The sequence below is a fragment of the Hemitrygon akajei genome, chromosome 7 (assembly GCF_048418815.1).
Source record: "Hemitrygon akajei chromosome 7, sHemAka1.3, whole genome shotgun sequence".
In the NCBI taxonomy this organism is placed as follows: Eukaryota; Metazoa; Chordata; class Chondrichthyes; order Myliobatiformes; family Dasyatidae; genus Hemitrygon; species Hemitrygon akajei.
Window position 1 is genome coordinate 12,986,428 of NC_133130.1, and position 72,089 is coordinate 13,058,516.

The 72,089-nt window shown below is 44.8% G+C and overlaps 1 long non-coding RNA gene across 1 annotated transcript; it reads right to left on the minus strand.

Annotated features, from left to right (window-relative positions):
• Nucleotides 1-37,356: 37,356 nt before the first annotated feature.
• On the minus strand, nt 37,357-47,817 carry LOC140730232 (uncharacterized). The gene is made up of 3 exons (XR_012099544.1): nt 46,844-47,817; nt 45,781-45,952; nt 37,357-40,099 (listed from the first exon to the last, which is right to left on the minus strand). It is a non-coding gene; the product is annotated as an uncharacterized lncRNA (long non-coding RNA).
• Between the last annotated feature and the right edge of the window lie 24,272 nt (nt 47,818-72,089).

Sequence of the window (72,089 nt, forward strand, 5' to 3'; positions counted from 1 at the left end):
CGCTGGAGACCACCAACGGCAGCAGGATCCAGACTTGCAGGACGTGAGGGCTGATGCTCTGCTTCAGTTGCCAGCATTACACACGAGACTTCTTCTTGGCTGAGGTGGCTAGACGCCTTCAGTGCTGACTAATAGCCCAATGACTATTTGTCGATCCTAAAAACTGCCGGCTTGTGGATGTCATAATCAGAACCAGGTTTAGTATCACTGACATGTGTTGTGAAATTTGTTAATGTAGCAGCAGCAGTTCAATGCAATACGTAATATAGAAGAATAAAATATAATAATAAATAAAATGCAGTATACATATATTGAATAGATTAAAAATAGTGCAAAAACAGAAATAATATATATTTAAAAAGTGAAGTAGTGTCCAAGAGTTCAATGTCCAGTTAGAAATCGGATGGCAGAGGGGAAGAAGCAGTTCCTGAATTGCTGAGTGTGTGCCTTCAGGATTCTGTACCTTCCACCTGATGGTAACAGTGAGGAAAGGGCATGCCCTGGGTGCTAAAGGCCCTTAATAATGGACGCTGCCTTTCTGAGACACCGCTCCTTAAAGATGTCCTGGGTACTTTGCAGTCTAGTACCCAAGATGGAACCAACTAAATTTAGATGGAACCTTCTGCAACTTCTTTCAGTCCTGTGCAGTAGCCCCCACAGTAATGCAGCCTGTCAGAATGTTCTCCATGGTACATCTATAGAGGATTTTGAGTGTATTTGTTGACATACCAAATCCCTTCAGACTCCTAATGAAGTACAGCCGCTGTCTTGCCTTCTTTATAACTACATCAATATGTTGGGACCAGGCTAGATCCTTGGAGATCTTGATACCCAAGAACTTGAAACTGCTCACTCTCTCCAGTTCTGATCCCTGTTTGAGAATTGGTAAGTGTTCCTTCATCTTACCCTTCCTAAAGTCCACAATCAGCTTTTTCGTCTTACTGATGTTGAGTGCCAGGTTGTTGCTGTGACACCGTTCCACTAGTTGGCATATCTCACTCTTGTACACCCTCTCATCACCATCTGAGATTCTACCAACAACGGTTGTATCGTCATCAAATTTATAGATGGTTTTTGAGCTATGCCTAGCCACACAGTCATTGGCATATAGAGCAGTGGGATAAGTACACACCCCTGAGGTTCACCAGTGTTGATTTTCAGTGAGGAAGAGATGTTATCACTAATCCGCACAGATAGTGGTCTTCCGGTTAGGAAGTTGGGGATCCAATTGCAGAGGCAGAAACAGAGGCCCAGGTTCTGCAACTTTTCAATCAGGATTGAGGGAATGATGGTATTAAATGCTGAGTTATAGTCGATGAACAGCATCCTGACATAGGTGTTTGTGTTGTCCAGATAGACTAAAGCCGTGTGGAGAGCCATTGAGATTGCATCTGCCATTGACCTATTGTGGCGATAGGCAAATTGCAATAGGTCCAGGTCCTTGGTGAGGCAGGAGTTCAGTCTAGTCATGACCAACCTCTCAAAGCATTTCATCACTGTCGATGTGAGTGCTACCAGGCAACAGTCATTAAGGCAGCCCACATTATTCTTCTTGGGCACCGGTATAATTGTTGCCTTTTTGAAACAAGAGAGAACTTTCGCCTATAGCAGTGATAAGTTGAAAATGTCCTTGAATACTCCCACTAGTTGGTTGGCGCAGGTTTTCAGAGCCTTACCAGGTACTCCTCTGCCTTGCGATGGTTCACTCTCTTTAAAGATAGTCTAATATCGACCTCTGAGACAGAGATCACAGGAGCATCAGGTGCAGTAGGGATCTTCACAGCTGTAGTTATATTCTCCCTTTCAAGGCAGGTATAGAAGATGTTGAGTTCATCTGGTAGTGAAGCATCACTGCCATTCATGCTATTGGGTTTTGCTTTGTAGGAAGTAATGTCTTTCAAACTCTGCCAGAGTTGTCATGAATCCAAAGCTGCCTCCAACCTCATTCGAAATTGTCTCTTAACCTTTGAAATGCCCTCCGCAAATCATACCTGGTTTTCAGGTGCAGGCCTGGGTCGCCAGACTTGAATGCCACAGATCTGGCCTTCAGCAGATGACACACCACCTGGTTCATCCATGGCTTTTGGTTTGGGAACATACAGTAAGTCTGTGTAGGCACACATTCATCCACACAGGTTTTAATGAAGTCGGTAACAACTGCAGCATACTCATCCAGGTTCGAAGATGAATCCCTGAATACAGTCTAGTCCACCTATTCAAAGCAGTCCTGCGGAGGCTCCTGTGCTTCCCTTGTCCATATCCTCTTGGTCCTCATCACTGGTGCTGCAGTCTTCAGTCTCTGTCTATACTCAGGGGGTAGAAGTACAGCCAGGTGATCAGACTTCCCGAAGTGAGGGCGTGGAATAGCACGGTAGGCATTCTTGATGGTGGTGTAGCAATGGTCCAGTGTGTTGTTTCCTCTGACATTGCAAGTGATCCGTTGGTGGTAATTGCTTCGTGATTTTTTTTCAGACTGGCCTGGTTAAAATCTCCCAAAATGATAGTAAAGGTATTAGGGTGCGCTGTTCCATGCATGTTGATCCCATTGCTCAGATCATCTAAAGCCTGATTGACATTGGCCTGAGGTGGAATGTAAACTGCTACCAAAATGACCCCAGAGATCTCCCGCGTAGGTAAAAAAGATGGCACTTAACTGCTAGATATTCCAGGTCTGGTGAGCAGAATTGGGACAGCACTGATACATTTGTGCGCCAAGAAGAGTTGATCATGAGGTATACTCTACCACCTCTGCTTTTGAGAGACTACAGATCTCTCCTGACGGTGCATAGTAAACCTGTCGATCTGAATCCGGTACGGAAGGGTTTAACCAGTATTCCGTGAAACAAAGGACACACGCAGTCCTAATGACCCTCCGATTCAGCACCCTAGCTCAGAGATCATCAGTTTCATTCACCAGAGACTGCGTGTTTGCCAGCAAGATAGTCGGTATTGGAAGTGTTACGGATTCAGCAACAACAAATATATAAGTGAGGCAGGAGTTTTTATAACAAATAAAACATTTATTAAACACTGAAAAACAAACCCCCAAAAGTAAACAAACCACCCAAGTAACCAGAACAGTTCTTAAAGCAATGAAGCTTAAACAGTTCTTAAAGTGATGTTGCAAAAACTGTTCTTCAAAATAGTATTGCAAAAGTTCAAAATGCTTACAGTCCATTTAAGGGAGAGACTTTTTAAGACGATTTAAATTCTCTTTCACGTCGTGTTGTTGCGATTCCCAGTCGAACTATACTTTTCCCACGGAGAATTTACGAAGATAAAAAATGAAATGGCTTAAAGACACTGACCTTTCCTTTACAAAACTGTACTCAATCCTTTCTGCTATTTCACAGGGATTAACACGAGCACAGTCAACGAATTCCTTCCGAATGAGGATCAAACAAGGTCGAACCTGTTTCACCGTTGAAATTGACTTTCCTCGATCTTTTAACTCCCGAACTCCGATCTTCACTCTCCACTGATTTTTAACTAGCAGTATTATAAAGAAACTGCTGGCAATGACCTTTTAAACTTTGGGCATTAAATGAAACTCCAGCTTTCAACTAAACTGCATCATAACATTAAATCACGCAGTGGCATGAAGTCAACATGGCAAATCCAGCCACGAACTGCCCCTCCTCACAGGGAGCGGTCCTCCTCTTATACCCTATAAAAAAAACTGTCACATGACCTCTACTGGAGGGAAAATGACGTCTCTCCACCATCACAAGACCATTACCTCAAGTCCAGTATAGCTTCAACACCTGTCACGTGACAAGTACACCCCTGTCACGTGTCACGGGTACGTAACAGGAGTTTAAAACCCCGTTTCCTTAAACACACTTGTGTCCCTGATACTTGCACAATCTCCACTACAGTCACAAATCATGGGGTCAGGCACCACATTCCCACAACCGGCCCACCAGTCCATGCCCACATGCATAGACTGGACTCAGACAAGCTGGCAATCACAAAAGCTGAGCTTGCCAACGTGGAAAGACTCTGCATTGTACACCAGTCAAATAGCCCCTGGGCATCACCCCTCCTTATGGTCCCCGCATCCGCTGGTGGATGCCTCCCACGTGGCAATTACGACACATTAATGAGGTCACCAACCCTGATCATTACCCGGTCCCGCACGTCCAAGACTTTTCAGCACTGTTAGCTGGAAAGATAATTTTTTCCTAAGTCGTCTCAGTTTGCAACTGCCGTCAGGTGCCTGTGTACTCGGAGGACGTTCCAAAATGGCTGAGATAACCCTGCTTGGCCTTTTTGAGTTTCTGCACGTACTGTTTGGGCTGGAAAATGCAGCACAGACCTTCCAATGGCTGATGGACTCTGTATTAAGAGAGTTAGACTTTCTTTTTGTTTACCTGGATGACATACTTTGTCACGAGTGTATCCAAGTCCAAATGTGTATCGATCGCATCTCCACACATTATTTTTTTTGAGCGCTTAAGCCAAACGGGGTTGATTATTAATCCTGTTAAATGCCGGTTTGGGCTGTCAGCCATCACATGTCTACAGAAGGTGCAAAACCCCCTCCCATCAAAAGTAGCCGCTGTAATAGATCTCCCACCGCCCTGCACAACTAGCCACAAGTCTTTAGACATGGAGAAATTCTATCACCACTCATTCCGCGAGCTGCTGAACTTGTGCTCCCCTGCATAGTGCGTTTAAAGGCAATACCCCTCATCCAGTGCTTGACTGGTCAGCACACATGACCAGGGCATTTGATGATACCAAACAAGCTCTTTCCAACACGACCCTACTAGCACACCCGCTCCCCAACACACTCATGGCCATTACTACGGATGTTTCAGACTCTGCTGTGGGTAATGTGCACGAACAGTCGGTCGGAGGCGTGTGGCAGCCGCTCATCTTCTTCAGCCGGCAGCTCCGTCCCCCAAAAGGAAGTGCAGTGTGTTTGACCACAAGCTATCTGACTGTCTGCCTTTTTTATTTTCTTCTAGGGGGTCACCATTTCACAGCGTTTGATGACCACAAACCCCTTGTGCACGTGATGGCCAAAATATCAGACCCTTGGTCTGCACGGCCGCAATGCCACCCGGCATAACCGATTTCGGCATATCAAGGGGGTAAAATAATGCCATGACTGATTGTCCCTCATGGCCACTTGTTGAGGCCATACACACAGGGGTTAACTATGCCGGCATGGCAGCCAACCAAGCTACTGACAAAGGTCCAGGCTTCCTGAACAGCAGTCACAGGTCTGTGCTTGGCTGACATTAAATTCAGGGAAGCTAGGGTTTCTCTCCTGAGCAATGTCTCAATCAGTCACCCTCGCCCCATGGTGCCTGCAAACTGGAGTTGGACTGTTTTTGACTCCATACATGGCCTCTTGCGTCCAGGCTTGAAAGGCCTCACAGAAACTGGTTGCATTAAAGTTTGGGTGGCACAGCCTTGCATGACCGGTCTGCAACCTGTGTGGAGTGTCAGCAGGCAAAAATTACCCATCATGTTCCGGCACCGTTGGCACCTTTCTGAGGTCTCTGAGAGATGTTTTGGCCATGTCAATGTGGACCCAGCTGGTCCTCTTCCCCCCGCCCCCCACCACCTCCCCGTCAGTTTCACGCACCTCATAACCATGATGGACCATAGCCTCCCTCGAGCATTGACAACAGCCACAGACATGGCTCAGGCATTCATCAGCACCTGGTTTGCTCAATTTGGCAACCCACCTGATACTTCCTCTGACCGCGGTCCCCAATTCACGTCAGACCTCTGGGCTGCGATGGCCCAGAACCTCAGCATTGGCCTACTTCACCCCACGGCGTATCGTCCTCAGCCCAATGGCCCAAGCGAGCAGTTTCATCACCCCTTAAAGGCTGCTCTGAGGCCTTCCCTGATGCATGATCATCTCCACGGGCCCTGCTGGGGCTCCAAAAGACCTGCAGTCACCTGCGGCTGAATTGGTATACTGGCAGACATTATGAGTGCCAGGCAATTTGATTTTTGACTCCATGACTGCTTGGTCGGCCTGTCAACAGCATTCCACCCTCTTCAGTAAATTCAACCGCTTAGATGAGTCACCTGGACCAGATGGTCGATACCCCAGAGTTCTGTAAGAGGTGGCTGAAGAGATTGTGGAGGCATTGATAATGATCTTTCAAGAATCATGTGATTCTGCAATGGCTCTAGAAGGCTGGAAAATTGCAAATGTGACTCCACTCTTCAAGAAGGAAGAGAGGCAGAAGAAAGGAAGCTGGAGGCCAGTTAGCCTGACCTCAGTGACTGGGAAGACATTGGAGCTGATTATTAAGGATGAGGTATCGGAGTGCCTGGAAGCACGTGATACACTCCTGATTTGAGTGTACTTTGAGTGGACAGGGAAGCGGTACCGCAGAATAAAATCCAGGACCAACAGGCTCCGGGACAGCTTCTTCCACCAGGCCATCAGACTGATTAATTCACATTGATACAACTATATTTCTATGCTATATTGACTGTCCTCAATATAGTGAGTCCTGATGAAGGGTCTCAACCTGAAACGTCAACGGTACTCTTCTCCATCAATGCTGCCTGGCCTGCTGAGTTCCTCCAGTATTTTGTGTGTTGTTGTCCATAGGGGCGTGGCTTATTCTATTTGTTGACAGGTGCTTCCTTCGTGATTGTTTAGTTTAGAAACTGCAGCTGCTTTTCCCATTGGTTAGCCACCCGGTGTCCAGTTTCAAGTATCCCAGGTATAAAATAGCACGTGAAAGAGACTTCCTCTCCCTTCCTTTGTCTAAGGCAAGCTGTGCATGACCATTAGGAAGATACGCCCTGAGCACATTTTTTATCTAAGTATGTTTGCTGAATGCTCGACTTTGTAGTGTCTGTAACTTGAGGAACATGAATGTTTGGTAAAATTTGTACTGTTTGTAAATAAATGATTAATATACTTATTTGCCGGCAGCGTTTTCTGTCTCACTCAGCAGATATGCAAACCTGATTCAACGTTACAGATGCTTTGTTCTGTTATGTTCTAATTTAATTCTTTCTTTATAATAAAATATGTATGATTTATGCTTAGCTTCTGTTTTTCTTGTGAATGCTGCTTATCTGATGCTCTATAAGTTATTAATTACATCTGTGCAGACATGGACTTTGACAACAAACTTGACTTTGACCAATCTATTACACCATTACAGGTTAAAGCCCGCTCCACCACTGAGCTTATCTACATGATGTGTTGTTGCAGAAAAACAACATACGTCATCTGAGACCACTCCACCACCTCCACCACCACCATCCAGACATAGAACAGTACAGCACTGGAACAGGCCCTTTGCCTGAAATGTTGTGCTAAACCAGATAAAAACCTCCCAAAAAAGTAATCCCTCTTACCTACACAATGTTCATATCCCTCCATCATCCTTGTATTGATGTGTCTATCCAAATGTTTCTTTAAAAAGTGCTAATGTATTTGCTTCTACCACCATACCAAGCTGTGCATTCCAAGAATCCACCACTCTGAGTTTTAAAAAAAACTTCTCCCTCATATCCCCCTTGAAACTACCACATCTAACCTTCTGTGCATGCCTTCTGGTATTAGACATTTCAATGCTGGGATAGAGATATTTCCTGTCTACTCTATCAATGTCCCCCATAATCTTATAAACCTCTATCAGATCTCCCCTCAGCCTCTGCTGCTCCAGAGAAAAACAACCCAAGTTTGTCCAGCCTCTCAATTCACCTTCTTCAGGACACTCTCCAAAGCCTCACCATCCTTCCTCCAGTGGGGCAACCAGAAATGTATGCAATATGCCAGAGTTTTATAAAGTCACAGCATAACCTGGACATTTGAACTCAATGCCTTGACTAAAAAATGCAAGCATTCCATGACCCTTCTTAGCCACCCTATTGACCTGTGTAACCACTTTCATGGAGCTATGAACTTGGACCCTAAGAGCTACTTGCTCAGCAACAGTGTTAAGGATCATGCCAGGTTCTCTTCTCACTGCTGCCATCAGGCAGGAGGGACAGAAGCCTCGGGGCCTACAACACCAGGTTCAAGAACTGTTGTTACCCCTCAACCATCAGGCTGCTGAGCCAGAGGAGATAACATCACTCACCTCAACACTGAACTGATTCCACAACCTATGGATTCACTTCTAAATACTCTAAAATTCATGTGCTCAATACTTTTGCTTACTTATTGTTTTTTTTTATTGTATTTGCATGGTTTATTGTCTTTTACACATTGGTCCATCTCTCTCATGTGCAGTTTTTCATGGATTCTATTGTGTTTTTTTTCTATTTACAAGAAAATGGTTGATGCAGACTGGGCTGCTTTGATGAAGAATGTCCCTAAGTTGGTGAGCAGCATGGCGCTGAGCTGAATTAAACTGAATACTACTGGTCTGATGATTGATATTCTGTGTGCAGTCTTTTTCTTACTTTTTGCCATTTGCATAATTAGTTCCTTTTTTGTGTGTCGTTTGAAGTTTTCTTGAACGGTTTCCATGCTGTTTCTGTATTGTATTCTGAATACATGCTTTGATAATAAGTGTACTTTGAATCTTGACTCATCCCCACCCTGTTCAATCATCTCAACTAGACCGGTTGAGAGCAGAGTTGTTGGCAGTGAGCCATGGTATATGTCTTCCTCTGAAAAATACAGAACCCAGTAAACAGGTTGATGCACCATCAATAACTCACTCTGAGACGTAAGAAGTGAGATATCGGCTTTTATTGACTGGAAGAATGAACAACACTACATCCTGGAGAATGAGGCTGGGCTCAGGCCTCAATCGCCTTTATACAGGGGTCTGTGGGAGGAGCCACAGGAGCAGTCCAGACAGGTATATGTAGTTCACCACACAGGTACAACCAGTCATGTACAGCTCCTGTTATCAGACTATTGAACAGTTCCGTGGAATGAAAAGATAGATCTTGACCTCACATTCTACTTAATAGTGGCTTTGCACCTAACTGCACTGCACGTTCTCTGTAATTGTAACACTACATTCTGCAACATCAACAAAATGCTGGAGGAACACTGCAGGTCAGGCAGCGTCTATGCAGAGGAATAAGTGATCGACATTTCAGGCCAAAACCCATCATCAGGAAAGGGGAGAAGCCCGAATAAGAAGGAGATGGGGAGGGGAAGGAGTACAAGCAGGAAAGTGATAGGTGGTGATGGGGAAGGAGGGGGTATGAGGGAAGAAGCTGGGAAGGGCACCAGAGGGAGGTGATTGGCAGGTAAGGGGAACAGAAGAGGTGCAATGGGAACTAGAATGAGGAATGTAAAAGGAGGGAAGGGGAAGGGAGAAAGTAGGGGGCTGGGCTTGGGGGTGGAGGGGGATGGTGCTGAGCTGAGAAACTGGTGGTGATGGGTGGAAAAAGGTAAAGGGATGAAAAAGATGGAATCTGATAGGAGAGAAGAGTGGGAGGAAGGGGACCAGAGAGAGGTGATAGGCAGGTGAGGAAAAGGGGTAAGGGGTAATCTTGAAATAGTTCCAGAAGACTGAGCCGCTCCCAGACTCTGCACTGCCAAAGAATGTGTTTGTGTTTTCTACACCATATTAAGGATGTTGTTTCCTTTGAACAGATTCAGAGAAGCAGAAATGACAATCTTTTCAGTCCACATGCAGTAAACAAAGTTATAAATGGACATTTCTTACAAGCAGTTTATTTTTTTTCCACAGCTGATGTTGTTTTCCACTGTGCTGTGTTCAGAGAGTCATTAGCACTGATGAGGGCCACAACACAGGGCCGACACTGCCGGGGAAGCTACCTGTTCAGATGGCCCCTCAGCACACTTTGTGGCTGTGTTCAAGTAAGCGGATTGGAAGAGGGAATGTTGTGTCATCAATGCAAATACACCGGGGAGAAGAGCTCCCTGAGAAAAACGTTCACAAACATGGCACAGGTGTCACTAACATGGGAGAAGTACTGTGCCTCACCTTGTTAAAGCGGCAGCCAGCTGAGAACATAGAACATGGATCATAGAACATACAACACACACAGAGCAAAGAAAACGACTTGCTTACTCACAATCTCAGTGCCCCTAGCGAAGAGGGTAAGCCTGCTGTCTACAGCCTTTGCCTAGTCACTCTCACAGATCCGTAGACTTGGATCCACCTCACTCCCTACCTTTCCCAGTGGGAACTGTTGAGCCTCAGTAAGGTAATAAGGTTGGAGAAGGTACTTGGGGAAAGGGCTGTCTTTACCATGGAACAGAATGGTGCACACAGCACGTCCTTCCGTCAATGGTGTTGTGCTGACCTATTAACCTACTCCAAGATCAACCTAACCCTTCCCTCCCACATAGCCCTCCCTTCTTCCTTCATCCATGTGCCTCTCTAAGAGTCTCTTAATGTGCCTGCCTCAGCCACCACCCCTTGAAGCATGTTCCACACGCTCCCTACTCTCTGTGTAAAACACTTACCTCTGACATCCTCCCACAAACGAGAAATCTGCAGATGCTGGAAATCCGAGCAACACACACAAAAAGCTGGAGGAACTCAACAGGTCAGGCAGCATCTAGGAAAAGAGTAAACAGTGGATATTTCTGGCCAAAAGCTTTCGCCAGGCCTGCTGAGTTCCTCCAGCATTTTGTGCGTGTGTTGCTCTGACATCCTCCCTAAACTTTATTCAAACTCTTGCAAAATTACACTCCCCACTCCCCTCGCTTCCACCCTGGGGAAACTGTCATTTGGCAGGAACAGTCTGAGTCAGTAAAAGGTCCAGTCAGAACTAGTGGGGGTCAGTACAGGGACTAGACAGATACATTTTGCAAAAGCAATCTCAAGAGCAGTTCAATCACAAACATGAGAAAATCTGCAGATCCAAGCAACACACACTAAATGCTGGAAGAACTCAGCATGCCGGGCAGCATCTATGAAAAAGTGTAAACATCGATGTTTCGGGCCAAGACCCTTCATTACCTTGAAGGGTCTCGGCCCGAAACATTAACTGTATACTCTTTTCCATAAATACTGCCTGACCTGCTAAGTTCCCCCAGGGTTTTCTTAAAGAGCAGGTTGTGGTTGAGCCCACTAGGGGAAAGGCAATTAAGGTGTGGGTGTTGCATGGATGAACCAGAATTGACTAGAGATCAATGTGATAGAATTCAGCCTGCAGTTTGAGGGGAAGAAGCTAAAGTTTGATGAAACAGTACTGCAGTGTAGAAAAGGAGAGGAGCTGGCCAAAGTTGATTGGAAGGGACACTATCAAGGATGATAGTAGAACTACAGTGGCTGGAGTTTCTGGAAACACGGGATAGATGAAGAAGTATTCTGAAAGGAGGATTACACAACCGTGGCTGACAAGGGAAGTAAAAGTCAGCATAAAAGAAAAAGTGAGGCATATAATATAGCAACGATTAGTGGGAAGTTAGAAGACTAACAAGCTTTTAAAAACAAAGAAGTCAACTAAAAAAGCCAAAAGAGAGAAGATTAAATATGAAGGTAATCTTGTCAATTATATCAAAAAGGAGAACAAAGTTTTTTTTTCTCAGATATATAAAGTGTAAAAGAGAGGCGTGAGTAAATTGCAAATATCACTCCACTCATCAAGAAGTGGGGGGCAGAAGAATGGAAATTATTGGCCAGTTAACCTGACTTTAGTGGTTGGAAAGATGCTGGAGCCCACTATTAAGAATGAGGTTTCAGGGTATTTGGAGGCACATGTTAAAATGGTTTCTTTAAAGGGAAAACTTGCCTGACAAATCTGTTGGAATTCTTTGTGGAAATAAAAAGCAGAATAGACAGGGCAGAATTGGTGGGTGTTGTTTACTTGGACTTTCAGAAGGCCTTTGACAAGGTGCCACACATGAGGCTGCTTAGCAAGTTAAGATAAATATTGCAGGAAAGGTACTAGCATGGATAGAAGGTTGGCTGACTGACAGGAGGCAAAAAAATGAGAACAAAATGGGTCCTTTCTGGTTAGCTGCCAGTGACTAGTTTTGTTCCACAGGGGTCAGTGTTGGGATTGCTTCTTTTTATGTTATATGTCAATGATTGGATGATGGAATTGATGGCTTTGTGGCCAAGTTTGCAGACAATACAAAGATAAGTTAAGGGGCAGGTAGTGTCGAGAAATCAGGGATTTTGCAGAAGGACTTTGATTGCTTTGTGGAATGTGCAAAGAATTGGTAGATGGAGTGTAGTGTAGGAAAGTGTATAGTGATGCACATTGGTAGAAGGAATAAAGTTGTAGACTGGATTCTCAATGGGAGGAAAATTCAGAAACATAAGTTCAATGGGAATTGGGAGTCCTTGTAAATATTCCCTCAAGGTTAACTTGCACATTGAGTCCATGGTAAGACAAGCTAATGTAATGTTAACTTTACTTTTAAGAGGACTAGAATATAAAAGCGTGAATGGAATGTTGAGGTTTGAAAAGCCACTGGTGAAGCCTCACTTGGAGTACTCAGCAGTTTTGGACCCCATATCTATGAAAAGATGTGCTGGCATTGGAGAGGGTTCAGAGGAAGTTCACAAGAATTATTCTGGGAATGAAAGGGTTAATAAGACCATAAGACATAGGAGCAGAATTAGGCCATTTGCCCCATCAAGTCTGCTCCGCCATTTCATCATGGCTGGTCCAATTCCCTCTCAGCCCCAATCTCCTGCCTTCTCCCTGTATCCCTTCGTGCCCTGATTAATAAATAATCTATCAACCTCTGCCTTAAGTATACCCAATGACTTGGTCTTCACAGCTGCATGTGGCAACAAATTCACAGATTCACCACTCTCTGGCTAAAGATGTTTCTCCTCAGCTATGTGGACTATGTGCTCTGGTCTGAGACTCCCCCACCATCTGCTCCAAACCTACCCCGTCAAGGCCTTTCAACATTCAATAGGATTCAGTGAGATCTCCCCGCATTATTCTGAATTCCTGTGAGTACAATCCCAGAGCTATCAAACACACCTCATATGATAAGACTTTCAATCCTGGAATCATATTCATGAACCTCCTTTTAACCTTCTCCAATGTAAGCACATCCTTTCTTAGATAAGTGGCTCAAAATTGCTCACAATACTCCAAATGAGGCCTCACCAGTGCCTTATACAGCCTTAACATCAACACACACAAAATGCTGGTAGAACACAGCAGGCTAGGCAGCATCTATAGGGAGAAGCGATGTCGACGTTTCGGGCCGAGACCCTTCGTCAGGACTAACCGAAAGGAAAGATAGTAAGAGATTTGAAAGTAGAGGGGGGAGGGGGAAATGCAAAATGATAGGAGTAGACCGGAGGGGGTGGGATGAAGCTAAGAGCTGGAAAGGTGATTGGCGAAAGTGATACAGAGCTGGAGAAGGGAAAGGATCATGGGACGGGAGGCCTCAGGAGAAAGAAAGGAGAGGGGGGAGCACCAGAGGGAGATGGAGAACAGGCAAACAACTAAATATGTCAGGGATGGGGTAAGAAGGGGAGGAGGGGCATTAACGGAAGTTAGAGAAGTCAATGTTCATGCCATCAGGTTGGAGGCTACCCAGCCGGTATATAAGGTGTTGTTCCTCCAACCTGAGTTTGGATTCATTTTGACAATAGAGGAGGCCATGGATAGACATATCAGAATGGGAATGGGACGTGGAATTAAAATGTGTGGCCACTGGGAGATCCTGCTTTTTCTGGCGGACCGAGCGTAGGTGTTCCATGAAACGGTCTCCCAGTCTGCGTCGGGTCTCGCCAATATATAAAAGGCCACACCGGGAGCACTGGACGCAGTATACCACACCAGCCGACTCACAGGTGAAGTGTCGCCTCACCTGGAACGACTGTCTGGGGCCCTGAATGGTGGTGAGGGAGGAAGTGTAAGGGCAGGTGTAGCACTTGTTCCGTTTACAAGGATAAGTGCCAGGAGGGAGATTGGTGGGAAGGGATATAGACAATAGACAATAGGTGCAGAAGTAGACCATTCGACCCTACGAGCCTGCAGTGCCATTCTGAGATCATGGCTGATCATCTACTATCAATACCCGGTTCCTGCCTTGTCCCCATATCCCTTGATTCCCCTATCAAGGGATACCTATCTTGCTCCTTCTTGAAAGCATCCAGAGAATTGGCCTCCACTACCTTCCGAGGCAGTCCATTCCAGACCCCCACAACTCTCTGGGAGAAGAAGTTTTTCCTTAACTCTGTCCTAAATGACCTACCCCTTATTCTCAAACCATGCCCTTTGGTACTGGACTCTCCCAGCATCTGGAACATATTTCCTGCCTCTATCTTGTCCAATCCCTTAATAATCTTATATGTTTCAATCAGATCCCCTCTCAATCTCCTTAATTCCAGCGTTTACAAGCCCAGTCTCTCTAACCTCTCTGCGTAAGACAGTCCAGACATCCCAGGAATTAACCTCATGAATCTACGCTGCTACTTCCTCTACAGCCAGGATGTCCTTCCTTAACCCTGGAGACCAAAACTGTACACAATACTCCAGGTGTGGTCTCACCAAGGCTCTGTACAAATGCAAGAGGATTTCCTTGCTCTTGTACTCAATTCCCTTTGTAATAAAGGCCAACATTCCATTAGTCTTCTTCACTGCCTGCTGCATTTGCTCATTCACCTTCAGTGACTGATGAACAAGGACTCCTAGATCTCTTTGTATTTCTCCCTTACCTAACTCTACACCGTTCAGATAATAATCTGCCTTCCTGTTCTTACTCCCAAAGTGGATAACCTCACACTTATTCACATTAAACGTCATCTGCCAAGTATCTTCCCACTCACCCAGCCTATCCAAGTCACCCTGAATTCTCCTAACATCCTCATCATATGTCACACTGCCACCCAGCTTAGTATAATCAGCAAATTTGCTGATGTTATTCTCAATGCCCTCATCTAAATCGTTGACATAAATTGTAAACAGCTGTGGTCCCAATACCGAGCCCTGTGGCACCTCACTAGTCACCACCTGCCATTCCGAGATACACCAATTCACCGCTACCCTTTGCTTTCTATCTGCCAACCAGTTTTCTATCCATGTCAATGTCTTCCCCCCGATGCCCTGAGCTTTGATTTTACCCACCAATCTCCTATGTGGGACCTTATCAAATGCCTTCTGAAAATCGAGGTACACTACATCCACTGGATCTCCCCCGTCTAATTTCCTGGTTAGATCCTCGAAAAACTCCAACAGATTAGTCAAGCATGATTTACCCTTGGTAAATCCATGCTGGCTCGGCCCAATCCTATCACTGCCATCTAGATATGCCACTATCTCATCCTTAATAATGGACTCTAGCATCTTCCCCACCACCGATGTCAGGCTGACAGGTCGATAGTTCTCTGTTTTCTCCCTCCCTCCTTTCTTAAAAAGTGGGATAACATTAGCCATTCTCCAATCCTCAGGAACTGATCCTGAATCTAAGGAACATTGGAAAATGATTACCAATGCATCCGCAATTTCCAGGGCCACCTCCCTTAGTACCCTAGGATGCAGACCATCTGGACCTGGGGATTTGTCAGCCTTCAGTCCCATCAGTCTACTCATCACCGTTTCCCTCCTAATGTCAATCTGTTTCATTTCCTCTGTTACCATATGTCCTTGACCCATCCATACATCTGGGAGATTACTTGTGTCTTCCTTAGTGAAGACAGATCTAAAGTACTCATTAAATTCTTCTGCCATTTCTCTGTTTCCCATAACAATTTCACCCAATTCATTCTTCAAGGGCCCAACATTGTTCTTAACTATCTATTTTCTCTAAACATACCTAAAAAAGCTTTTGCTATCTTCCTTTACATTCCTTGCTAGCTTGCGTTCGTACCTCATTTTTTCTCCCCTTATTGCCTTTTTAGTTAAGTTCTGTTGTTCCTTAAAAACTTCCCAATCATCTGTCCTCCCACTTACCTTAGCTCTGTCATACTTCCTTTTTTTTAATGCTATGCAATCTCTGACTTACTTTGTCAACCACTGTGGCCCCTTTCCCCCCTTTCAATCCTTCCTTCTCTGAGGGATGAACTGATTTGGCACCTTGTGCATTATTCCCAAGAATACCTGCCATTGCTGTACCACTGTCTTTTCTGCTAGGCTATTCATCCAGTCAACTTTGGCCAGCTCCTCCCTCATGGCTCCATAGTTTCCCCTGTTCAACTGCAACACTGACACCTCCGAGCTGCCCTTATCCTTCTCAAATTGCAGATGAAAACTTATCATATTATGATCACTACCTCCTAATGGCTCCTTTACTTCAAGATCGCTTATCAAATCCTGTTCATTACATAACACTAAGTCCAGAATAGTCTTGTCCCTGGTTGGCTCTCGTACAAGCTGTTCCAAGAATGCATCCCTTAGGCACTCAACAAACTCCCTATCCTGTGGTCCAACACCAACCTGATTCTCCCAATTCACCTGCATGTTGAAATCCCCCATAACTATTGCGACATTACCTTTGCCACATGCCAATGTTAACTCCCTATTCAACTTGCACCCAATATCCATGCTACTGTTTGGTGGCCTGTAGACAACACCCATTTGGGTCCTTTTGCCCTTACTGTTCCTCAGTTCTATTCACACAGACTCTACTTCTCCTGACCCTATGTCCCCCCTTGCAAAGGACTGAATCTCATTCCTCACCAACAGGGCCACCCCACCCCCTCTGCCCACATTTCTGTCCCTACGATAGCACGTATACCCTTGTACATTCATTTCCCAGGTCTGATCTCCCTGCAGCCATGTCTCCGTTATCCCAACAACATCATAGTTACCCATTCGCACCTGAGCTTCAAACTCATCTGCCTTATTTCTGACACTTCGTGCATTCAGATATAGAATTTTTAGCCCATTTCTCCTCTCTCTGTTTGAATCACTGCCTATTGTGCTTAACCCAGCTCCCCGAACTCCCATCGGGCTATACGCCCCTAGAATTTTGTTGTCCTTCCTAAATTTACTTATTCTTTCAACACATTTAACTCCATGTTCCGTCAGACCATCCCTCTGTACATGAGTCCTCCTTATCACTTGTTCCGCCTCACCTTTCTCTACTACACACTTAATATTCCGGAACCGTGTAGTCCCCACCTATCCTTTATTCTTCCTCTCGCTATCCTGGGGGGATATGGGGGGGACGAGTGGACAAGGGAGTCGCGTGGGGAGCGATCCCTATGAAAAGCAGAAAGGGGGGGGAGGGAAAAATGTGTTTGGTAGTGGGATCCCGTTGGAGGTGGCGGAAGTTACAGAGAATTATATGTTGGACCTGGAGGCTGGTGGGGTGGTAGGTAAGGACAAGGGGAACCCTATCCCGAGTGGGGTGGCGGATGGATGGGGTGAGGGCAGATGTGCGGGAAATGGGAGAGATGCGTTTGAGAGCAGAGTTGATGGTGGACGAAGGGAAGCCCCTTTGCTTAAAAAAGGAAGACATTTCCTTCGTCCTGGAAAGAAAAGCCTCATCCTGAGAGCAGATGCGGTGGAGACGGAGGAATTGTGAGAAGGGGATAGCCTTTTTGCAAGAGACAGGGTGGGAAGAGGAATAGTCCAGGTAGCTGTGAGAGTCTGTAGGTTTATAGTAGATATCAGTAGATAGGCCGTCTCCAAAGATGGAGACAGAAAGATCAAGAAAGGGGAGGGAGGTGTCGGAAATGGACCAGGTAAATTTGAGGGCAGGGTGAAAGTTGGAGGCAAAGTTAATGAAGTCAATGAGCTCAGCACGCGTGCAAGAGGCAGCGCCAATGCAGTTGTCGATGTAGCGAAGGAAAAGAGGGGGATGGATACCGCTATAGCCTTGGAACATGGACTGTTCCACAAAGCCAACAAAAAGGCAGGCATAACTGGGACCCATACGGGTGCCCATGGCTACACCCTTGGTTTGGAGGAAGTGGGAGGAGCCAAAGGAGAAATTATTGAGAGTAAGAACTAATTCCGCTAGACAGAAGAGAGTGGTGGTAGAAGGGATTTGGTTAGGTCTGGAATCCAAAAAAAACCGAAGAGCTTCGAGACCATCTCGGTGGGGGATGGAGGTATATAGAGACTGGACGTCCATGGTGAAAATAAGACGGATGGGGCCAGGGAACTTAAAATCATTGAAACAATTCAAAGCATGAGAAGTGTCACAAACATAGGTGGGAAGAGATTGAACAAGGAGGGATAAGACAGTGTCAAGGTATGCAGAAATGAGTTCAGTGGGGCAGGAGCAAGCTGAGACAGTAGGTCTACCTGGACAGGCAGGTTTGTGGATCTTGGGTAGGAGGTAGAAACGGGAAGTGCAGGGTGTGGGAACTATGAGGTTTGTGGCAGTGGGTGGGAGATTCCCCGAGCTGATAAGGTTGGTGATGGTATTGGAGACAATGGCCTGGTGCTCCTTAGTGGTGTCATGATCAAGGGGTAAATAAGAGGAGGTATCAGAGAGTTGTCGCTGTGCCTCGGCCAGCTAGAGGTCAGTACGCCAGACAACAACAGCTTCCCCCTTATCAGCAGGTTTTATAGTGAGATTGGGATTGGTGCGGAGGGAGCGGAGAGCAGCGCGTTCGGAAGGAGTGAGGTTGGAATTGGAACAGGGTGTGGTGAAGTCAAGACGGTTGGTGTCCCGTCGGCAATTAGCAATAAAGAGATCCAGAGCAGGTAGAAGACCAGAGCAGGGTGTCCATAAAGAGGAGGAGGGTTGAAGACGGGAGAAGGGGTCATTGGTGGGGTAGGAGAGTCCTTGTCCAAGAAGTAAGCTCGGAGACGGAGCCAGTGGAAGAAGAGTTCAGCATCGTGGCGGACACAGAACTCACTGAGGTGTGGGCGAAGGGGGACAAAGGTGAGGCCCTTGCTGAGGATAGAGCACTCTGCCTCAGAGAGTTGAAGGTCGGAGGGAATGGTGAAGACCCGGCATGGATGAGAGATGGGATCAGAGGGGGGAGGGAGGCTGGTAGTGTCAGTGGAGAGGGAAGGGTTGGGGTGAGAGGAAGATGGAGCCTCTGAGGGCCCAGGAGCTGATGATGGGATCTGAGGGAGAGGGGATTGCATAGTGGTGGTGGGGGAAGGGGAGACGGGAGTCACAATCGCAGCATGTGAAGACCCGGCCTGGAGTTCAAGGCTGGAGTCGCAGTCGGTGGTTGCTCAATCGCTTTGAAGCTGTCCATGTCCGTTGGAACCCACGTTGATGGTGCTGGAGTCCAGATTTTCAAAAACCCCTGGGTCGCTGGGGCAGCCAAGATCGACAGCCGGGGCGAATCCATGGCTGTTGGAACCCGCGTTGAATGTGCTAGAGTCCGGATTTTCAAAAACCCCTGGGTCGCTGGGGCAGCCAAGATCGACAGCCGGGGCGAATCCATGGCCGTTGGAACCCGCGTTGATGGTGCTGGACATTACATCCTTGTTATTACAGGTGTCCCCCACTTTACAAATGTTCGCTTTACGCCACTTCGTTTTTACAAAAGACCTACATTACTAGCCTGTTTTCGCATTACAAAGAGGATTTTTGCTTTTATGAAAATTTTTCCTGTATAAATTAATGGTTCTTTGCTTTACACCATTTCAGCTTAAGAAAGGTTTCATAGGAACGCTCTACCTTCGTAAAGGGGGGTGGGGAGAGACACCTGTATATGGAATACATCCTTGCTTTTAACTGAGCTCGACGGAGGAGTGTTTCTCGCAGGTCAGAGACGGTGACTTAAAACGGGAGCTTTGTGGGCGTTAGTCCATTGTGCGGGGCTTATCAGCGGCAGCAACTGAGCTCGCCGAACTAAATAAAAGTACAGAAGGGATAAGCAGAGCCCCATCGTCGGGAGTAGGCCAGTGGCGAGAGTGGAAGCGACAGGCTTTTGCTCACTCAGGATCCAGCGAAAGCGGGCTTCAGCGAGGAAAGTGGGTAAGTGGACTTCGTTTTTGGTTTTTCTTGGCTTTATTTTCAGGAATAGAGAGCATGTCGGTAGATTTAGGATTTTACTCTGGGTGTCAGATGTGGGAATCCTGGGAATCTTCCAGTCTCCCAGATGGCCACATCTGCACCAGGTGCACCGAGATGCAGCTCCTGAGAGACCGTGTTAGGGATCTGGAGCTGCGGCTCGATGACCTACAGCTTATTAGAGAAAGTGAACAGGAGATAGAGAGGAGCTACAGGGAGTTAGTCACCCTGAGGCTGCAGGAGTTAGATAAGTGGGTGACTGTCAGGAAAGGGATGGGAAGAGCTCAGATGGTAGAGAGCACCCCTGTGGCCATTCCCCTCAGTAATCGTTATCTCATTTTGGATGTGGTTGAGGGGGTGACCTGACAGAGGATGACCATGGCGACCGGGTGTCTGGCACTGAGCCTGTTTCAGTGGTGCAGAAGGGAAAGAGGAAGATGAGTCAGGGGATTCCATAGTGAGGGGAACAGACAGGAGGTTCTGTCAGCCTGATAGAGATACCCGCATGGTGTGTTGCCTCCCAGGTGCCAGGGTACGCAATGTCTCAGATCAGTTGCAGGGTATTCTGAAGTGAGAGGGTGAACAGCCGTAAGTGTTGGTACACGTTGGTACAAATGACATAGGTAGAATAAGGGAGGAGGTCCTGAGGAAAGAATTCAATGAGTTAGGTTGGAAGCTGAAAGGCAGGACCTCTAGGGTAGTAATCTCAGGATTGCTGCCTGTGCCACGTGCTAACGAGTGCAAGAATCGCATGAGCAGGCGTATTAATACGTGGCTGAGAGACTGATGTAGGGGGCAGGGTTTCAGATTTCTGGGTCATTGGGATCTCTTCTGGGGGAGGTATGACCTGTACAAAAAGGACAGGTTCCACCTGAACACAAAGGGGTCCACTATCCTGGTGGGCACATTTAATAGAGCTGCTAGGGAGAGTTTAAACTAATTTGGCAGGGGGGTGGGAACCAGAGTTGTAGGGCTGAGGAAGGGGAAAACAGAAATAAAACAATGTGCAACAGAGATGATAGAAATGTCAGGCAGGAGATGAGGCATAATCACAGCCAGTGGCATGAGTTACAGGGCAGTAAAGAGGTGGTGCAGTTTAAACAGAAAGCAACAAATACTGGACTGAGAGTGTTATATTCGAATGCACGCAGCATAAGAAATAAAATGGATGATCTTGAAATTCAGCTACAGATTGGCAAATATGACGTTGTGGCCATCTCTGAAACTTGGCTAAAGAATGGCTGCCATTGGGAGCTGAATGTCCAATGATATACGGTGTATCAGAAAGATAGGTTAGTAGGCAGAGGGGGTGGTGTGGCCCTGTGTATAAGAAATATTATTAAATCATTAGAAATGGATGACAGAGTATTGGAAGGTGTAGAGTCTCAATGGGTTGAGTTAAGAAATGGCAAGGGTAAAAGGACCCTAATGGCAGTTGTACACAGGCGTCCAAACAGCAACTGGAATGTGGATTACAAATTACAGCAGGAGGAGAAAAGACATATCAGAAAGGCAATGTCATGATAATTGTTGGAGCTTTTAACATGAAAGTGGATTGGGAAAACCAGGTACTGGACCTCAAGAGAGAGAATTTGTAGAACGCCTAAGGGATGGCCTTTTAGAACAGCTTGTTGTTGAGCCCACTAGATGATCGGCTGTGCTGGACTGGGTGTTGTGCAATGATCCAGAGGTGATAAGAGAGCTTAAGGTTAAGGAACCCTTAGGATGATCGCAATATGATCGAGTTCACAATGAAATTTGAAAGGAAAAAATAAAATCCAACGTGTTGGTATTTCAGTGGAATAAAGGAAATTACAATGGCATGAGAGGGGAACTGGCCAGGGTTGAATGGAAAGGGACATCTGCAGGAAGGACAGCAGAGCACCAATGGCTTGAGCTTCTGTGAAAAATAGGGAAGTAAAGGACAGATATATTCCAAATAATAAGAAATTTTCAAAGGGAAGAAGGACACTACCATGGCTGACAAGCGAAGTCAGAGCCAAAGTAAAGGCAAAAGAGAGGGCATACAAGGAAGCCAGAGCTAGTAGGAAGATAGAGGATTGGGGAGCTTTTAAAAACTAAGAAAGTCATTCTGAAGGAAGAGCTGAGTTATGAGAGGAAGCTGGCAACTAATATCAAAGAAGATACTAAAAGCTTTTTTAAGTATATAAAGGGTAAAAGAGAGTCGAGGGCAGATATAGGACCAATAAAAACGACGCTGAAGATACTGTAATCAGAGATGCAGAGATGGCAGAGGAACTGAATGCGTATTTTGCAACAGTTTTCACAGTGGAAGGTGTCTGCAGTATACCGGACATTCAAGAGTGTCAGGGAAGTAAAGTTCGTGAGTGAAAATTACAACAGGAAGCTTAATGGTCAGGGGTGGATAAATCTCCTGAACCTGATGGAATGCACCCTTGGGTTCTGAAGGAAGTAGCTGGAGAGATTGCAGAGGCATTAACGATGATCTTTCAAGAATCGATAGGTTCTGGCATTGTACCGGATAACTGGAAAATTGAAAATGTTACTCCGCTATTTAAGAAGGGTGGGAGGCAGCAGAAAGGAAACTATAGACCTGTTAGCCTGACATCAGTGATTGGGAAGTTGTTGGAATCAATGTTAGGGATGAGATTACGGAGTACCTGGAAGCACATGACAAGATAGGCCAAAACCAGCATGGTTTCCTGAAGGGAAAATCCTGCCTGACAAACCAACTGCAATTCTTTGAGGAAATTACAAGCAGAGTAGACAAAGGAGATGCAGTAGACGTGGTGTACTTGGATTTTCAGAAGGCCTTTGACAAGGTGCTGCACATGAGGCTGCTGAGCAAGTTAAGACCCCATGGAATTACAGGGAAGTTACTCGTGTTGGTGGAGCATTGGGCTAATCGGGAGAAAACAGAGAATGGGAATAAGTGATCCTATTCTGGCTGGCTGCCGGTTACCAGTTCAGTTCCACAGGGGTCGATGTTGGGACCGCTGCTTTTTACGATGCATGTCAATGATTTGGACTATGGTATTAAAGGATTAGTGGCTAATTTTGCTGATGATTCAAAGATAGGTGGAGGAGCGGGTAGTGTTGAGGAAACAGAGAGCCTGCAGGGATAGTTAGATAGTTCAGGGGAATGGGCAAAGAAGCGGCAAATGAAATACAATGTTGGAAAGTGTTACGTTTTGGTTACATTATATTAATCGGGCGGACTGTCCAGTCCGAGTTTCTTTAGAAGCTAATTCTGTTAATAAATTTTCTATCATTTCTCTTCGTGGATCTTCAATTCCTTTATCTTTAAGTAATTTAACTGATAATTTTGTAGTTAAACACACTTTGAAGATTTGGGTACAATTTAGAAAATATTTTGGTTTATTAAGTTTTTCACTTTCAAGTCCCATTTTTTCTAATTTTTTTTTAAACCTTCTATGACTCATGTAGTTTTAAAAGAGTGGAATAGATTGGGTATTAAACATTTTCAGGATTTGTTCGTTGGAGATAGTCTCTCTTCGTTTGAACAACTGTGAGCTAAGTATAGCCTACCCAAAACCCACTTCTTTCAATATTTACAAATTAGAGACTTTTTGCGTTCTCAAGTACATACATTTCCTAAAAGTCCAGATAAGAATTTACTTGATACAATTTTTAATTTGAAACCCTTCCATAATGGATCTATATCTAATATGTATGGTTTGTTGTTGGGAATGACAAATATTCCTTTAGACAAAATTAAAAATCTGGGATCAAGATTTACAGATTCCAATTTCTGAGGATAGTTGGAATGAAATTTTTAAATTGGTTAATACCTTATCGTTATAAGCCCGTCATTCCCTTCTACAATTGAAAGTGGTTCATAGGGCCCACATAACTAAAGATAAGCTGTCTCGTTTTCATTCTAATATATCTCCCTATTGTGATAGATGTAACAATGGAGAAGCTTCACTAATCCATATGCTTTGCACTTGTTCGAATCTTGAAAAATATTGGAAGGAAGTATTCAAAACTTTTTCGGTGCTTTTTAAAGAGAATTTTAAACCTAATCCTTTGACTGCCTTATTTGGTATTGTTGGAGGAAATGATATTATTTTGGAGGCACATGATGTGCACATTTTGGCTTTTATTTCTCTTACAGTCAGGAGGGCGTTGTTGCTTAAGTGGAAGGATGCCACTCCGCCTACTCACACTCATTGGTTACATGATGTTATGTCATGCTTAAATTTAGAGAAGATTCACTGCTCAATTTCTGAACATAGACAAGATTTTTTAACATTGTGGGGACCTTTTTAGAATTATTTTCAAAATCTTTGATTTGTTATTAAGCACAGATGTTGGCCAATATGTTTTACTATATGATAAGGATTTTTTCCTTTTCTTCTTTTTTAACTAAACAGCTGTTTTTTTTTCTGGTAGTGGGTTTAGATTTTTTGTATAATAAATTCATCTTTTATCAAAATTATGTTCAAATTTAATTCATATGGATATGGGGTAATGAGACTATATTTGTGATTCCAATATATTGTAATCGATATATATTATATATCCTACTGTACTGTATTCTTTTATCTAAGAAATCAATAAAAATATTGAAAAAGAAAAGGAAAGTATATGGTCATGCACTTTGGTGGAAGAAATAAATGGGCAGACTATTAATTGGATGGGGAGAGAATTCAAAATGTAGAGATGCAAAGGGGCTTGGGAGTCCTTGTGCAAGATAACCTGAAGGTTAACCTTCAGGTTGAGTCAGTTGTGAAGAAGGCAAATGCAATGTTGGCATTCATTTCTAGAGGTATAGAATATAAGAGCAGGGATGTGATGTTGAAGTTCTATAAGGCGCTCGTGAGACCACACTTGGAGTATTGTGTGCAGATTTGGGCTCCTTATTTTAGAAAGGATATACTGACATTGGAGAGGGTTCAGAGAAGATTCATGAGAATGATTCCAGGAATGAAAGGGTTACAGTATGAGGAATGTCTGGCAGCTCTTGGGCTGTATTCCCTGGAGTTCAGGAAAATGAGGGGGGATCTCATAGAAACATTCTGAATGTTAAAAGGCCTGAACAGATTAGGTATGGCAAAGTTCCCGTGGTAGGGGATTCTAGGACAAGAGGGCACGACTCCAGGATTGAAGGACATCCTTTTAGAACTGAGATGCAGAGAAATTACTTTCGTCAAAGGGTGGTAAATCTGTGGAATTTGTTGCCGCAAGCGGCTGTGGAGGCCGTCATTGGGTGTATTTAAGGTAGAGATAGATAGGTTGTTGATTAGCCAAGGTATCAAAGGGTAAGGGGAGAAGGCAGGTTCTTGATTCTGTACTGATCCGGACTGGTCCAGTCCGGACTGATACTGTCTGGTCTGTTCTGAACCAGACTGGTTCTGTCCGGTCTGTACTGACCAAGACTAGTCCTATCTGATCTGTTCTGACTCAGACTGGTTCCGTCCAGTCTGTTCTGACCCAGACTGGTCCTATCCAGTCTGTTTTGACCCAGATTGGTTCTGTCCGGTCTGCTCTGAACCAGAGTGGTCCTGTCCGGCCTGTTCTGACCCAGACTGGTTCTGTCAGGTCTGTTCTGAACCAGACTGGTTCTGTCCGGTCTGTTCTGACCCAGACAGGTTCTGTCCGGTCTGCTCTGAACCAGAGTGGTCCTGTCCGGCCTGTTCTGAACCAGAGTGGTCCTGTTCAGCCTGTTCTGAACCAGAATAGTCCTGCCCGGCCTGTTCTGACCCAGACAGGTTCTGTCCGGTCTGTACTGACCCAGACTGGTTCTGTCCAGTCTGTTCTGACCCAGACAGGTTCTGTCCAGTCTGTACTTACCCAGACTGGTTCTGTACCGTCTGTTCTGACCCAGACTGGTTCTGTCCGGTCTGTACTGACCCAGACTGCTTCTGTCCGGCCTGTACTTACCCAGACTCATTCTGTCCGGTCTGTACTGACCCAGACTGGTTCTGTCCAGTCTGTTTTGACCCAGACTGGTTCTGTCTGGTCTGTTCTGACCCAGACTGGTCCTATCTGGTCTGTACTGACCCAGACTGGTTCTGTCCGGCCTGTACCAACCCAGACTGGTCCTGTCCAGTCTGTACTAACTCAGACTGGTTCTGTCTGGTCTGTTCTGATCCAGACTGGTCCTGTCCTGCCTGTACGGACCCAGACTGGTTCTGTCCGGTCTGTACTTACCCAGACTGGTTCTGTCCGGTCTGTACTTACCCAGACTGGTTCTGTACCATCTGTTCTGAGCCAGACTGGTTCTGTCCAGTCTGTACTGACCCAGACTGATTTTGTCTGGTCTGTACTTACCCAGACTGGTTCTGTCCGGTTTGTACTGACCCAGACTGGTTCTGTCCAGTCTGTACTGACCCAGACTGATTCTGTCTGGTCTGTACTTACCCAGACTCGTTCTGTCCAGTCTGTACTGACCCAGACTGGTTCTGTCCAGTCTGTACTGACCCAGACTGGTTCTGTCAGGTCTGTTCTGACCCAGACTGGTCCTTTCTGGTCTGTACTGACCCAGACTGGTTCTGTCCGGTCTGTTCTGACCCAGACTGGTCCTTTCTGGTCTGTTCTGACCCAGACTGGTTCTGTCCGGTTTGTACTGACCCAGACTCATTCTGCCCCGGTCTGTACTGACCCAGACTGATACTGTCCAGTCTGTACTAACCCAGACTGGTTCTGACGGTCTGTTCTGACCCAGACTGGTCCTGTCCGGCCTGTTCTGACCCAGGCTGCTTCTGTCCGGTCTGTACTGAGCCAGGCTGGTTCCTTGCTCTGGTCCTTGCTCTTTCACAGACTCGTTCTGTCTGATCCCTCTACCAACCCAGATTGGTACGGTCTGGTCCTCATACTGTACCAGACTCATTCTACTATTCCATGAAGCCTTAAAAACACAAGACATAGGCCATTCAGCCCATCGAGTCTGCTCTATCATTCCATCATGGCTGATTCAGATCCCACTCAACTCTATACACCTGGCTTCTTGCCATATCATTTGATGTCCTGACTGATCAGGAAACTATCAACTTCTGCCTTAAATGAATACACAGACTTGGCTTCCACCGCAGTTTGTGGCAGAGAATTCCACAGATTCACTACTCTCTGGCTAAAAAAATTCCTCCATGCTTCTCTTCTGAAGGGTCGCCCCTCAATTTTGAGGCTGTGCCGTCTAGATCTGCATACCCCCACCATAGGACACATCGTCTTCACATCAACCCTATCTAGACTTTACAACATTCGGTAGGTTTCAATGAGATGCCCCCACATTCTTCTAAATTCCAGTGAGTACAGGGCCAAAGATGCCAAACACTCCACATATGGTAGGACTAATCAAAGTAGGACATACATGGTAAATGGTAGGGCGTTGAGGAATGCAGTAGAACAGAGTGATCTAGGAATAATGGTGCATAGTTCCCTGAAGGTGGAATCTCATGTGGATAGGCTTGTGAAGAAAGCTTTTGGTATGTTGGCCTTTATAAATCAGAACATTGAGTATAGGAGTTGGGATGTAATGTTAAAATTGTACAAGGCATTGGTGAGGCCAGATTTGGAGTATTGTGTACAGTTCTGGTCACCAAATTATAGGAAAGATGTCAACAAAATAGAGAGAGTACAGATGAGATTTACTAGAATGTTACCTGGGTTTCAGCACCTAAGTTACAGAGAAAGGATGAACAAGTTAGGTCTTTATTCTTTGGAGCGTAGAAGGTTGAGGAGGGACTTGTTAGAGGTATTTAAAATTATGAAGGGGATAGATAGAGTTGATGTGGATAGGCTTTTTCCATTGAGAGTAGAGGAGATTCAAACAAGAGGACATGAGTTGAGAGTTAAGGGGTAAAAGTTTAGGAGTAACACGAGGGGGAACTTCTTTACTCAGAGAGTGGTAGCTGTGTGGAACGAGCTTCCAGTAGAAGTGGTAGAGGCAGGTTCGATATTGTCATTTTAAAAAAAAATTGGATAGGTATATGGACAGGAAAGGAATGGAGGGTTATGGGCTGAGTGCAGGTCGGTAGGACTAGGTGAGAGTAAGCATTCGGCACAGACTAGAAGGGCCGAGATGGCCTGTTTCCGTGCTGTAATTGTTATATGGTTATATGTTATATATGTTAACCCCTTCATTCCCATAATCATCCTCATGAACCTCCTCTGGACTCTCTCCAATGACAATGCATCCTTTCTGAGATCTGGGTCCCAAAACTGTTGACAATACTCCATGTGCCATCTGACTAGTGGCTTACAAATGCTCAGCATTATCTCCTTGCTTTTATATTCCATTCCCTTTGAAATAAATGCCAACATTATATTTGCCTTCTTTACCACAGACTCAACCTGTAAATTAACCTTCTGTGAGTCTTGCACAAGGACTCCTAAGTCCCTCTGTATCTCTGATGTTTGAACATTCTCCTTGTTGAGGTAATAGTCCACATTATTGTTCCTTTTGCCAAAATGCATTATCATACATTTCCCAACACTGTATTCCATCTGCCAGTTTTTTGCTCATTTTTCCAATTTGACTAAGTTCTTCTGCAATCGCATTGCTCCCTCAGCACTACGTGTCCTGCACCTGTCTCTGAATCATCCGCAAACTTTGCCACAAAGCCATCAATTCCATTATACAAATCATTGACAAACAATGTGAAAAATAGCGGTCCCAGTACGGAACCCTGAACCCACTAGTCACTGGCAGCCAACCAGAGAAGGCCCCCTTTATTCCCACTTGCTGCTTCCTGCCTGTCAGACAGTTCTCAATCCCTGCCAGTATCTTCCATGTAACGTCATAGGATTTTATCTTGTTAAGCAGCTTCATGTGTGGCACTTTATCAAACACCTTCTGAAAATCCAAGTAAATGATCTCCACTACCTCTCCTTTATCCACCCTGCTTGTTACTTCCTTGAAGAACTCTAACAGATCTGTCAGGTATTTTTCCAATTACAAAAACGATGCTGACTTTGAGTTATTTTATCAAGCACCCCGAAACCTCACACTTAATAATAGACTCTAACACTTTCCCAACCACTGAAGTCAGGCTAACTGTTTGCCTTCCTTCTTAAAGAGTGGAGTGACATTTGCAATCTTCCAGCCTTCCGGGACCATGTCAGAGTCAAGTGATTCTTGAAAGATCATGACCAATGCATCTTCTACCTCTTCAGCAACCTCTCTCAGGACTCTGGGATTTAGTCCATCTGGCCTAGTTGACTTATCCACCTTAAGACCTTTGAGTTTGCCTAGCACTTCTTCCACTGTAATAGTAATGGCACTCAGTCCATCTCCCTGACAGTCACAGACCTCTGGCACACTGCTGGTGTCTTCCACAGTGAAGTCTGATAAAAAGTACCCATTAAGCTCATCTGTCATTTCTTTGTCCCCCATTACTACCTCACCAGCGTCATTTTCCAGTAGTCCAATATCAACTCTCACCGCCCTTTTACTCTTTATATAACTGAAAAAGCTTTTAGTATCCTGCTTTATATTGTTGGCTGGTTTGCCCTTATCTTTCATCTTTTCCCTTCTTATAGTTATTTTAGTTGCCTGTTGTTGGATTTTAAAAGCTTCCCAATCATCCAACTTGTCACTCACTTTTGCTACCTTATATGCCCTTTCCTTGGCTACTATACAGCCCTTAACTTCCCATGTCTGCCACAGTTGCCTAGCCCTGCCTTTTGAGAACTTCTTCTGTGGGACATATCTATCCTGTGCCTTGTACTGTCCCAGACTGGATCTGTCTGGTCCTCATATTGACCCAGACTAATTCTTGCTTGTTCCTGTATTGTCCCAGGCTGGTGCTGTCTGGTCCCAGTGGACAGCCGGAGCCATTTTCCCAGGTTGGATGTGGCCAGAGGGTCTCTTTCTCTGCTGCTGTGCCCTATGAGTCTATTTGGACTGATCTAACTTGTTGTTGGGAACACAGTCGGATTTCACCCCCAACCTCGTGCCTTTGATGTGTGGGGGATCCACGTCTATTTGCCACGAGGCAGACTCGACTCTCATGTCTTCCTCAGGAAAGCTGAGAGTGTTAAACATTAGAATGCACTTCTGGCTGTTCAACGTGTTTCCTGTTGTGGCTCAGCTGTCTCCAGGCAACCTTGTGTAATTCTTTCTGATAAAAAAACACACACGCCAGCACACAGCTCTTTAAACTGGACTCCTTCCAACTCAAACATCTGACAAGCCTGACTTTAAGTGCACCCAGGGCTGTGCCTGAGGATAGGTTCAGTAAACGGGGCTTTTCTCTTTGGAGTGAAAGAGAATGAGAGGCACTGTGATAGTAGGCAGCTGACGATCCCAGGGGATTATGGGTTTGCACCTTTGGCAGACTGTGTCCTCTCCGGGGCACAAGCCTGGGTTGGAAGATTTGAAGATTTGCAGAGGTTGCCAGAGTGAAGTTGTAAACATCAAACTGCCTTAGGGACCCCAGTCCCGGATTTCTTCCTCGGGGTTTACTCTCCAGCCCTTCCTATGGGGGGGGCGGGGGTATGGTCACAAGGCAGCGGAGATTTAAAATCAGGGCTTTCCTTCTCCAAGGCTGACGAGCCCCACCTGCCCAAAGCAACTGGTTTTGAGGTGCCAGCGGTCCGCCTTTGCCCCTTCTCTTGTCCGTAGAAACAGTTCTCCTGGGCCTAGTAGCTCAGCCACACATGAAGTCCAAGAGTTGGACTTGGTTGTCGGAGGCTGTTGGAGTCGCATGCCATTTGGAGCACATTATAGGTAGTGGGAGCTTATCCCCACCACCACCCCTGGCTAAGACAGCCGTAAAAACCAGACTTGATAAAGGTGTACAGGATGATATGAGGCATTGATAGAGTGAACAGCCAGAGACTTTTTCCCAGGGCAGAAATAGCTAATATGAGGGGGCATAATTTTAATGTGATTGGAGGAAAATATAGGGGGGGGTGGGTGCAGAGATAGGTTCCTTGCACAGAGAGTGGTGAGTGTGTGGAACACCCTGCCAGGGATGGTGGTAGAGGCAGACACATTAGGGACATTTGAGAGACCCTTAGACAGACACATGGATGATAGGAAAATAGAGGGCCATGTGGGATGGAAGGGTTAGGTTGATCTTAGGCTACGTCCACACTAGACCAGATAATTTTGAAAACGCCAGTTTCTAGTAAAAACAATAGGTGTCCACACCAAGCATTTTCAAAAATACCTCCGTTCACATTAAAATGGGTATTTAGATGAATCTCCTCCTACTGGGCATGCTCAGGACATATCTACAGAAAACAAGCAACATGTTTGGTGTCGATTCTCACTGTGAAAGTGCACGTTTGTGTAGTTACAGACTAGAAAAACTTAAAAGGAAATTGTCAAACAATGGACAGCTGTTGGCTCTCATGCAGGAGGACTTAAAGCTGAAAAAAACAAATACTGGGGCGTGTGGAGGCAACCGACAGGGAGTTCACGGACTGTCTGACTCAGCTGACGACAGACATTGAAAAACTGACTAACTCTGTTGCATTAATCAAGCACCTTGTTAAATGTATAAAATGTCTGCATCAGTGTTATCTTGTATTTCCATACAATGTTACGTTAGGCTGTTACACATCTATTGTCAGAGAAGTACTTACATAAATAGGTAAACCACCTTCATACGAGCAAGGACAGAAAACGGCAAAGTGAATATGTGTGCTTATTTATTCAGTAAATTATGAGTCGAAGTAGTTGGTGAGTACATTTCTAACTCTTCTGGCTTCGGACTCGTTGCTGTCTGTTCTAAACTTGTCAGGCTGTGTGGGGGGTTGCATTCAAGAAAACAATGAAATGCCGCCATCTGTTCCAGCAGGTCATTACAGCGTTTCTAGAAATCTCCAGTTACCCCGTCCACATTACTCTACCCAATCGACGTTTTCAAATTTACACACTCTGGAGGGCATTTTTAAAAAGCTCCATTTTCGGGGGAGGAAAATATCATTTCAGCGTGGACAGAAGGTCAAAACGAAGAGAAAAAGCTTCGGTTACGGACTTATCCGGTCTAGTGTGGACGTAGCCTTAGATTTGGTTAAAAGGTTCCGTGTTCCGTGTGCTATGTTCAATGTTCTATCTTCAGTGTTCTATGTTCTGTGTTAAGTAGAACTGATTAACTTCAGATTTCCCCTCACACTGGTTCAAACAGAGATCACTCAATTCTCATAAAAAAAGGAATGATTCTCATCATTATGTTGATAGGATCACAGAGCCCACAACAGGAAACGTCTACACACAAGAGATTTTTCAAAGAGAGATTTTGGAAATCCAAAGCAACACACACAAAGTGCTGGAGGAACTCAGCAGGTCAGGCAGCATCTATGTAAATATATGAACAATCAACATTTTGGGCCAAGACCCTTCATCAGCATGTTGACCTTTGACTGCAAGGTAACCACAGCTTCAGGAACCATTGGCCAGAAGACATACAATCAGAATTAGGCCATTCAGCCCATCAAGTCTGCTCCACTGTACCTCATTTATTATCTCTCTCAACCCCCTTCTCCTGATTTCTCCCCGTAACTTTTGATGCCCTTACTAATCAAGAATCTACCAACCTCCACATTAAGCATACAGTGACCAATAACTTGACCTCCACAGCCTTCAGTGGCAATGAATTCTACAGATTCTCCATTCCCTGGCTAAAGAAATTCCTCCTATTCAAGGGACATCCACATATTCTGAGGCTGTGCCCTCTGGTCCTAGACTTCCCACCTATAGAAAACATCCTTTCCACATGCAGTGTTCTTTAGGACTGAAATCTCTTCAACCCCACCGTCCTGAACTCCAGGCCTCAAACTCCGGACTCACCGATGTCGGCACCATAAGCTCTGGGCATTCATCTTTGCACTGGCTGTCACGTCACCTGTTCACACAAACATACAGCCCCAGGATCTGCCAACCTGTGATCTAATCCACAGTGCTTGCCAGCCCAAAGTCTACTTGAGATGGACACATGAGGAGTGTACGTATGTGGTGAAGTGGGGGAAATGATGAGCTGGACGAAGTGGACATGAGACACCTCAACAGTGTATCAAAGATAACTTCAAAATCAGCCTGGAGAAGTCCAATATGATGCCTAAAAATGGGAAAGAGTAGACATTGCACTCAGTAGATACACCTGGAGGAAATCTGTTCAAGAAGGAGCTGTCCGATGTGACAACAACCTCCATTGTGCCACAGAGAACAAGTGGCAGCTGGGAAAGGAGAGATTGAACAACCAAAAGACCCGACCACTAACCACAGCCACCACCTACTCTTGCCCACACTGCACCAGAATAGGTGGGTTCTGGATCGGCCTCTACAGATACCTGAGAATCCACTAATAGGTTCAAAGTAAATTTATTATCAAATTTATTATACTGTATATGTCACTATATTCAACCCTGAGAATCATTTTCCTGTAGGCATTCTCAGTAAATCTATAGAATAATAACTATAAGTGCTCTGGGCCTGTATTCGCTGGAGTTCAGAAGAATGAGGGATGACCTCATTGAAGCCTATTGAATGTTGAAACCGTGATAAAGTGGATGTGGAGAGAAGGTTTCCTCTGTGGGAGGGTCTAGGACCAGAGGACACAGCCTCAGAATGGAGGGATGTCCATTTAGAATGGATGGAAGCAAAAAGTTCTTTAGCCAGAGAGTGGTGAATCTGTGGAATTCATTGCCACAGGTGGCTGTGGAGGCCATGTCACTGGGTATGTTTACCCAGTGTATATAAATCTCGAATGGTTAGGGCATGAAGGGATACAGGGAGAAGGCAGGAGACAGGACTGAGAGGGAAATGGATCAGCCATGATGAAATGGCAAAGCAGACTCCATGGGCCAAATGGCCTAACTCTGCTCCTGCATCTTATAGTCTTAAGGAGAACATCTTACTCGACTCATGGTCACATTGCTACTACCTCAGAGGCAATAACAGCATTCATTCACAAAACCCCTTAAATATAGGGAGCCATCCTAATGCAGGTCTTGGGCTTGTTCCCAGCTGGAAGAAACACAAGGGGAATAGGGTGTCTGTCTGTCTATCTCTCTCTGTTCCTGTCCCTGTCTCTCTCGCTCTCTCCCTGTTAGTCTCTCTGGCACTGGAATGTGTGTGCTGACACTTGTGGACTGGCCCCAGTACGTCCTAAGATTCTGTTGACCGCTCACACAAACAACGCATTCCACTCTGTTTTGATAAATTACTGAATCTGAATCAATCAATCAATCTCTCGCTCTCCCTCTCTCTCCCTCCTTCCCTCTCTCTCTCTGTCTCTCTCTTTCTCTGCCTCTTTCTCTCTCTCCCTCCTCCATCCCCCTCTCTCTGCCTCTCTGCCTGTCTCTTTCTCTCTCACACACACAACAATTGCATCAACCCTCACTCTGCAGGAAGTGGTACCTTTGTCACCCTTATACAGGTTCAAGTTGAGCTCATCTTGACCTTTCAATGGAGGAACGTTGATATAATCGCCTTGGCCTTTCACCAGCTCTGATCTGCAGCGCCCACAGCGAGGACCTTCTGAAGGGATGTCACAGTTGTAAGATGGGAAACTTTCATAGCCCATCTGTGCACAACAAAATCCCATAAAACATACTATGAAAACGACTGGAAAAACTTCATGACATTGATAGTGATTAAAAATATTAATGGCAAAACGTTGAGTACCAGGGGACATGCATTTAAGGTGGGGGGGGTTAAGATTAAAGGAAGTGTGCAGGACAATATTCTTACACAGAGAGCGGGGAGTGCCTGGAAACTTTTTGCGAAGGCTGAGGAAAGTCCATCTCCCACCCCCCATCCTCATCACATTCTACAGGGGTTGTATTGAGAGCATCCTGAGCAGCTGCATCACTGCCTGGTTTGGAAATTGCACCATCTCGGATCGCAAGACCCTGCAGCGGATAGTGAGGTCAGCTGAGAAGATCACCGGGGTCTCTCTTCCCGCCATCACGGACATTTACACTATATGCTGCATCTGCAAAGGAAACAGCATTATGAAGGACCCCACGCGCCCCTCATACAATCTTTTCTCCCTCCTGCCATCTGGGAAAAGGCTCTGAAGCATTCGGGCTCTCACGACCAGACTATGTAACAGTTTCTTCCCCCAAGCCATCAGACTCCTCAATACCCGAAGCCTGGACTGACACCTTGCCCGACTGTCCTGTTTATTATTTATTGTAATGCCTGCACTGTTTTTGTGCACTTTACGCAGTCCAGTGTAGGTCTGTAGTCTAGTGTAGATTTCTCCGTGTTTTTTTTTACGTAGTTCAGTCTAGTTTTTGTACTGTGTCATGTAACACCATGGTCCTGAAAAACGTTGTCTCATTTTTACTATATACTGTACCAGCAGTTATGGTCAAAATGACAATAAAAGTTGACTTGACTTGACTTGACTTGAATGAACTGCTGGCATGCTGCTGGAATTAGACATGATGGTGGAATTAGATAGATAGATAGATAGATAGATACTTTATTCATCCCCATGGGGAAATTCAACTTTTTTTCCAATGTCCCATACACTTGCTGTAGCAAAACTAATTACATACAATACTTAACTCAGTAAAAAAAAAATATGATATGCATCTAAATCACCGTCTCAAAAAGCATTAATAGCTTTTAAAAAGTTCTTAAGTCCTGGAGGTAGAATTGTAAAGCCTAATGGCATTGAGGAGTATTGACCTCTTCATCCTGTCTGAGGAGCATTGCATCGATAGTAACCTGTCACTGAAACTGCTTCTCTGTCTCTGGATGGTGCTATGTAGAGGATGTTCAGAGTTATCCATAATTGACTGTAGCCTACTCAGCGCCCTTCGCTCAGCTACCGATGTTAAACTCTCCAGTACTTTGCCCACGACAGAGCCCGCCTTCCTTACCAGCTTATTAAGACATGAGGCGTCCCTCTTCTTAATGCTTCCTCCCCAACACGCCACCACAAAGAAGAGGGCGCTCTCCACAACTGACCTATAGAACATCTTCAGCATCTCACTGCAGACATTGAATGACGCCAACCTTCTTAGGAAGTACATTCGACTCTGTGCCTTCCTGCACAAGGCATCTGTGTTGGCAGTCCAGTCAAGCTTCTCGTCTAACTGTACTCCCAGATACTTGTAGGTCTTAACCTGCTCCACACGTTCTCCATTAATGATCACTGGTTCCATATGGGGCCTAGATCTCCTAAAGTCCACCACCATCTCCTTGGTCTTGGTGATATTGAGACGCAGGTAGTTTGAGTTGCACCATATCACAAAGTCCTGTATCAGTTTCCTATACTCCTCCTCCTGTCCATTCCTGACACACCCCACTATGGCCGTGTCATCAGCGAACTTCTGCACATGGCAGGACTCTGAGTTGTATTGGAAGTCTGATGTGTACAGGGTGAACAGGACCGGAGAGAGTACGGTTCCCTGCGGCGCCCCTGTGCTGCTGACCACCGTGTCAGACCTACAGTCTCCCAACCGCACATACTGAGGTCTATCTGTCAAGAGGCTCTTAGACACAATTACATTCAGTGGCCACTTTTTTAGACACCTCCTGTACTTAGTAGCCACTGAGGGCATGTTCATGGTCTTCAGATGCTGTAGCCCATCCATTTCAAGAAATGACATGTTGTGTGTTCAGAGATGCTCTTCTGCATACGGCTGGTGTTTTACTGCCCGTCACACCATCAGCGTTTAAGGCAGCAATGAATGTCCTCGTCTCTGGCGGTGTTCAGGGATTCCTTCATCATGTCAGTCGCTACCTCTCGGTTTTCACCACTGTCAGTCATCCAAGTCCTGGGTGGAGAAGTGTCTTGGCCTGAAGTGTCAACTGTTTACTCTTTTCCATAGATACTGCCTGGCCTGCTGACACAGGAATACCGTTGCACTCAGATGTAGAAGGCCTTTTCACTGCTGTTTCCATAACAATTTTGTTTGACCAGTCAGGGTTGTTAGCCCTGAGCGGAACCCCGGAACCCGGAGGACTGGTGGACTGCTCTTAGTCTGGCCTTTACCCTTTGACCTGTTTGGCATAGGTGACCCTACCAAGAGCCAAAGCATAAAGCTGTGACTCCAGTCAGCATAGCTCTCTGGGTCATTTAAGCATGCAAGACTCCAAGCAATGACAAGGTTGAGATCCTCTTGGAGGACATTAATGTTGTAACGCAAGATTATTTGAATTACTGTCGCTGTCCTGTCAGCTTGAACCACTCTGGCCATTCTTCTCCGACCTTCCTCATAAACAAGGCATTTTCACCCACAGAATGTCCGCTCACTGGGTTTTTTTTGTATTTTGCACCATTCTCTGTTAACTTACAAACTGTTGTGTGTCAAAATCCCAGGAGATTTTTGGTACAATGATAGTATAATTACTTTAGTTAGAGGGGAGTAAATCTGTGGAATTTATTACCACGTGAGGCTGAGGAGGCCAAGTCATTGGGTGTATTTAAGACAGAGATAGATAGATTCTTGATTAGCCAGGGCATCAAAGGCCATGGGGTGAAAGCAGGGGAGTGGGGATGACTGGAAGAATTGGATCAGCCTATGATTGAATGGTGGAACAGACTCAATGGGCCAAATGGCCTAGTTCTGCTATATCTTATGGTCTTATGAGGTCAGCAGTTTCTGAGAGACTCAAACCACCCTGTCTGGCACCATCAATCATTCCACAGTCAAAGTAATTAAATCACCTTTATTCCCCATTCTGGTGTTTAGTCTGAACAATCACCAAACCTCTTAACCACGGCTGCATGCTTTTATGCATTGAGTTGCTGGCACATGATTGGCTGATTAGATATTTGCATTAATGAGCTGGTGTGCAGGGGTACCTTTTGAGTGTACGTATGTGCAGGAAACGGATCTGTGCAGGCAGAATGGGTTTTACTTTAATTTGGCATTGTGCTTGGCACAGACAAGGTGAGCTGAATGGACTTTTCCTGTGTACTATAAATGTGAGATTTTGCTGCTGGTTTGAAAATGTTGCTGATTCACGGTTCCCTTCCGATCCTCACTGGCTGGGGCCATTTCTGCTCAAGGCAGACAGAGGCACAGCAGGAGGGAGAAAGACAGACACATACAGAGAGAGAGACAGAGACACACAGAGATAGACAGAAAGAGAAAAAAAGATGCAGGCAAACAGAGAGGTGGAGAGAGGGAGGGAGAGAGAGAGAGAAACAGAGCAAGAGTAACAGTGACGTACATAGAGGAAGAGACACACAGAGACACAAAGGGAGAGAGAAAGCCAGACAGACAGAGACAGAGAGACAGAGACAAGCACAGAGAGAACAAAGTAATGCTGGATAAAAAGATCTTCAAAATGCCTCCAAGTATTGATTACCGGCAGCTCGTGGATATGAGCCAAGCCCGAGCCTTCTAAAAGTTTATTAAACTTTACAATCTTACATAAACAGCATTGGGGATACAGTTCAGAACTAGAACCACCTCTGTTTCTCTAACTTGGCTCAGGTTCAAACTAGAACAGATGTCTCCTTCCTGGTTCAGTGTTTAAAATACAGAGGAACTGGCCCTTCAAGTTCAAGCTTAATCATCATTCCACCATACCCGTGTATGCAGCTAAATGCAGTATCATTCCTCACACACAGTACAGAGGATGTGTAGAGTTAGAGAATACTACAGCACAGAAACAGACCCTTCAGTCCATCTAATCTGTGCTGAAATATTAATTTGCCTAGCCCTATCAACCTGCAACTCCATACCCCTCCCATACATGTACTTATCCAAATTCCTCTAAAACTTTGCAATCAAACCCAAGTACACCACTTCTGCTGGCAGCTCGTTCCACATTCTCACAGCCCTCTCAATGTAGAAGTTCCCCCTCATGTTCCCCTTAAGTATTTCACCTTTCACCGTTAACCCATCATCTCTAGTTGTAATACCACCTAACCTCAGTGGAAAAACACAGCTTGCATTTACCCTATCTCTACCCCTCATACATTTGCATGCCTCTATCAAATCTCCCCTCATTCTCCTACACTACAGGAAATAAAGTCGGAACCAACTCAAACTTTCCATATAACTCAGGTGCTCACGCCCTGGCAATGATGGTTATGACAGCACACATAGTCATAGGAGTGATATCAGCACAAGTCCCCGAGCGGCCGAGCCTGAAGGTTGATGGTGCAGGCCATGCTGTCCCTGGAGCCCACCGTGTCTGTGCCAAACACAATGTCCAATTAAACTGATCTCTTCTGCCTCTACATGCTCCATATCTCTCCATTTCTTGCAGACTCATGCCAACCTTACCATCAGACCCACAGATAAAGGGGGTGCTATTATATTGTAACACCCTGACCTCTACCTTGCTGAGGCCAGAGTGAATCTCTCAGACTCTTCCTCATACCTGCCTCTCAAGGAGGACCCTACTCCACCCCATCAGAAAACTGTCTCTGGCACCATCACTGACCTCATGAACTCTGGAGAACTTCCATCCACTGCCACCGCACTCATAGCTCTCTTACCCGGGGGACTGAGTGGCTCATGCGAAGAACATTTGATGGCTCTAGGCCTGTATTCACCTGAATTCAGATGAATGAGTAGTGACCTCATTGAAACCTATTAAGTGTTGAAAGCCCTCGAAAGGGAGGATGTGGGAAGGGTATTTCCTATGGCGAGGAAGTCTGAGAGCAGAGGTCACAGTTCAAAATCGAGTGGCATCCTTTTAAAACGGAGAAGATGAGGAATTTCATTAGCCAGGGAGTGGTGAGTCTGTGGAGTTCATTTCCATAGGCAGCTGTCGAGTCCAAGTCTTTATGTATATTTAAGTCTTGGTTGATGAATTCTTGATTGGTCAGGGCATGAAGGGAAAGAGGAGTTGAAACAGGAGAGATAATGGGCAAGTGAGGAGGAGGTAAAGGGCCAGCGTAGGGAATAGAAGAATAGTGAACGGGGTGGGGAAAAACAGAATGAGGTTTTTGCACAATTTTTAATCTATTCTATATACATATACTGTAATTGATTGATTTATTTATTGATTACTATTATTATTTTATTACTTTTTTCTTCTAGATTATTTATTGCATTAAACTGCTGCTGTTAAGTTAACAAATTTCATAACACATGTCGGTAATAATAACCCTAATTGGGATTCTGATTCTGATAAGTCAAAGTTCATGCCATCAGTTTGGAGGCTACTAGACAGAATCCGAGGTGTTGCTCCTCCAGCCTGAGAGGATTCTCATTGTGGCAGAAGAGGAGACCATGGACTGTCATGTCAGTGGAGCAATAGTGATAGCAATTAAAATGGCTGTCTTCCGGGATATTCTATTTTCCTACTTACATCCCTCGGTGTGGCAGAGCTGCTGAAATCCAACATCGGAGACCCAGGTTCAATCCTGGCCTTGGGTCTGGTCTTTGAGGAGTTTACATGTTCTCCCTGCGACCATGAGGTTTTCCCCAGGAACTCTGGTATGACAGGACATAGAACATTAAACCACAGTCAGGCCCCTTGGCCCTCGATATTGTGGTGAACTGTTAACCTACTCTAAAATCAATCTAACCCTTCCCTCCCACAAAGCTCTCAATTTTTCTATCATCCGTGTGCCCCTAAATGCCCCAAAGGTACCAGCCTCCATGGCAGGCCATTCCATCCACCCATTTCTTTCTCTTTAAAAAAAAACTTCCCTCTGTAATCCCCCAATACTTTCCTTCAATCCCTTGAATTAACCATTTCCACCCTGGGACTAAGTCTCAGGCTGTGCACTCGATCTATCCTTTTCATAATCTTGTACATCTTCATCAAGTCTCATCTTCCTTCAATCCAAAGAGAAAAGGCAAAGCTCATTCAACCTATTTTCATAGGTTATGCTGTCTAATCCAGGCAGCATCCTGATAAATCTCCTCTGCACCCTCTCTAAAGCTTGCACATCCTTCCTGCAAAGAAGCAACCAGAACTGAACACAATATTCCAAATGTGGTCTAACCAGGACTTTATAGAGCTGCAACATTACCTCCCAGTTCTTGAACTCAATCCCATGACTGATGAAGGCCAGCACACCATACACCTTTTAATAATCATATCATCTTGCATGGCTATGAAGATGTACCACAAGATTGATTCCAGAGACATGCAGGTTGGTGGGTTATTTGGTCACTGCAAATTGCTCCAGTGTGTAGAGTCTCGGAGAGTCGATGGGAGTGGGGAGAGTGGTCAGCACAAACTCAATGGGCTGAAGGGCCTGTTTCCACTCGAGACATCTCAATGGTTCTAGATTCAACAGTGAATCAACAATTTCAAGATTCAAGATTCAGGATTGTTCAATGTAATTTTGAGTAAAGTGTAAAGAAGAGCAAAATAATTTTTACTTCAGATCTGATGCAGCATAAAAGGACACAATAATTACGTAAGCTAGCTGACATACATAGATTGAGTGTATGCCATAAAGTGATGTGAGGCACAAGAGTGTCTGTACATGAGACAGGAAATGATAAATTATTAGTGGTTTGTACGTGAAGGAGTGTGATAGAGGGTGGAGGTGTTGATCAGCTTTACTGCTTTGAGAAAGTAACTGTTTTTGAGTCTAGTGGTCACAGAGTCAAAGAGTCATAGAACACAACTGCACAGAAACAGGCCCTTTGGCCCATCTAATCTGCTTTCCATTGACCTGCACCTGGACCACAACACTCCATACCTCTGTCATCCATGCACCTATCCAATTCCTCTTAAATGTAGAAAGTAACCCCACATCCCTCATCTCCACTGGCAGCTCGATCTACACTCGCACCACCCTCTGAGTGAAGAAGTTTCCCCCTCAGGTTTCCCTTAAATATTTCACCTTTCAGTCCACTGACCTCTGGTTTTAGTCTCACTCAATCTCCGTAGAAAAAGCCTGTTTGCATTTACCCTATCTATACACTTCATAATTTCATATACCTCTATCAAATCTCCCCTCAATCTTCTACAGTACGTATGAGGGAATAAAATGCTAACCTATTCACCCCTTCACTATAACTCAGGTCCTCCAGACTCAGCAACACCCTTGTAAACTTACTCTGCATCTTTTAGTCTTATTTACATCTGCCCTGTAGGTAGGTGACTAAAACTGCACACAATACTCCAAATTAGGCCTCAGCAATGTCTTATACAATTTCAACATAATCCCCCAACTCCTGTATTCAAAACTTTCATTTATGAAGCTCAATGTATCAAAAGTTTTCTTTATGACCCTTTCTACCCGTGACGCCTCTTTCAATGAATTATGGATCTGTATTCCCAGATCCCTCTGTTCTACCACACTCCTCAGTGTCCTTCTATTCACCATGTAAGACCTACCCTGATTGATCCTCCTAAAGTTCAATACCCCACACTTGCCTGCACTAAATTCTGTCTGCCAGCTGTTAGCCCCTTTTTCCAGCTGGTCCAGATCTTGTTGCAAGCAGTGATGGTCTTCCTTGCTGTCCACTACACCTCCAGTCTTGATGTCATCCTCAAATTTGCTGATCCAGTTTACCACGTTATCATCCAAATTGTTGATACAGCTGACAAACAACAATGGACCGAGCACCGATCACTGTGGCACATCACCTGTCACAGTCCTCCGGTTAGAGAGGCAACTATCCGCTACCACTCGCTGGCTTCTTCCAAAAGCCAATGTATATTCCCGTTCACTATGTCGTTGTGAATGCCAAGCAACTGAACCTTCTTGGCGAACCTCCCATGTGACACGTTGTCAAAAGCCTTGTTAATGTTCATGTAGCCACATCCGCTGCCTTACCTTCATCATCTTTACTGGTAATTTCCTTATAAAGCACTGGTAGGCCTCCCTCAGAGTGTTATGAGCAGTTCTGGGGCTTTTGTATTAAAAAGGATGTGCTGAAACTGGAGCGGATTCAAAGGAGTTTCACGAACATTATTCTAGGATTGAATGGCTGACATACAAAGAGCTTTTCATGCCTTTAACTTAGACATTGGCCTAGTGGGAGAAGTCAGAGAGTGGTAGTAGATGGCTGCCTCTCTGACTGGTGGCCTGTGACTAGTGGTGTGCCGCAGTGTTTGGTGCTGGTTTCTTTCTTGTTTCTCATCTGTACCAACGATCTGGATGATAACTGGATCGGCAGATTTGCAGATGACACCAGGATTGCGGGTGTAGTGCACAGTGAGGAAGCCCATCATACCTCTGCTGGGTAAATGGGCTGGAAAATGGAGATGCAATTCAACGCAGACAAATGCAAGAATTTTCTCTTTGGTGGGACCAATCAGAATAGGTCTTACACAGTGAATGGTAGGGTACTAAGGAGTGAGGTAGAATAAAGGGATCTGAGAATACGGGTCCATAATTTGTTAAGTACGGTATCACAGATAGATAGGGTCATAAATAAAGCTTTTGGCACATTGGCCATCATAAATTTAGAAACTGAGTACAGAAGATGAGCTGTTATGTTGAAGTTGTATAAGATGTTGGTGAGGCCATATTTGGAGTATTGTGAGCAGTTTTGGTCATTTACCTACAGGAAGATGTAAACAAGATTGAAAGAGTACAGAGAAATTTGACCGGGTCTCCAACGCCAGCAGGCCTGGTCATCTTCAGATCACGATCCCTGCTGCTGATCTCAGTGGCTCTGACGATCCAAAGCAGGCTCAAAACCCGGACTCCACTGTCATCAATGCACGCTCCAACAACGTCAGACATCACCAAAGCGCCAATTGCACAACCTCTAATTCCAACTCCGGCCTTGATCTCCATGCCGGGTCTTCATGCACTACTGCTGGAATCCCCATCTCACCTTCCCAACCATCACTCTGCAATCCCATCTCTCTTGGGTCCCACCACCATTTCGTGGGTCCTCGGACACTCCACCATCCCTGAACACCCCAAAACCTCACCTCCCCTCAGACACTACCAATCCCCTTCTCCCTTCTGATCCCAGCTCTCATCCATGCCAGGTTTTCACCATTCCCTCTGACCTTTCCCTCTCTGAGGCAGAATGTGCTGTCCTCAGTAAGGGCCTCCCCACACCTCAGTGAGTTCCTCAAACAAGATCCCACTAAGGAGCACCAGGCCATTGTCTCCCATACCATCACCAATCTTATTGACTCTGGGGACCTCCCATCCACCATCACAGACCTCATACATCACCCACCCTGCACCTTCCCAAGATCCACAAACCCACTTGCTCAGGAAGACCAATTGTTTCAGCCTACTCCTGCCCCCACTGAACTCATATCTGCATTCTTCGACTCTGTTTTATTCCCCCCATTTCAGTCCCTACCTACCCATGTTCGTGACACCTCACACACTCTAGATCATTTCAAGGATTTCAGGTTCCCTGGCCCCCATCATCTTATTTTTACTATAGATATCCAGTCCCTATACGCCTCCATCCCCCACCAGGAAGGACTCAAAACACACTTTTTTTTCTGGATACCAGACATAACCAATTCCCCTCCACTACCCCTCTCCTCCGCCTAGCAGAACTTGTCCTCACCCTTAATAATTTCTCCTTTGACTCCTCCCACTTTCTTCAAACAAAAGGGGTAGCCACGGGCCATGGTTTCCAGCTATGCTTGCTTGTTTGTTGGCTATGTTCCAAGCCTACACTGGTGACCATCTCCCACTTTTCCCACGCTACATCAACGATTGCATTGGTGCTGCTTCCTGCACCCATGCTGAACTTGTCGACTTCATCCACTTTCCCCAACTTCCACCCTGCCCTCAAATTTACCTGGTCCATTTCCGACGACTCCTTCCTCTTTCTTGATCTCTCTGCGTCTATCTCTGGAGACAGCTTATCTACTGATGTCTATCTTAAACCCTGTGTCACTCACAGCTACCTCGACTATAGCTCTTCCCACATTGTTACTTGTAAAAATGCCATCCCTTTCTCTCCATTCCTCTGACTCCACTGCATCTGCTCTCAGAATGAGGCTTTTCACTCTAGAACAAAGGCGATGTCCTCCTTCTTCAAAGAAAGGGGCTTCCCTTCCTCCACCATCAACACTGCCCTCAACCCACTTGTCATTTCATTTCACACATATCTGCTCTCACTCCATCCTCCCCCCACCCTACCAGGGATAGGGTTCTTCATGCCCTCGCCTACCACCCCACCAACCTCTGTGTCCAGCACATAATTCTCTGCAAATTCCACTATCTCCAGCGGGATCCCACCACCAAGCGCATCTTTCTCTCTCTCCCACTCTCTGCTTTCCAGAGGGATCGCTCCCTACGCGACTCCCTTGTCCATTCGTCCCCCCCCATCCCTTCCCACCGATCTTCCTCCTGGAACTCATCCTTGTAAACAGCACAAGTGCTACACCTGCCCCTTATACCTCCTCCCTCACCACAATTCAGGGCCCCAACCAGTTCTTTCAGTTGAGGCGACACTTCACCTGTGAGTCTGTTGGGGTCAAACACTGTATCTAGTGCTGCCAGTGTGGACTCCTGTATGTCGGTGAGACCCAGTGTAGATTTCACTGAGCACTTACGCTCCGTATACCAGAGAAAGCAGGAACTTCCCATGGCCACCTATTTTAATTACACTGCCCACTCCCATTCTGATATGTCTATCCATGACCTCCTTGTCGCAATGAGGCCACACTCAGGTTGGAGGAACAACACCTTATATTCTGTTTGGGTAGCCTCCAACCTGATGGCATGAACATTGATTTCTCAAACTTACGGTAAAGGCCCTGTGGTGAACTACATATACCTGTCTGGACACGCCCCCTGCTGACTGCTCCTGTGGCCCCTCCCACTGACCCCTGTGGCTCCTCCCTCAGTCTCCAGGATGTTGTGTGATGGTCTCTTGCTGCTGACAGTGCTTTCTTCCAGCTAATAAAAGCCTATCTCTCGCCTCACGTCTCCGAGAGTTATGGATGGTGCATCGGGCCCACACCACTCTTTCAGGATTCTCCATTCCCTTTTCCCTCTCTCACCTTATCTCCTTGCCTGCCCATCACCTCCGCCTTTTCCTTCTTTCTTCCATGGTCTTCTGTCCTCTCCTATTAAATTCCCCCTTCTCTAGGCCTGTTACTCTTTCACCAATCGTCTTCCCAGTTCTTAATTTCACCCCTCTCCCCTCCCGGTTTCACCTATCACCTTGAGTTTCTCACACCCCTCCCCCCCTACCGTTTAACTCTATTCCTCAACTTTTTTCTCCAGTCCTGCTGAAGGGTCTTGACTTGAAACATCGACTGTACTCCTTTCCATAGATGCTGCCTGGCCTGCTGAGTTCCTCCAGCACTTTGAGTGTGTTGCTCGGATTTTCAGCATCTGCAGATTTTCTCTTGTTTCTGATTGGTCTACAAGGATGTTGTCGGATCTGGAGGACATGAGTTAAAGGCAAAAATTGAATAGGTATTCCTTTGAACATAGAAGATAGAGAGCATATTTGACAGAGATAGAGTAGTAACGATGTAGTCTACAAATTACAAAAGGAGATAGAAAATGCATGCCAAGAGGGCAATTTTACAATAGTCGTGGGAGACTTCAATATGTAGGTAGATTGGGAAAATCAGGTTATGCTGAATTACAAGAGGGGGAATCTTGAGAATGCCTATGAAATGGCTTTTTAGAGCAGCTCATGGTTGAGCCCACTAGAGGATCAGCTATTCTGGATTGGGTGTTGCGCAATGAGCCAGAATTGATCAGAGAGCTTAGGGTAAAGGAACCCTGAGGGGAGTGTGATCATAATATGATCAAATTCACTCTGAAAATTGAGAAGGAGAATCTAAGGTCAGATGTATCAGTATTACAGTGGAGCAAAGGGAATTACAGAGGCAAGAGAGAGGAGTTGGCCAGAATTGATTGGAAAAGAACTCTGGCATGGATAACAATGGCTGGAATTTCTGGGAACAATTCAGAAGGCACAGGATATAAAGCTCCTAAAGAGGAAGATGTATTCTAAAGGCAAGATGACGCAACCATGGATAACAACAGAAGTGAAAACCGACATAAAAGCCAAAAAGAGGTCATATAATAGAGCAAAAATTAGTGGAAAGTTAGAGGACTGGGAAGTTTTAAAATAACAACAGAAGGGCAACTAAAAAAAGTCATTAGGAAGTTAAAGATGGAATATGAAACTAAGTTAGCCAATAATGTTAAAGGTGATACCTAATTCCACAACTACCTCAACAGTTCATTCCAGACACCCACCACTCTCTGTGTAAGAATATTATCCCGCACACTTCCTTTAAACTTAACCCCCTCTCACCTTAAACGCATGTCCCCTGGTATTCAGCATTTTGCCAATAATATTTTTAACCACAATGTCATGAAGTTTTTCCAATCATCTTCACAGTACGATCTTGCTGTGCACAAGGTTTCCCATCTTACAACTGTGACATCTCTTCAGAAGGTCCTCGCTGTGGGCGCTGCAGATCAGAGCTGGTGAAAGGCCGAGGCGATTATATCAACGTTCCTCCATTGAAAGGTCAAGATGAGCTCAACTTGAATCTGTATAAGGGTGACAAAGTTACCACTTCCTGCAGAGTGAGGGTTGATGCAATTGTTGTGTGTGAGAGAGAGAAAGAGAGAGGGGGAGGGAGAGGCATACAGACGGACGGAGAGAGAGAGAGGGGTGGAGAGAGCAGGAGCGAGAGAGAGATGAAGAGAGAAAGAGAGGGATGGAGAGAGGAGAGAAAGAGGGGAGAGGAATGGAGAGAGGGAGAGAGAGGGTTGGAGAGAGGGAGAGAGAGAGAGAGTGAGAGTGAAAGTGAGTAAGAGAGACAGTCACAGAGACAGACAGACAGAGCAAGAGTGATTCAAATTCCGATCCAGCAATTTATCACAACATAGAGCGGAATGCGCTGTTTGTGTGAGCAGCCAATAGAATCCTAGGGCATGCTGGGGCCAGTCCACACATGTCATTACACACCTTCCAGTGCTAGAGAGACAGAGACAGGGACAGGGACAGGGAGATGACAGGCAGACAGACAGATACACACTCAGTGGGAGGGAGAAAGACAGACACAGACACAGAGGGAGAGACAGAGACAGACAGGCAGACAGAGACAGCAAGAGAAAAAAGATACAGACAGGCAGAGGTAAAGAGAGAGAGAGAAACAGTGACAGACATAGACAGAGATAGAGACACACAGAGACACAAAGGGAGAGAGAAAGCCAGGCAGACAGAGACAGAGAGACAGACTGACAGGCAGAGACAGAGACAAGCACAGAGAGAACAAAGTAATGCTGGATAAAAAGATCTTCAAAATGCCTCCAAGTGTTGATTACCGGCAGCTCGTGGATATGAGCCAAACCCGAGCCTTCTAAAAGTTTATTAAACTTTACAATCTTACATAAACAGCATTGGGGATACAGTTCAGTACTAGAACCACCTCTGTTTCTCTAACTTGGCTCAGGTTCAAACTAGAACGGATGTCTCCTTCCTGGTTCAGTGTTTAAAATACAGAGGAACAGCCCCTTCAAGTTCAAGCTTAATCATCATTCCACCATACCTGTGTATGCAGCTAAATGCAGTATCATTCCTCACACACAGTACAGAGGATGTGTAGAGTTAGAGAATACTACAGCACAGAAACAGACCCTTCAGTCCATCTAATCTGTGCTGAAATATTAATTTGCCTAGTACCTCCATACCCTGCAACTCCATACCCCTCCCATACATGTACTTACCCAAATTCCTCTAAAACTTTGCAATCAAACCCAAGTACACCACTTCTGCTGGCAGCTCGTTCCACATTCTCACAGCCCTCTCAATGTAGAAGTTCCCCCTCATATTCCCCTTAAATATTTCACCTTTCACCCTTATCCCATCATCTCTAGTTGTAATACCACCTAACCTCAGTGGAAAAACACAGCTTGCATTTACCCTATCTCTACCCCTCATACATTTGCATGCCTCTATCAAATCTCCCCTCATTCTCCTACACTACAGGAAATAATATCGGAACCAACTCAAACTTTCCATATAACTCAGGTGCTCACGCCCTGGCAATGATGGTTATGACAGCACACATAGTCATAGGAGTGATATCAGCACGTCCCCGAGCGGCCTAGCCTGAAGGTTGATGGTGCAGGCCATGTTGTCCCTGGAGCCCACCGTGTCTGTGCCAAACACAATGTCCAATTAAACTGATCTCTTCTGCCTCTCCATGCTCCATATCTCTCCATTTCTTGCAGACTCATGCCAACCTTACCATCAGAGCCACAGATAAAGGGGGTGCTATTATATTGTGACACCCTGACCTCTACCTTGCTGAGGCCAGAGTGAATCTCTCAGACTCTTCCTCATACCTGCCTCTCAAGGAGGACCCTACTCCACCCCATCAGAAAACTGTCTCTGGCACCATCACTGACCTCATGAACTCTGGAGAAATTCCATCCACTGCCACCGCACTCATAGCTCTCTTACCGCACACTGCTCACTTCTACCTCCTACCCAAGATCGACAAACCAGACTGTCTGGGTAGGCCTATTGTTTCCACCTGCTCTGCCCTACTGAACTCATGTCCTCGTACCTTGATTCCATTCTATCCCCCTTGGTTCAGTCCCTACCCACCTACATCCACGACGATTCTCATGCCCTCGAACTCCTTAGTAACTTTCGATTCTCTGGTTCTGACCGTCTCATCTTCACCATTGACGTTCGGTCCCTGTACACTTCGATCCCCCATCAAGACAGCCTCAAAGCTCTCTGCCTCTTTTGTTGACAAAAGAACTAATCAATTCCCTTCCATCACCATCCTCCTCCATCTGGCAGAACTGGGCCTCACCCTGAACAATGTTTCCTCTGGCTCCTCTCACTTTCTCCAAACTTGAGGGGTAGCCTTGGCTACTTGCACAGGCCCAAGCTAAGCCTGCATTTGTTTCATGTACCCACGCTGAGCTCTTCAATTTTATCAACTTTGTCTCTAACTTCCACCCTGTCTTTAAATTCACTTGGTCCATCTCTGACACCACACTCCTCTTTCTCGATCTCTCTCGGTCTCCATCTCTGGAAGCAAACTGTCAACTGACATCTTTTATAAACATACTGATTCTCAATTTTTCCTCTTCCCACCCTATCTCCTGTAAAATGCTGTTCCCTTTTCTCAGTTCCATCTCCGCTCCGTCATCTGTTGCCAGGATGTGGCTTTCCATTCCAGGACATCAGAGACATCCAAGTTGTTTAAAGAACGGGGTTTCTCTCCCTCCACTATCCTCACCCACCTCACCTCCGTTTCCCAAACATTCGCACTCACCCCATCTTCCCACCGATGTAATAGTGACAGGGCCCCTCGTGTTCTTACCTACAACCCCATCAGCCTCGACATCCAACACACCATCCTCTGCAACTTCTGCCATCTCCGAAGGGGACCGATCACTAAACATATCTTTACTTCCCCCAACCCCCGTTTTCCGAAGAGATCACTCTTCTATTTATTCTGGCATCTTCCCCCTTCCTTCTCAGCCCTGACGAAGGGTCTCAGCCTGAAATGTCGAGTAATTACTCTTTTCCATAGATGCTGCCTGACCTGCTGAGTTCCTCCATCATTTTTCGTGTGTTGATTCACATATTAATGTGTCTGTCTAACAGTCTCTTAAACATCTCTACCATATCTGCTTCCCCCAGCAGTCCTGCCGATCCATTCCAGACACCGATCATCCACTGTGTAAAAAATAAAATCTCGCCCACACATCACCTTTGGACATTTTCCCTCTTACCTTCAATTCATGTCCTCTAACATTTGACATTTCTAAAAGATTGATTGTTTGGCTTTATTTGTCATATGTTACAGTTTCATTTTCAGATCCCGCAACCTTCTTGGGTCGTAGGGTTGCTGTGCAGATGAGCGCTGCACCAGTTGCCTCCATCTCTCACGTCTGTGGGTGCGTGCCTGAGTTGTGGCAAAGCTCGCTCTGATCCACTCTGCAAGGTTGTCTGTCCATTTCTTCCTCTGTCTGACCATTTTTTCTTCCCTTGTACCATTTCCTTAAGAATGTTCTTTGAGAGTCCACGTGATCTTCTTCTGTGGCCATACCATCTCAGTTTCCTCTTCTTCACTGTGGATAGTAGGTCTCCGTAGTGTCTCATGTAATTGGAGATGGTTCTTCAGACTTCATTGCTTGAGACATGGTGCGTATTAGAGATGCCAAGAATCCTTCTAAAGCATCTCATTTCTACTGCCTGGATCTTCTTTTGCAGTTCTGCTGTCAATGTCCGTGATTCGCATGCATGCAAGAAGATGGAGAGCACAAGAGCATGCGGGAGTTTCAACTTGGATCTGAGAGTGATGTTATTGTCTCTCCAGATTGGTTTTAGTTTAGCCAGTATTGCTGTTGTTTGGGCTGTCCTTGCAAGTGCTTTGATCTTCTTTGGTTGATGATGACTCCAAGATACTTGCACCAATTTACAGTCTCTAGTTCTTGTCCACTCACTGTGATTCTTGTTGTGATTGGCTCCTCCTGTTTCTCATCAGTTTGGTTTTCTCTGTGCTGACCTCCATGCCATCTGGTAGATGTATCGTCCAAGGCAGGCCAATTCATCCTCACTTCCTGCCAGCCCATCAACGTCAATGGCGAACCTGAGGTTGGATATGATCTGTCCTCCAATGTTGACCATGCCGATATGGTCTTCCAGGGCATCTGTCATTATTTGCTTCAGGGAAATGTTGAACAGTGAGGGTGAAAGGGGACAGCATTGTCAGATCCCAGCCTCATTCCAACTGTGCCTTGAACAAGTGCTGCACTCCAAGCTTTGGTGTAGAGCTGCTTGATGGTTTGGATAAGCTTCTGGCCCATGTTGTATCTCTTCATTGTGGCCCAGAGGGCATCAAGCCACACCCTGTTGAATGCCTTCTTGAAGTCTATGAACACATGGAAGATGTCCTGTAGATGTTGGTTGTATTTCTCACACAGTTCTTGGAGGTTGAATATCTGTTCTGTTTTACTACTTCCACTTCTGAATTCAGCTGCTCTTTGGTGATTATTTCTTCTGTTCAAGATGACTTTCAACTTCACTTTGTCTGCGAGGCTGGTAAAACTTATGGTTCTATAATTCGGGCACTGCTGTCAGTTGCCTTTCTTGGGGAGAGCGATGATGAATGATTTTGTCCAGGATTTTGGCCTTTCTCCAGTCTGCCAGATTGTGTTTCAGATATTGGTGAGGATGTCTATCACTGTCTCTCATTGTTTTATCAGCTCAGCTGGGGTGTTGTCTATTCCTGAAGTATTCCTGTTCTTCAGTGACTTTATAGCTGCTTCTACTTTTCCCAAAGAATTGGAAAGTCTTCATCATTTGCGTTTCAGTCCTGGCTTGTGAGCACGTTGAGGTCTTTTTGGGTCTGATGGTTGTAAAGGTCTGAACAATGCTAATTCCATCTGTTGAGAATGTTACATTTTCTGAGAGATATTTTCCTTTTCTGTCTTGGGTAGAACCGACTCGTAACTATCTTTATTTAGTGAAGTTCCTCACAATTTGAAATGCTTGCCTGCTGTTGGTCTTGTTCAGGCAGTCTTCTATCTCTGTACACTGTCTCTCAATCCATTCTTCCTTGGCCTTGATCGTGTTTTTCCTGATCTTCTTGCTGATCTCTCTGCATGCTACAGCTCCTGTTGCTGTGTTCTTAGTTTCCTTCAGGTTTCTTCTAGTGTCGCACATTTCCAGGACCTCCTCAGTCCCCAGGGTTGGGTTTTCTAGCAGTGTTTTCTAAGTATCTCATTGGCTGTTTCTGTCATCACTTCATTGAACGTAATTGTCAATGTTTCAGCATCAGCAACTGTCAGCAGTGGTGCAAACTTTCCACCAAATGTAGCTTCGAAGGATTCGGCAATGAAGGGGTCCTTCGGCCTGTCCAAGCTGAATTTCATTCTGATATTCTTGAGCTTCTTTACTTTCTTCAGCTGATTCTAAAGTTCACATCACCAGGTCATGGTCACTTCCAATATCAGCACCTGGGAACGTCCTTATTGTGGCTCTCTGTTATCCTAGACCAAAACCAGTTCTGCACCAGTATGTAATCAATCTGGCTATGATGTATTTCATTGGGTGTATGTCATGCACTTTTCTACCCTGGGAAAATGAGAGAGGCAAAAGAAAGGAGACTATAGGCCAGTTAGTCTGACCTCAGTGGTTGGGATGATGTTGAAGTTGATTATTTAAGATATAAGTCTCAGGGTACATGGAAGCACCTGTTAAAATAGGCTGTAGTCAGCATGGTTTCCCCAAGGGAAGATCTGACCTGGCATATCTGCTGGGATTCTTTGAAGAAATAACAAGCAGGATAGACAAAGGAGAGCTGGTTGATGTTATGCACTTGGATTTTCAGAAGGCCTTTGACAAGGTGCCGTGCATGAGACTGTTTAACAAGCTACAAGCCCATGGTATTACAGGAAAGATTCTAACATGGATAAAGCAGAGGCTGATTGTTGACTAGTGGTGTTCCACAAGGGTCTTTGTTGGGACTGATTGTTGGAAGTAGAGAGGGCTTAGACAGATTAGGAGAATGGGCAAGGAAATGCAGATGGAATACAGTATTGAGACCTGTATGGTCATGCACTTGGTTAGAAGATGTGAAAGGATTGACTATTTTCTAAATGAAATTGAGAGAAAATTCAAAAAACTGACACATAAATGGACTTGGGAGTCCTTGTGCAGGATTCCCTAAAGGTTAATTTGTAGATTGAGTCTGTGGTGAGGAAGACAAATATGGTCAGCATTCATTTCAAGAAGACTAGAATCTAAAAACAAGGATGCAATGTTGAAGCTTTATAAAGCACTGGTGAGGCAAACGTGAGAAAGCATGTGCTGAAACTGTAGAGTGTTCAAAGGAGGTTCATGAAAATGATTCCAGGATTGTCTGTCATATGAAGAACGTTTGATGGCTCAGGGCCTACATTAACTAGAATTCAGAAGTATGAGGAGTGTCCTCATTGAAAGGCTTGATAGAGTGAATGTGGAGAGGATGTTTCCTACGGTGGGAGAGTCTAAGACCAGAGGACACAGCCTCAGAATAAAGGAGCATCCTTTAGAATAGTGATGAGGAGGGATTTCTTTAGCTAAAGAGTGGTGCATCTGTGGAATTTTTTGCCACAGACAGCTGTGGAGACCAAGACTGTATGTGTATTTAATGCAGAGATTGATAGATTCTCAATTTTCAGGGCATGGAGGGATACAGGGAGAAGGTGGGAGATTAGAGCAGAGAGGGAAATTGGGTCAGCCATAATTAAATGGCAGAGAAGACTCAACGGGCCGAATTCAGCTGCTGTATCTTGTGGTCTTATGGTTATTTTCAACCATGAGAAAATCTGCAGGTGCTAGAAATCCATAGCCACACACACAAAATGCTAAAGGAACTCAGCATGTCAGCAGCATCTATAGAAATGAATAAACAGTTGATGTTTCTGGCCAAGACCCAAAGGAAAGGTCAAGGGCTGGAGGGGAAAGAATCTGATAGGAGAGGAGAATAGACAATAGGAGAAAGGGGAGGAGGAGGAAACCCAGGGGGAAGTAATCAGCAGGTGAGAAGGTAAAAGGTCAGAGTGGGGAATAGAGGAAGTGGAGGTGGGTGAATTTGTTTACTAGAAGGAGAAATCAATATTCATGCATCAGGTTGGAGAGTACCTAGACAGAATATAAGGTGTTCAACCCACATTAATTGTTGATTTTTTTTTTGTTCTAACTGTGTTAAAATTGTGAATTTGGTGTTTATGGTGCTGTTTGTGTTTGTTGTTTGTTGTGGGAACATTTCATTGATGGGGTGAGTGAGGTTAAGTAGAGTTCTTCCCTCTGGTTCAAGAGCCGATGGCTGAGGTGTAATGACTGATGCTGAACCGGTGGTGTCGGAGCTAAGACTCCGGCACCTCTTTCTCGATGGTAGCCGCGGGAAGAGAACTTCTCCAGTGTTGTAAGAGTCTTTGCCTCCACCACACATTGATTACAAAGTTCCAGATTGCAAACCCCTCTCTGGGTGAAAATAACCTTCCTCTGATCCCCTCACAATCCCTTACTCCTTGCCTTAAACTTGTGACCTTTAATTGTATACTCCATTCAAGGTCCAAATATGATAGGCATTAATATGAACACTCACCACCTGCATCAGGGAGTTGATTTATTTATTTACAGCACAGAAGAAGCCATTTGACCCTTCATGCTATGCCACCCAACAACCCCCGATTTAACCCTAGCCTAATCACGGGACAATTTACAATGACCAATTAACCTACTAACCTGTGGGAAGAAACCGGAGCACCCGGAGGGAACCCACACATTCCATTGTGAGGACATACAGACTCCTTACCGAGGACACCAGGATTGAATTTGAAACTCTGAATCCGAGCTGTAACGGTGTCACGCTAACCGCCACGCTCCCGTCTCTTATACTGAGAGACGAATACTGGTAACGTGTGGTTTCTTGTGAACCACTCTGTGCTCTGTGCTTGTGATGCTGATGCAAGTAAGTTTTTCATTGCCCCTGTACACACATGGACTTGTGCATCTGACAAACTTGACTTTGGCTTTGATTCACAGACCTGGGAGACCTTGGCTTTTGTCAGTGAAAGATTATCAGCTTTACTTTGTATGAATGACCAACTCAGTCCGAGGGTGTGCTGGGGGCAGCCGGTAAGTATCACCACGCTTCCAGCACCAATAATGTATTCTCTAACCCGAACTGTATCACCTTGGAATGCGGGAGGAAACCGGGGTAGCTGGAGGAAACCTACACAGTCACAGGGAGAACATGCAAACTCCTCACTGACAGCAGCACCAATTTATTTATTTATTTCGAAATATAGAACGGAATAGACCCTTCTGGTCCCTCGAGCCTCATCGCCAGCAACTGCCGATTAACCCCTCCCCCCCTCAGAATCAGAATCAGGTTTATCATCACCGGCATGTGTCGTGAAATTGGATAATTTAGCAGCAACAGTTCAATGCAATGCATGGTAATGTAGACAGAAAATAAATAAATAATAAATAAATTACAGTAAGTACATATATATAAAATAGATTAAAATAGTGCAAAAACAGAAATAATATGTATTAAAAAATAGCGAGGTAGTGTCAAAGGGTTCAAAGTTCATTTAGGGATCAGATGGCAGAGGGAAAGAAGCTGTTCCTGAATCACTGAGTGTGTGCCTTCAGGCTTCTGTACCTCCTTCCTGACGGTAACAATAAAAAGAGGGCATGTCATGGGTGATGGGGGTCCTTAATAATGGACGTAGCCTTTCTGAGGCACCTCACCTTGATGATATCTTGGGTACTATGGAGGCTAGATGAAGCTGACTAAATTTGCGATTTCCTGTAATTTCTTTCAGTCCTGTGCAGTGCCCCCCCCACCCACCTCCTCTCCCCACTCACGTACCAAACACTCCAGAGAAATTGCCCTAATCATGGGGCAATTTAAAATGACCAATTAACGGTACATCTTTAGGCCACGGGAGGAAACCAGAACACTTAAAGGAAACCCAAGCACGCATGGGAAAGAACATACACACTTGATGGAATTGAACTCCAGCATCAGGAACTTTGGTCATTGGTACTGTAAAGTGATCGTGCTAGACACCACACTATCATGCCACCCCAAAGAAAGTGAAATAAATGCTCTGACTCCTTTGGACAAAGATTTATCACATTGTGATGTGCAAAGGGACTTAGAAATCCTCCTGCAGGATTGCCTAAATGTTAATTTGTTGGTTAGTCAGTGGTGAGGAAGGCAAATGCAATGTTAAAACATAGAAACATAGAAAACCTACAGCATAATTCAGGCCCTTTGGCCCATAAAGCTGTGCCGAACATGTCCCTACCTTAGAACTACCCAGGCTTTACCCATAGCCCTCTAGTTTTCTAAGCTCCATGTAGCCATCCAGGAGTTTTTTAAACAACCCTATTGTTTTCACCTCCACCAACGCCGCCAGCAGCCCATTCCACGCACTCACCACTCTCTGTATAAAAAACGTACCCTGACATCTCCTCTGTACCTACTTCCAAGCACCTTAAAACTATACCTTCTCGTGCTAGCCATTTCAGCCCTGGGAAAAAGCCTCTGACTATCCACACGATCAATGTCCCTTATTATCTTATACACCTCTATCAGGTCACCTCTCATCCTCCGTCACTGCAAGGAGAAAAGGCCGAGTTCACTCAACCTATTCTCATAAGGCATGCTCCCCAATCCAGGCAACATCCTTGTAAATCTCCTCTGCACCCTTTCTATGGTTTCCACATCCTTCCTGTAGTGAGGCAACCAGAACTGAGCACAGTACTCCAAGTGGGGTCTGACCAGGGTCCTTTATAGCTGCAACATTATCTCTCAACTCTTAAACTCAGTTGCACGATTGAAGAAGGCCAATGCACCGTATGCCTTCTTAACCACAGAGTCAACCCACGTAGCAGCTTGAGTGTCCTACGGTAGCATTCATTTCAAGAGGACTAGAATATAAAAGCAAGGATGTAATGCTGAAGTTGTATAAAGCACTGGTAAGGGCTCACTTGGAATATTGATAGATAGATAGATAGATAGATAGATAGATAGATAGATAGATAGATAGATAGATAGATAGATAGATAGATACTTTATTCATCCCCATGGGGAAATTCAACTTTTTTTTCCAATGACCCATACACTTGTTGTAGCAAACTAACTACATACAATACTTAACTCAGTAAAAAATATGATATGCATCTAAATCACTATCTCAAAAAGCATTAATAATAGCTTTTAAAAAGTTCTTAAGTCCTGAGAAAGGATGTGCTAACATTAGACGCTTCAAAGGAGTTTCACAGAAATGATTCTGGGATTGAAAGGCTTGTCATATGAGGAGTGTTTGATGGCTCTAGGCCTGTATTCTCTGGAATCCAGAAGAATGAGGGGTGACCTCATTGAAACCGATTGAATGTTGAAAGGACTTGATAGAGAGAATGTGGAAAGGGAGTTTCCAATGGTGGGGAAGTCTAAGACCAGAGGACATAGCCTCAAAATGAAGGGGCGTCCTTTTAGAATGGAGAAGAGGAGGAATTTCTTTAGCCAGAGAGTGATGAATTTGTGGAGTTTGTTGCCATAGGTGATTGTGGAAGTCAAGTCTTTAGGAATATCTATCTAAAGGTTGATAGATTCATGATTAGTCAGGAAATGAAGGGATATAAGAAGAAGACAAGAGTCTGGGGCTGAGAGACAAAATGCATCAGTCATGACGAAGTGGCGGAGCCAAATGGCCTAATCTGCTCCTATATAGTGTGAGATGAGAAAAGACAGGAAGAGGTTGATTTTGGACTAGATGGACCAAATAGACTCAGTCTAATTGAGGGGGAGTGGAGAGAGGACAAGCTAGAAAGTGAAAAGTAAAGCCAGGTGGGTGGTGGAGTGGATGGGGGCTAAAGCACAAAGCTGGGAGGTGAAAAGGGAAAAAGTTAAAGGGCTGAGGAAGAAGGAATCTGCTAGGAGAGGAGAGTGGACCATGAAAGAAAGGGAAAGAGGAGGGGCACTGGGGGAGGTAATGGTAATCTGAGGAGAAGAGGTAAGAGGCCAGATTAGGGAATGAGAGATGTTCATGCCATCAGTTTGGAGGCTATCTAGACAGAATCCGAGGTGTTGCTTCTCCAGCCTGAGAGGATTCTTATTGTGGAAGAAGAGACCATGGACTGTCATGTCAGAACAGGAACAGTGATAGCAATTAAATTGGCTGTCTTCTGGGATATTCCATTTTGGGACTTACATCCCTCAGTGTGGTAGAGCAACTGAAGTCCAACATCAGAGACCCAGGTTCAATCCTAGCCTTGGGTCTGGTCTTTGAGGGGGTTACATGTTCTCCCTGCAACCATGAGGTTTCCCCAGGAATTCTGGTGCCACAGGACATAGAACATCCACCCACGTCTTTCTGTTTAAAAAAAAAACTTCTCTCTGTAATCCTCCAATACGTTCCTTCAATTATCTTAAAATTATGGCCCCTTGTATTAAGTATTCCACCCTGGGACAAAGACTTTGGCTGTCCACTCAATCCATCCTTTTTATAATCTTGTACACCTTTATCAACTTCCTTCATTCCAAAAAGTAAACCCCTGGATCATTCAACTTATCCTCATAAGTTATGCCGTCTAGTCCAGGCAGCATCCTGATGAAGCTCCTCTGCACCCTCTCTAAAGCTTGCACATCCTTCCTGCAATGAAGCAACCAGAGCTGAACACAATATTTCAAGTGTGGTCTAACCAGGACTTTATAGAGCTGCAACATTATCTCCCAGTTCTTGAACTCAATCCCATGACTGATGAAGGCCAGCACACCATACTCCTTTTAATAATCATATCATCTTGCATGGCTATGAAGATGTACCACAAGATTGATTCCAGAGACATGCAGGTTGGTGGGTTATTTGGTCACTGCAAATTGCTCCAGTGTGTAGAGTCTCAGAGAGTCAATGGGGGTGGGGAGAGAATACAAAGGGTGGGTTAATGTAAGGTTAGATTGGGAGGTGGTCAGCACAAACTCAATGGGCTGAAGGGCCTGTTTCCACTCGAGAGATCTCAATGGTTCTAGATTCAACAGTGAATCAACAATTTCAAGATTCAAGATTCAGGATTGTTCAATGTAATTTTGAGTAAAGTGTAAAGAAGAGCAAAATAATTTTTACTTCAGATCTGATGCAGCATAAAAGGAAACAATAATTACGTAAGCTAGCTCACATACATAGATTGAGTGTATGCCATAAAGTGATGTGAGGCACAAGAGTGTCTGTACATGAGACAGGAAATGATAAATTATTAGTGGTTTGTGCGCGAAGAAGTGTGATAGAGGATGGAGGTGTTGATCAGCTTTACTTTTTGAGAAAGTAACTGTTTTTGAGTCTAGTGGTCATAGAGTCAAAGAGTCATAGAACACAACCACACAGGAACAGGCCCTTTGGCCCATCTAACCTGCTTATTTCCATCGACCTGCACCTGGACCACAGCACTCCATACCTCTGTCATCCATGCACCTATCCAATTCCTCTTAAATGTAGAAAGTAACCCCACATCCCTCACCTCCACTGGCAGCTCGATCTACACTCACACCACCCTCTGAGTGAAGAAGTTTCCCCCTCAGGTTTCCCTTAAATATTTCACCTTTCAGTCCAATGACCTCTGGTTTTAGTCTCACCCAATCTCCATGGAAAAAGCCTGTTTGCTTTCAACCCTTCACTATAACTCAGGTCCTCAAGCCTCAGAAACACCCTTGTAAACTTTCTCTGCATCTTTCAATCTTAATTACATCTGCCCTGTAGGTAGGCTCTAAACTAGGCCTCACCAATGTCTTATACAATTTCAACATAACATCCCATCTTCTGTTCTCAAAGCTTTCATTTGTAAAGGCCGATGTACCAAAAGCTTTGTTTCGATCAGATTAGATTAGATTAGATTAGATTAGATTGAACTTTTTTGTCATTGTGCCGAGTACGGATACAAAGCCAAATGAAATGCAGTTAGCACCTAACCACAAATGCAAAGAATAGTGTTATTTACAAAATAACTACGAATAAAAAGTAAGTGTTACAGCACACAAATATAACAGTACTGAGACAGTACCATATGGGTGCAATACTGCTTAGCGCTGTGATGTGAGGTTCAGCAGGGTCACAGCCTCAGAGAAGAAGCTCTTCCTGAGCCTGCTGGTGTGGGAGCAGAGGCTCCTGTAGCGCCTACCGGATGGGAGGAGAGTAAAAAGTCCATGGTTAGGGTGAGATGCATCCTTGATAATGCTTTCGCCCGGCCCAGGCAGCGTTTATGGTAGATGTTCTCAATGGTGGACAATTGGGTGCTGATAATCCGCTGGGCAGTTTTCACCACACATTGGAGTGCTTTGCGGCCTGATACGGGACAATTGCCATAGCACACTGAGATGCAGTTGGTGAGTATGCTCTCAATGGTACAGTGGTAAAAGTCCGTCAGTATCCCGGGACAGAGGTGAGCTTTCTTGATGCTCCGCAGGAAATAAAGGCGCTATTGCACCTTTTTGATCAGGAGGAGTTCAGGGACCAGGTGAGATCCTCGGTAATGTGGACACCAAGGAATTTGAAGTTTGATACATGCTTCACTACAGCCCCATTGATGTAGATGGGGATGTGAGTGTGGCTCCTAACATGCCTGAAGTCAACAATGATCTCCTTGGTCTTCTGGGTGCTAAGGGCCAGGTTGTTGTTGGCCTATCTACCTGTGCCATTACATTCACTGAATTATGGATCTGTATTCCTAGATCCCATTGTTCTACCGCTCTCCTCAGTGCCCCACCATTTACCATGTAGGGCTTACCCTGATTGGTCCTCTGAAAGTGCAGCACACAGAAACGTAGAACATCTACAGCACAATACAGGCCCTTCGGCCTACAAAGCTGTGCCGAACGTGTACTTACATCTCCCACTCATCTTCATTAATTTCCGTCTGCCAGTTTTCAGCCTATTTTTCCAGCTGGTCCAGATCCCACTGCAAACTTTGATAATCTTCCTCACAGTCCACTACACCTCCAGTCTTGGTGTCATCCACAAATCTGCTGATCCAGTTTACCACATTATCATCTAAATGTAGATGACAAACAACAAAGGACCAGCGCCGATCCAAGTGACACACCTTGAGTCACAGGCCTTGAGTCAGAGAGGAAGACATCCACTACCACTGTCCGGCTTCTTCTACAAAGCCAATATCTAATCCAACTTACAACCTCATCTTGAATGCCAAGTGACTGAACCTTCTTGACCTGCCTCCCATGCGGGACATTGTCAAATGCCTTACTTAAGTTCATGTAGACAACATCCACTGCCTTGCTTTCATCATCTTTACTGGTAACTTCCTTAGAAGCCCTCGCTTGAAGTATTGTGAGCAGTTTTGGCCTCCTTCTCTTAAAAAGGATGTGCTGAAAATGGAGAGGGTTCAAAGGAGGTTCATGAAACTGAGCCCAGGATTGGATGGCTTATCATATGAAGAGCACCTGGTCAATCTAGGTCTGTATTCACTACAATTCAGAAGAATGAGGGGTGACCTCATTGAAACCTTTTGAATGGTGAAAGGCCTGGATGTGGAGAGGATGTTTCCTATGGTGGGAGAGTCTAAGACCAGAGGACACAGCCTCAGAATAGAAGGGTGTTCTTTTAGAATGGAGATTAGGAGGAATTTCTTTAGCCAGAGAGTGGTGTATCTGTGAAATTCATTGCCACATGGGGCTGCGAAGGCCAAGTCTTTATGTATATTTCAGGCAGAGGTTGATAGATTCTTGATCGGTCAGGACATGAAGGGATACAGGGGAAAGCATGAGATTGGAACTGAGAGGGAAAATGGCGGAGCAGATTTGATGGGCCAAATAGCCTAATTCTGCTCCTTATGATCTTATGGTATACAAAATTATGAGGGTTATAGATAGAGTAAATGCAAGCAGGCATTTTCCACTGAAGTTGAGTGGGTTTCCAACGAGAGGTCATGGGCTAAGGGTGAAAAGTTTCAGGAGATCATGAAGGAAAACTTCTTCACTCAGGGGATCATGAGAGTGTGGAATGATCTGCCAGCACAAGTGGTGCATGTGAGCTCAATTTCAACATTTAAGAGAAGCTTGGATAGGTGCATGGATGTTAAGGCTATGGAGGGCTATGGTCTCAGTGCAGGTCAATGGGACTAGGCAGTTTAGTTGGTTCAGCATGGACTAGAGCCTGTTTCTGTGCTGTACTTCTTTATGACTCTATGGCTTTAAATCAAAGTATTGAGTACTGGATATTGGATGTTATGTTGAAGTTGTATACGATGTTAGTGAGGCCTAATTTGGAGTACTGTGTGCAGTTTCGGTCACCGACCTACAGGAAAAAATGCAAATAAGATTGAAAGGGTACAGCGGAAATTTACAAGAATCTTGCTGGGCCTGGAGGACCTGAGTAATGAGAAAAGATGGAGTAAATGTAAGAAGGCTTTTTCACTAAGTCTGGGTGGGACTACAACTAGAGATCATAGGGTAAGAGTGAAAGGTGAAAAATAGAAGATTGTCAAAGTTTTAGGTGACATGTTGAATCTGTGCAAATGTCTAAGAAGCTAGAGCCAGTGACATGCCTTCTTTGTAATAGAACTTATGTACTGGTTCCATGGCAGATCCTTTGATATATTAATACCAAGAAATTTAAAGTTACTGACCCTCTCCACTTCCGATCCGATAATGAGATCTAGCTCATGGACCTCCAGTTTCTTTCTATTGTAGTTGGGTTTAGCAATGAGTTGGCTTTAACAACTTCTGAGGTGCCTCCCCTTCCCCTTCTCTGTAACCTCTTCTGGCCCTGCTACTTCTTAGGATCTCTACCCTAATCCATTTCTATCTTCTTCATCAACCTTAAATTTCTTCTAAGTTGACATTGGTACCTTCAGCTCCTTGACTGATCCAGATTCAGATTCAGGTTCAGATCCAAATTCAGACCCAGATACAGATTCAGATTTAGATTTAGATTCAAATTTCAATTCTGATTCTGATTCTAATTCAGATCCAGATTTAGATTTTGACTTAGATTCAAATGTATATTCAGATTCAGATTCAGATTTAGATTTAGATTCAGATTCAGATTCAGATTCAGATTTGGATTCAGATTTAGATCCAGATTTAGTTTCAGATTCAGGTTCAGATTCAGATTCAAATTCAGATCCACATTTAGATTTAGATTCAGATTCAATTTCGGATCCAGAATCGGATTTAGATTCAGATTCAGATCCAGATCTAGATTTAGATTCAGCTTCAGATTCAGATCTAGTTTTAGATTCCAATTCAGATCCAGATTTAGATTTAGATTCTGATTCAGATTCAGATTTATTTACCATATGTACATTGAAACATACAGTGAAATTATGCAATTGAACTCTGAGTTCAAGAGTGGTGAAGTAGTTTTGTAGCTCTGGTTAGAGCAGACTTCACTTCTGGTCATCTCATTATAGGAAGCATGTGGAAGTAGAGGAGGTCTACCAAGATGTTGCCTGGATTAAAGAGCATGTCTTATGTTGATAAATTGAGTGACATAAGCCTTTTCTCTCTGGAGCAAAGGAGGATGAAAGGTATCTTGATAAATGTGTACAATATTTGATAGGTTTCAATGGGATTTCCCCCACCCCACTCTTCCAACTTCCAGTGAGTACAGACCCATAGCCTTCAAATGATTGTCATGTGTTAACCACTTCATTCCCAGGATCCTCCTCTGGAGCTTCCCCAAAGCCAGCACAATCTTTTTCAGATAAGGGGTGGAAACAGCTCACAATTGCTTATACCAGAACAATCAAATTCCAAATAAAAGATAATCTGCAGCTACTAGAAATCCGAGCCACACACACAAAACTCCAGAAGCCCTCAGTGGGCCAGGCAGCATCTATGGAAAAAGTACAGTTGACGTTTTGGGCTGAGACCTTTCAGCAGGATGGGAGAAAAAAGCTGAGGAGTAAACTTAAACAGCGGGGGGAGTGAAGAGAGAAACACATGGAGATATGTGAAACCCGGAGGAGTAGGGACAGAGTAAAGAGCTGGGAAGTTGATTGGTGAAGGAGACAGAAGGCCATGGAAGAAAGAAAAGGGGGGATGAGCACCAGAGGGAGGTGATGGGCAGGTAAGGAGATAACATGAGAGAGGGACAAGGGGATGGGAAATGGTGAAGGAGAGAGGGATGGGGGCATTACCAGAAGTTTGAGAAATCGATGTTCATACCATCAAGTTGGAGGCTACTCAAACAGCATATAAGGTGTTGTTCCTCCAACCTAAGTGTGGCCTCATCAGGACAGTGAAGGAGGCCATGGATGGGCATATCGGAATGGGAGCGGGAAGTGGATTCCAGGACTGCAGAGAAGTGAACTGAAGCCGAAGCAGGGTTGTGCAGGTGGTTTGTTTGTTTATTTATTTACAGATACAGCACCAAACAGGTCCTTGCAGCCATTTGAGCCACAGCACCCAGCAACCCCCCGATTTAACCCACGGAACAATTTACAATGACCAATTCACCCACTAGCTGGTATGTCTTTGGACTGTGGGAGGAAACTGGAGCACCCAGAGAAAATCCACACATTCCACGGGGAGGACATACAGACTTCTAACAGAAATGAACTCCAAACTCTGACACCCCAAGCTGAACTAGCATGCGCTAGCTGCTACTCTACCATAATGCTCCACAGTTAATATTGGACAGGACTTAGAAACATGGAAAACCTACAGCAAAATACAGGCCCTTCAGCCCAGAATGTTGTGCCGAACATGTCCCTACCTTAGAAATTCCTAGGCTTACCCATAGCCCTCTATTTTTCTAAGCTCCATGTACCTATCCAAAAGTCTCTTAAAAGATCCTATCGTATCTGTCTCCACTACCGTTGCTGGCAACCCATTCCACGCACTCCCCACTCTCTGAGTAAAAAACTTACCCCTGACATCTCTTTTGTACCTACTCCCCAGCACCTTAAACCTGTGTCCTCTTGTGGCAGCCATTTCAGCCCTGGGAAAAAGCCTCTGACTATCCACACAATCAATGCCTCTCATCTTATACACTGTATCAGGTCACCTCTCATCCTCTGTCGCTCCAAGGAGAAAAGGCCAAGTTCACTCAACCTGTTCTCTTAAGGCATGCTCCCCAATCCAGGCAACATCCTTGTAAATCTCCTCTGCACCCTTTCTATTGCTTCTACATCCTTCTTGTAGTGAGACAACCAGAACTGAGCACAGTACTCCAAGTGGGGTCTGACCAGGGTCCTATATAGCTGCAACATTACCTCTCGGCTCCTAAATTCAGTTCCACAATTGATGAAAGCCTGTACACCATACGCCTTCTTAACCACTGAGTCAACCCGCGCAGCAGCTTTGAGCATTTTATGGACATGAACCCCAAGATCCCTCTGATCCTCCACACTACCAAGAGTCTTACCATTAATACTATATTCTGCCATCATATTTGCCCTACCAAAATGAACCACATCATATTTATCTGGATTGAACTCCATCTGCCACTTCTCAGCCCAGTTTTGCATCCTATCAGTGTCTGGCTGTAACCTCTGACAGCCCTCCACACTATCCACAACACCTCCAACCTTTGATTCAGATTAATTTATCATATGTACATTGAAGGATACAGTGAACTACATTGTTTGTGTTAAAAACCAACACAACTCCAGGATACGCTGGGGGCAACCCGCAGGTGTGTCAGCAGACATTCCGCCATGTCCACGATGTTCGACAGAACAACGCAGACAACAAAAACAATAGCGAAATGGAACAAAACAAGACAACAACAGTAAAGTAAGCTTCTGTACCGCCCACATACTCTCTTCATTCAGAAGGTCGTGAGAGTGTTGAACGAGCTCCAGTAGAAGTCATGGATGTAGAAATGACTGCAACAATTCAGAGAAGTAGATTTCGATTTTGAAATTTGGAGACATGGTGTGGTAACGGGCTGTACAGGCCCAAAGAGCACACACAGTGTAATTAAACCCATGTGATCAATTAACTTACTGACCTGTACGACTTTGGAATGTGGAAGGAAACCGGAGCATCTGGATGAAATACACACAGTCACGGGCTGAATGTAAAATCTCCTTACAAAGAGTGGCAGGAATTGAACCTTGGTCGCTGGCACTGTAATGGCTTTATGCTTACTTCCAGGTTACCGTCATGCCCCCAAAGAAACAGCACAAAGTTTGGAGAAGTACATGGATGGGAGAGGCATGAAAGGCTATGGACTGGGTGCACATTGATGGGACTGGACAGAGTAATAGTTCAGATCAGACTAGATGGGCCAAAGGGCCTTTTTCTACGACTCTATGATTCGGAGTATGATGCCAAGCGGAGTATCCTCATTTCTTTCCCTCGATTATAAAGTTATTGGAAACAGTGTAAACAGCTGAACACCATCAAGTTGCAAATTCCAAATGTATGTGACAAATAGAAATACAGATCATTTTTACAGTACCTAGAAATGCAATTACAGTAACCTCTGTTGTATTTTTAATATTTCAGTAATATTTGAGTAATGTTGTGAATATATTGTTTGATTAAGCATTCTTGTTCATTTAAATAATAAATTATGGGTTACGTGTAAAAATAAGTGAATTTCATACATCATGACACAACTATGTCATACATGTGCGTCTCGCTTAAAATGAAAGTGTAGTGAGAATCGCGTACCCAACTCCTTTGTTTTCCTTTCAATTAGCTTTTATGTTTTGGAGTTACAAAATGTAACAGTGATGACGGGGAAATTTTAAACAATCCCAAGATAACTACCTATCTGATGAAGCGCAGCAAGACATTCGGCTTTAAAAGAAAGCACGGTGAGAGACAGTCAGGTAAAAAAAGATCAGCGCGGCACGGGCTTCTTCAGGAAGAGTTCACAGATTCATATACAGTGAGCATCAGGCGACAGCAATCATTTTAAAAAAAGAGCAGAAGTGGCTGGCTACGTTGGGAAGATTGACATGTTAGATTACACAACAGATAACTGGACATTGTATATAGAGTGAATTGAGTAGTGTTTCAAGGCAAATGGAGCAGTGGGTGCCATTTTTGCTGAGTCCATTGGATTTAAAGGCGTGTAGTTTGGTTAGAAATTTAACTACTCCAATAAAACCAGCCAGAATTAGCTTTGCTGATATCATGAGATAATGCAGGAACAGTTAGAACAAAAAGCCATATTGATTGCAGAATGGCTGGGTTTCATGAACAGAATTAAAAGGAAGGGGTGTCTATTCAGCGTACCTGGCTGAATTGGGGAGATCGTCTGAGCATTGTCAGTTCAGTGATGGGCTTAATGATGCCCTGAAAGATCTTTCGATTTAAGAAATCTTACTGGAAAGCATTCGAAAACAGCTTAGCTGAAACACAACTCACATTTAAAAGAGCAGTTGAAATACCTGCATCAACGAAGACAGCAGACAAGAGCCACAAGTGAGTTGCAATCAGGAATGAAAGTGAGCGTGAACAAAATTGCAATGTTAAACAGCAACTTGCCTGGCTGAACAAAACGTGAAACTGTAGTGGCAGGGATAGGTTTTCCCCGTGACCACGTGGGATTCTGCTGGGTGCTCAGGTTTGCTCCCACAGTCCGAAGGCATACCGACTGGTAGATTAATTGGTCATTGTAAATTGTCCCGGGATTAAGCTAGGGGTAATGCGGGGATTGCTGAGCAGTGCGATGTGAAGGGCCAGAAGGGTCTATTCTGCATAGTATCCCAATAAATTAATTGATTAAATACACGACACTCCTCCCTGCTTAAGATAAACTGAAATTCACTATAGAATGCATCTCAACTTATATACCATGGTGTGTGTGTGTGTGTGTGTGTGTGTGTGTGTGTGTGTGTGTGTGTGTGTGTGTGTGTGTGTGTGTGTGTGTGTGTGTGTGTGTGTGTGTGTGTGTGTGTGTGTGTGTGTGTGTGTGTGTATATGTGTGTATGTATGTATTCAGTATATTATAAAATGCAGCTACAATATAAACATCCACAGCATAGTAAGATTGAATTGTCCCACCCCGGCCTCAATATTTAATCACTGCGGAGGATTTCTTACTCTTGTGGGATAACACCTTTGCGGCTGTGAAGCAATCTCATCTCCATTTGTAGCTGTAGGAGTTGAATCTGGGACTGAGAGCTCTGGACACCTTACTTCTGGGCATGCTGGCATCGCAAACAGTACATGGCAAGCTTCACTGTGTAATGTGGATCATGATGTATGAGTACAGTGTCTGATATCATTCATTTCCCTTGCCGTTTTGAAAGTCACCTCCCACTGCTTTGGCCATTGCCATTTCTTCCCAGTCTGAGGGAGTGAGTTCAAAGGTTAGCTGTAAACATGAGAGTGAGTGTGTAAGAGAGAAAGAGGGGCGTTGTATCTATTTGGTACTGTTTGATTTTTTATTCTATCTTAGGACACCCCAGGGCAGTTCATTAATTTGGAAATGTAATCACTATAACAGGGACAGCAGCTGTCAAATTGTCTCCACAGTCCCAAAGGCAGAAATGGGTTAAACTCTATGTGGGCTGAGGGTGAACAATAGCCAGGACCCCAGGGATAAACTCACATTTTCCTTTAACTGATGCTGTGGGATTGCCTGCATCCACTGTGGAAGGTCACATGGGTCGTACAACAGGTTGGCTCCTCTCTCCAATTCCATCACATCCCTCTACACCACCGTCACGAGCTGGAGCAGGACTCAGACCCACAACCTCCAGATCCCAATCCATGATCTACCTCCGAGTCACAGACAACACTTCTAGAGCCAGTGACTTGTCCCACATAACAATAATCCCAGTCCATTCAGTGAACCAGAATCCGAATCGGATTTACTCCCACTGGCATATGTCGTGAAATGTATTGTTTTGTGGCACCAGTACAGTGCAACACATAAAATATTACTATAAATCACAATAAGAAATACATAATACAAATAACTAGTACAAAAAGTAAGGAAAGTAGTGAGGTAGTGTTCATGACCATTCTGAAATCTGATGGTAGATGGGAAGCTGTTCCTAAAACATTGAATGTGAGTCTTCATGGCTCCGAACCTCCTCTTTGATGGTAGCAATGAGAAGCAGAAAGGGTGAGCAATTTCAAGCTCCTGGGTGTCAACATCTCTGAAGATCTACCCTGGGCCCAACATGTCGATGCAGTTACAAAGAAGGCATGGCAGAGGAGTTTCATGAGGAGTTTGAGGAGTTTTGGTACGTCACCAAAGACACCAGTAAATTTCAACAGATGTACCACGGAGAGCCTTCTGACTGGCTGCATCACCATCTGGTCTGGGTGGGGGCCACACAGGACTGAAATAAGCTGCAGAAAGTTTTGAACTCAGTCAGCTCCATAATGGGCTCTAGCCTACCCAGAGTCCAGGAAATCTTCAAGGGGTGATGCCTCGGAAAGGCGGAATCCATCATTAAGGATCCCCATCACTCAGGACATGTCCTCTTCTCATTGCTAACATCAGGGAAAAGGTACAGGAGCCTGAAGGCACACGTTGAACAATTCAGGAACAGCTTCTTCCCCTCTACCATCAGATTTCTGAAATAACATTGAACCCATGAACACCACCTCACCATTTCTTTTTTTTCTTTTTGCACTATTTATTTCCTTTAACCTTATATATACTGCAATGTACAGTTTTGTATGATTATGTATTGCAATGTACTGCGGACACGTAACAACAATTTCATGCCATATGTCCATGCTGTGAAAGCTGATTCTGATTCATGATTTGCATTCAAATACGGAATAAGGTCGAAGATCCTGTAGCACAGTTAAAGGTTGGTTCTGCCGAAGGGTTTCAGCTCGAAATGTTTACTGTATTCTTTTCCAAGATGCTGCCTGACCTGCTGAGTTGCCCCAGCATTTGGTGTGTGTTACTGGAATTACCTTCCTGGGATTGAAAATGGACACAAAGAACTGGTGATCTGTCACTAGCATAAACTTCTGTCTGTAGGGGTACCATAGAACCATAGAACATTACAGCACAGAAACAGGCCTTTTGGCCCTTCTTGGCTGTGCCGAACCATTTTTCTGCCTAGTCCCACTGACCTGCACCTGGACCATATCCCTCCATACACCCCTCCAAATAGTGGTGGGACTTCTTTACTCCCCATACTGGACTAAGTGCCTCTCGGTGATCTGTGCTTTGTTGCATTTTGTGCTCATTAGTGATCTTGTAGCAAGCAAAATCGTACATTTAGATCCATCTTTCATAGGGTGTGACAAAACAGCACCAATGCCATAAGGGGTGCATTACATGCCAGTCTGATGGGCAGAGATGGGTCATGATGGGTGAGCAGTTGATTTGATATTATTAGTCTCTTGGTTTACTTGACTGCTCTTTCACATCTTTCTGATCACTTCCACTTTGTCTCTGTTTGCAACAGTGCATTCAATGGGAGCAGCACTGTAGCAATGTTTGGGAGAAACCAATGGTAATAATTTGCAAGGCCCAAGTATGACCTGAGTTGTGACGCATTTTACGACTTGAGTGCCTGCAGCACAGCTTCAGTCTGCTCTTGTGACTTATGTAAGCCATGTTTGCAATGACATGTCCACAACATGAGATTTCATCCTTGAAAAACTCACATTCATCTCTCACTCTTTCTCTCGCTGTAATGTGAATACACCAGTTAGAGCAATCCCCTGCATGTGTGTTTTTATTTAATTGATATGTAGTTGCACAGACACAACAGGAGCCTTTTCTGGTTGGCTGCTGGTGACTAGTGGTGTTCAACAGGAGTTTTTTTACGTTATATGTCAATGATTTGGATGATGGAATTGATGGCTTTGTTGCAAAGTTTGCAGACAATACGAAGATAGGAAGAGGGGCAGGAAATGTTGAGGAAGTAGAGAGGCTACAGAAGGACTTAAACAGATTAGGATAATGGGCAATGAGATGGCAGATGGAATGCTGTGTTTGAAAGTGTACTGGTAGAAGAACAGAAAGAGTAGACAATTTTCTAAATGGAGAGAAAATTCAAAATTCTGAGCCCAGAGGGAGGATTCCCTGAAGGTTAATTTGCACATTGAATCTGTGGAGAGGAAGACAAAAGGTATTAAGTTAGATAATTCACCGGGACTGGATGAGATATAACCCAGGCTACTGTGGGAGATGAGGGAGGAGATTGCTGAGCCTCTGGCGATGATTTTTGCATCATCAATAGGGACGGAAGAAGTACCAGAGGATTGGAGGGTTTTAAATGTTGTTCCCTTGTTCAAGAAAGAGAGTAGAGATAACCCAGGGAATTATAGACCAGTGAGTCTTACTTCAGTGGCGGGCAAGTTTTGGAAAAGATCCTGAGAGGCAAGATATATGAGCATTTGGAGAGACATAATCTGATTGGGGATAGTCAGCATGGCTTTGTCAAAGGCAGGTCATGCCTTATGAGCCTGACTGAATTCTTTGAGGATGTAACAAAACACATTGATGAAGGTAGAGCAGTGAATGTAGTATATATGGATTTCAATAAGGCATTTGATAAGGTTCCCTATGCAAGGCTCTTTCAGAAAGTAATGATGCATGGGATCCAAGAAGACCTTGCTTTGTGGATCCAGAATTGTCTTGCCCACAGAAAGCAAAGGGTGGTTGTAGAAGGTCCGCAGGGATCTGTTCTGGGACCCCTCCTCTTTGTGATTTTTATAAGTGACCTGGATGAGGAAGTAGAAGGGTGGTTTAGTAAGTACGCTGATGATACAAAAGTTGGGGGTGTTGTGGATAGTCTGGAGGGTTGTTAAAGGTTACAGCACGACATCAATAGGATGCAGAACTGGGCTGAGAAGTGGCAGATAGACTTCAACCCAGATAAGTGTGAAGTGGTTCATTTTGGTAGGTCAAATTTGAAGGCAGAATATAGTGTTAATGGTAAGACTCTTGGCAGTGTGGAGGATCAACAAGATCTTGGAGTCCATGTCTACAGAACACTCAAAGCTGCTGCGCAGGTTGACAATGTTGTTAAGAAGATGCATGGTGTGTTGGCTTTCATCAGCCATGGGATTGAGTTCAGGAGCCGTGAGGTAACGTTAAAGCCTTGAGACTGCCATGGA